Raw genomic sequence first — 71,865 nt, 5'->3', positions numbered from 1 at the left:
TGATTTTGGTAGAACGAGGTTCATGCGTTTATTGTACTATTAGAGAATGCTTATTGGGGTTTAGCTTCTCTAGGTGTATGTTGGTTGGCTCTTGCTACAAAATTATTCAGGGTTCTCATTGGTATTTGGTTGATATCTACAACGCAGTTTCCTCGCAATATTAAGATTTGTCGGTTAGATGGATTGATTTTGTTTGGCAACTGAGACAATTCACTTATATAAAATTCATCAATTGGAATTTACATGTTTCAAGTAGTATTAATCTCCAACAAAAAATCAGGCAATGGATAAATCTTTTAACATGTACTTGACAATTTTATTTTCATTCCCCCTTTACAAATAGGAGTTATATAGATTAGTTTGTAGTTTTATGTTTTTCCCCCCTAGTTTTATGTTAGTTACAAAATTATTAGCTATGTAGCTGAGTTTACTAGTACAAGGTCTTGCTGGAACAGCATAAGAGATATATACGCAACAATTATTTCCTCTCGCTCAAATCGTATACTACATTAAACTACTAATACTTGGTCTAATATTGTGAGACTTAAATAAGTTAATAAAATGCTATTACACTGATAAGACAAATAAAGAAGCGGGGTGGGGAGATTGGACCGACCAAATTACAATATTATCAATGATGAAAATTTTAAAAATTTATATATATTGAATAAAACGTCAATTTTTATCATTTTAATATTTTTCACTTTCGTATTTGCAATTTTAGTAAATGTGTAATTGTCCACAAATTTCAATTCCTCTAGTTAGGTCATACGAGTTGTGAATCCCAAACGATGTTAAGCTCTTGAATTTCTTCAAGGTCAATTTAGCATTTTGGGGATAACATTGAATGAAATTGAATCCCACAAAATTCTCTGCACAATTTACGAATATAGTCGCCGGATATTATATACATATAGTCCCGTACCATTGATTCGACGAACATAAAGGCTGGAAAAACTAGTAGTAAGCAATGCATATTGGGCAGGGCCACACTGCCACCATTCTTGAAATTTATAAGCTTTGCTCTATTCACGAATTCACATTACGAGATTATGTAAGCCCATCTCGTTCTTGTGGTAATGTTTGTTTTGAGGTACAGAAACTGTGACTCAATATCATGTTTGTTGGTTCAGATACTGGTACTAAAATTTCTGTCTTTGTCTCCAAAATTTCAGTATTTCAATACCTCTAAAAAATAAGAACACAGGGGACTAAAATTTTTAGAGATGAAAACTAAAACTTTAATAACATTTTATACTTAAAATATTTTCATTTTAATTAATTAATTTCAGCTTTATCTTTTGTACAAATTAAATAAGAGTTTCATTCTTGTTTCAATTTTTGTCTCCTATTTTGCACAAACAGAATACTGAAATTTATTTCAATTTCTGTCTCAATCTTAGTCTTTCTGTCTCTATCTCTCCACCAAACACTAGCTGTTAGTTGTTACTATTTAGTAAAGATAATCTTATTGTATCCCTTTGCCACGATAACTATTTCTCAATATTTATGATGGGCTTCTACCTCCAAGAAAAAATTTTTTAAAGAATAATAACAAAAAGTTTATAACGAATGTTATAACATCTAAAGCATCACTAGTTTTATAGACTCCTACATATGGCGCATGTAATATATATAAAATTAAACTATTAAGAATTTTAAATCAGATATTCAGATTTTTAACAAATTTTATCATTCTAAAAATTCTCGAATTGTATTTATCATTATGTAAGAAAAATTAATTTGTTTTATAACAATATAATTTAAAAATTTAATTATTTTATAATAAAATTATTACGAATTTATATCTAATACGCATATTAAAAATTTTACTGAGTGATAAAGTGACTAATTTTTCGATAAGTATACTTTAAAGATTTTTAGAATAATAAAATATTAAAAATTTAAAGTATCTAAGATAAAATATTTTAAAAATTGATTGATATGTTTACTGTTTACAACATAATAATAATAATAATAATAATAATAATAATAATAATAATAAATTAGTCAATAAAAAAAGATGGCAATTCAGATCGACTTGAACTGACCTGTCCTATCAGAACGGGACAGGTTTTTTCAACGGTTGATTGGGTGTATAATGAGTTTGGGTAAAATCTGCTTATTTTTGTTTGGATACATGGGTAATAGTAGGTATTTAAATTCAAATCGATTCAAATTAAATCGTTTATCCAATTCAATTTAAATTAAAAATCGATTAAAATTACACTAATTTAGATTTGATTGGATTTTATTTTTTATAAATTATTGGATTGGATTGGATTTTAGATCTATTTTTCATAATCGATCTAATCCAATTCAAACCGCACAATGTGTTATAATATTATTATTTTATTATTATATTTATAATTATACTTATAACATGTTCAATTTGCTATATATTTTTCTATTATTCATATATTATTATTATTTAATAAATATTTTATGTTCAAAATATTATTTATTTATTTATTTTAACTAACCTATAATTTTATTTTTTATTGTTATGTTATCGTTGGCTTTTTAAGATATTGTTAAGACTTGTTATGTCATTGTTCGTTATTTAAAATTTGATATTGAGACTTGTTATATGTATTTAATTTTTTGGGTAAAAAACGCTATTAAACCATGGGAGGATACAATTTACGCAATTCAGCCAAAATGAATTCTGATACTTTCATATATAATTCGAATCAATAAAATTCGAATTATATTTACACGTAATTCGAATTGAATCACATCGAATTACTTCCAAACAATATTCGAACGTAGTTCGAATCAAATTGTATCGAATTTTGCATGCATAGTTCGAGTTATATTAACTCGAATTACTTGGAGCACGTGCCCTAGGGTAGTTCGAATCAAATTGATTCGAATTACTCACATTTCGAATCATTGTACAATAAGATACTAGAAAAAATACTATATAATATAAAAAATATATACTAAAAGAAGTATAAAATAAGATTATAGTAAATTAATTTTAGTATAAAATTATTAAATATAAATTAATTTTAAATCCTATTAGTACATTGAATTAAAAATAACATATAAAAATGTACTTGTATTTATTAAATTTTAATAACATATAAAAATTAATGACTTTTTAAATATTTTTTTTATAATAGGAGTACATTTTTATATACTTTAAATACTTTGTATACAAATATACTTGTATTTATCATACAAAAATAAAGTCTTGTGCCAATATAAAAACATTATAACATCTTAAATCAATTTTTTTCTAAGATTTTAGATTAAAAGCAGCACATGAAAAAGTATTTTTGGTATTTTAAAGCTAACTTAATTAAAAAAGATAGAACTGTATTTTTTAGGATTTTATGTACATAATTAAACTTATTTTTTTAATATTGATCAAAGATGTGTGTTACGCTATATTATTTGGTTTCAAGTAAGTTTTATTCTACTATATTTTTTTTACTTTTCAAAAGACACAAATCTACAATATTTTATAAATTAATTTTAAAAAAAATATCATTGACGTTTTATAAAATTTTGTTGATTTGTGTCTTTTGAATTATAAAATTTTATAAAACGTCAATGATATTTTCTTTTAAATTAATTTATAAAATTTTTTAGATTTGTGTCTTTTGAATTATAAAATTTTATAAAATTTCATAAAACGTCAATGATATTTTCTTTTAAATTAATTTATAAAATTTGTTAGATTTGTGTATTTCGAAAAGTAAAAAAAAAAATATAGTAGAGTAAAATTTACCTGAAACCAAATAACATAGTGTAACACACATCTTTGATCAATATTAAAAAAAATTAGCCTAATTATGTACATAAAATCCTAAAAATTACAGTTCTATCTTTTTTAATTAAGTTAGCTTTAAAATACCAATAATGCTTTTTCATGTGCTGCTTTTAATCTAAAATCCTAGAAAAAAATTGATTTAAGATGTTATAATGTTTTTATATTGGCACAAGACTTTATTTTTGTATGATAAATACAAGTATATTTGTATACAAAGTATTTAAAGTATATAAAAATGTACTCCTATTATAAAAAAAATATTTAAAAAGTCATTAATTTTTATATGTTATTAAAATTTAATAAATACAAGTATATTTTTATATGTTATTTTTAATTCAATGTACTAATAGGATTTAAAATTAATTTATATTTAATAATTTTATACTAAAATTAATTTACTATAATCTTATTTTATACTTCTTTTAGTATATATTTTTTATATTATATAGTATTTTTTCTAGTATTTTATTGTACAATGTGTAATTAGCCATTTGATTCGAAATGTGAGTAATTCGAATCAATTTGATTCGAACTACCCTACGCACATGCTCCAAGTAATTGGAGTTAATATAACTCGAACTATGCATGCAAAATTCGATACAATTTGATTCGAACTACGTTCGAATATTGCTTGAAAATAATTCGATGTGATTCAATTCGAATTACGTATAAATATAATTCGAATTTTACTGATTCGAATTATATAAAAGTCATATTTGGTGGAATAGTGTATCAGAATTCATTTTGGCTGAATTGCGTAAATTGTATCCTCCCATGGTTTAATAACGTTTTTTACCCTAATTTTTTTATTTAAAAAACCGCAAATCCAAACTGATCAAAACCGCTTGTAATCGGATCGGATTGGATCGGATTTCCAAAAAAAGATCATCTAATCCAAACTGCACTGCACATTAATTAAGCGTTCGGATCATATGACTTTTTCTCTTAAAACCGAACTAAATCACACTGCAAACACCTCTTGTTAATAGTCTCTCCGTTCCATTACCTGTCTTATCATGTATATATGTGTTAATTATGTGTAAAATCTATTTAATTTTTATATCTTATGTACTATTGTGAATAATTTAGAATTATTTTTATACTTATTTATGCTAGTGAAGTACTTCATCATGTTTGGAACTTTATTTAGGGGCGGAGCTAGATGAAATATTAGAGGGGGCCAAAAATATTTACACAATAAAATAAGACTAAAATAAAATTTTAAGGGGGGGCTAAACTGAAATTTACATATAATTTACATGTAAAAAATTAAAATTAGGGGGGGCCATTGCCCCCCTTTCTATGTATGTAGCCCCGCCCCTGACTTTATTAATTAGTTGTTTCACTCAATTTTTTTGTGCTTTTCACAAAATGTCGACTCGACTTTATATCAAGATCTCAATTCGAGAAGCAGAAACGATTTCATTAAAAAAAAGTGAGTCCAATTCAAGAATTATTTAGTAATAATGTTGAAAAAAATTACGTCGAAACACTAAGTGACAATTTACAATAAAGAAAAAGAAGATGAATAAATAAATAAGTAAAGAAAAGTTTTGAATAAATGAAAGTGTAAAATTGAGTTTCAAGAAAACAGAATAACACAAAACATAAAGAACTTAAAAAAAATGGATTAACATAAAACAAAAGAAAATAAATTAGAAGTTGACTTCTAACACTCACATGCACTTGCACTCCATGCTCTACTGTTGTGTTACTGAAACTAGAATTTTTATGAGTTTGTGTGATTATTTAGTGTTGTAGAAGTCTCCTTTTCTCTTCTGGATTTCTTTTATTTATAGATCTCAAAGGTGGACCTGTTTCTGAAGAATTTTGACCACTATCTTGATTCCTCCTTTTTCTCAGGTTATGATCTTACCTTAATCTTAAAGAATCTTTATATGGTACTCCGACGTTCTATCTTGCCTTGCCCTTCAAACCCCACGTTCTTGTGATGTCTGTATTTGATCACTTGGTATCGATCCTAACGCTCAACTTACTTTAACCAGCAATTCTTCGACCTCGAGTGTCCTTCATTTTCATTCGTAGTCGAAAGAGGATCTCTATACTAAGCTTGTAATAGAAGTGAAGATGACAAGCTGATGAAATTTAGCATTATGCCAAGCAGCAGAAGCAGAAGCAGAGGAAAACTAAATTGAAAGAAGAGTAAACTAAATGAATTTTAATGAATTCTCAAAGTGTAATCTACCCTTGGGGGGATATAAGACTAGAATACATATAGTAGTAGATTAATAGTAAATAATACAAGAGCTGAAGCATTAATAATTAACTTTTAGCAGCTTATTAACAAACTAACTTCTTATCCTTTAACACCCCCTTCAAACTTAGATGGAGTGGAGACATCACTCTAAGTTTGTTCCTGAATTTGCTGAATAATGGTAGAGAAAGGGGTTTTGTGAGAACATCAGCAACTTGATCCAAAGAAGGAATATGAATTAAATGAAGTTCTTTATTGTTTACCATATCTCGAATACAATGAAGATCTATCTCAAGATGTTTATATCTTCTATGCAAAACCGGATTAGCAGCTAGGAGACATGTACTTTGGTTGTCGTAGAATATAGTGGGAGAAATTGATTGATGGATTCTGAGTTCACCTAGCTGCTATTTGATAGAAACAATCTCACTTTGAGCAGCAACTATTGAATGATACTCAGCTTGAGTACTACTTCGACTGACTTTGGTTTGTTTATTACTCTTTCATGATACAAGAATATCTTCAAGGTATATGCAATAGCCTGTAACAAACTTTCGATCATCAATGTCCTTTGCTCAATCTGCATCAGAAAAAGCCAAGATTAAAAAATTGGCACTTTTATTAAACACATTTCATGAGCTAAGGATCCTTTAAGATATCATAATCTCCTTTTTACAGCCTTTTAATGCAGTAGCTTAGGATGATACATAAATTGGGAGACCTTATTAACAGAATATGCTAAATCAGGCCAAGTAATTGTTAAATATTGAAGGGCCCCAATAATGGATCTGTAAAATTTTGGTTTGTCAAAAACTTCAGAATCATTGGAACTTAATTTTAAACCAGCAATCATTGATGTGGGCAAAGGATTACAATCAGTCATGTTTGCACGTTTTAAGAGTTCAGAGGCATATTTATGTTGATTCAAAAGCATAGAATGATTAGAAAGGGTGTAAACTTCAAATCCAAGAAAATAATAAAAAGCACCAAAATCTTTGAGAGGAAAAATTGAATTTAACTAAGAAATAAGGGAAACAATTTCAACACTGCTACTACCAGTAACTGCAATATCATTGACATAAACCAAGAGTAAAATAACAGATCCTGAATGATGTCTAACAAATAAGGAATGATATGATTTTGTATGAGTAAAGCCAAGTTGATGTAAAGTGCTATTTGAAGTGTTAAACTAAGCTCGTGGAGCTTGTTTGAGGCCATAAATAGCCTTCTTAAGTTTGCAAACCTGAGCAGAATCAACATTAGAATAATCAGGTGGTTGTGTCATATAAATTTGTTCTTCAAAGTTGCCATTAAGAAAGGCATTGTCAAAGTCGAATTGGCGCATTGGCCAACCAAACGATGGCGCAATGCTTATAACAATCCTCACAGTACTTGGCCTGATTACAGGACTAAAGACATGTCCATAATCAACACCTTCGGCTTAGTGATATCCTTGAGCAACTAAACGAGCTTTGTATCAAAGTATATTACCTTGTGGATCCTTTTTTATGGAAAACAACCATTTAGAGCCAACAACAGTGGCATTAGATGGTGGAACAGCAAGATCCCATATGTTTGGCATCGAAAAAGAGCTTTATATTCATTATCCATAGCCTGTTTCCCGTGAGGACACTGAAGAGCTTGCTGGATAGTTTTTGGTAAATTATTAACAAGATCTAAAGATGGATGAATTATAGCACTACAGGCATATAGATGGCCAAATTTTGATTTTGATCTAGTAATCATTTTGTGAGTATTAGTATGGAAGGTAGGAGGAGAAAGACAAAGTTTAATTCCAAAAATTGGAATAGGATTAACAGAAGCATGGTCTTGTAAGATATGTGTAGTGGAAATAGAAGCTGTATTAGTGGTGAAATTATCAGCAATGGATGTTGAGGCAGAAAAAGTACCAAAAGTGATAGTAGTATGGGATAGATCAGTAGTATTATCAGGAGCAAAATTAGAATTACGTATATCATGAATAAGAGAATGCTGCTAAAAAGTAAATGAAGGTAAGGAAGAGGAAATAGAAGTACCCGAGTCAGTTACATTATCCAATCTGGTAGTGAACATTCTAGCATAAGTAAAGACTAATTCATCAAATAGTACATGCCTTGACATGTATACTCTACCTTCTTTGTTCATACATTTGTAACTTCTGTATTGTGAGTTATAATCCAGAAAAAGACATAATTTCAATTTATATTCAAACTTGATTTTATTAAAGGGTGTTAAACATGAAAAACAAGCACAACCAAAAATTTTAAATATAATATAATTGGAGCCTTTCCATACAAGATTTTAAAAAGTGAGATATTATGTAGAACAGTAGTAAAAATTCTATTAATAATGAAAACTGATGAACTAAACGCACTTTTTCAAAATTTCAAGGGAGTAAAGGAAGATGAATAAATAAATAAGTAAAGAATAGCTTTGAATAAATGAAAAGTATAAAACTGAATTTTAAGGAAATAGAATAACGACACAAAACATAAAGAAATTAAAGAAAATGGATTAAACATTAAAAAAAAAAATAGAAGTTGACTTTTAACACTTACATGTACTTGCACCTCATGTTTTTCTGTCGTATCATTGAGACTGAGAATTTTTATAAATTTGTGTGATGATCTAGTGTAGTTGATTGAAGTCCTCTTTTCTCTTCTAAATTTCTTTTATTTATAGACTTCAAAGGTGAACATACTTCTAAAGAATTTTGACTACTACTTTGTTTCTTCGTTTTTTCTCTCAGACCATAATCTTACCTTCATCCTGAAGAATTTTCATATAGTATCCCTACGATCTCTTGCCCTTCAAATCTCACATTCTTGCGTGGTGTTTATATTAAATCCCGTGATATCGATTCTAACGCTCAACTTACTTTAAACTAGCAATTCTTCGACTTCAATTGTCTTTCATTTTTGTTTATAGTCCAAAGAGAATCTCTATAATCGAGTGACAATAATTTTAATTGTATTTTAATTTTTTATGAATTGAATTTTTATAGGTCAAAATTTATACCAGCATTAATTCAGTTCAATTTGCTTATCTTTATGTTAAATATTTTTCTAAAAAAAACTATAAATTAATTAAATTTCAAGACAAAGCGAAATAAGATGGCATGTGGCAAATACAAGATACGTGGTGGTTGAATCACCATAACCAATAGCGAGAAGAAAGAGATGGAGACACACCTAAAGACGTCGACGAAGTCGTGAGCTACAACGACGGTGGTTTAGTGACTACGGAGATTCGAGTACCTTTTTCAAAGCTTAGCGTTCTAATATACAGATTATAATGACTAAACAAATATACATTACTCAATAATTAATTAGTTATCCAATATGCATCAAACAATAAAATAAGGGTAATATATTAAATCATTTTTAAAATTTTTTGGTCGAAAAGTTTAATCTTTAACAAATTTTTATTATTAAATTTTATTTTATTAGACAAATTAATTCTTATTTTAAGTTTTACTAAAAAATTAGATAAATTAATCTTAATTTTTATTTAATAAAAATTAAACATCTTTATAGATCAATAATAATCTAATATAAGGATAATTTTTTTAACAAAATAAAATTTTAAAAAATAACTTGGTAATTAAAATTTATTAAAAATTAAAATATTTCACAAAAAATTCTTTAAATATCAATATGGGTATTGCTCATATATAATTGGCACTAATTTATTATATCTAAGTGTATGTGTGTTTGGATTGATATTTGTCAAATTAAAGTTTGAATGAACTTAATTTTATAGAATTAGTTTTGAGTAGAAGTGAATTTAGGCCAACATAATTTATGTTTGACAATTTTATATCAAAATTAATTTTAATAAAATGAATATTATTTGAATAATGTTAGTTAAAATTAATTTAGCTAAATAATTATTAAAAAAATATTACATTAAATAGTATGATGAGAAATTATTATTATTATTATTATTATTATTATTATTGTTATTATTATATTTCTAACCGCATGTAATAGACTATATATACTTGTTAATTAAATCAAAATAACATATCATTTATTCTCTTTGGTCTATACACATATGTATAATTGATAATTATTTTAAAAATGTAAAGATAATTATTAAAAAATAATATCAATATATCTATTTTAAACATAGTATATTTTTTAATATGACTAAAAATTAGTAAATAATTTGTCAAAATTGAATATTAATTGTCCAATTATCAATTTTTTTATACTAAGTGCATATTTATTTTTGTTTGATTCTAACTTCTAACATACCAAAGGGTTATGAAAAACCATGACTTCAAACAGTATGACTCAACTTACTCTACAACATATAACATATAACTTGAGGGAAAAAAAAAAAGACTACAAATTTTGTAATACATATACAAATTGACAAACATAAAATTTTGAATCAATTCAAACTGAAAAAGAAAAGACATATTTTATAAACTTTTCAAATTACATGCTCAGTTGCTCACAATAATTTTATCAACTCAATTTAAACCATATAAATTATTTAATATAAATCTTAATGATTATGAAAATTAAAATACCAATATATATAAAAAAAATACAATGACATACTTAAAAATCTTCGTAAATTATGATAGTAGTACCGCTGCTGCGATACAAAGTAGTCTTCCAAATTCAGTTGTTAAAAAGAAAAAAAACAAACTTTGACATGATCGTGTCTTACTAGTCTTAGAATATCGTTTGTATACGAAGAGAAGAGTCTTAAGATTTAAGAATATCCGATTCTGGTATAGTGCACGCATTTCCATCTTTTGTATGTCAAGTTACCAACCTTAGCCATTTATTTCAGGGCGTTTGAAAAACTTTAAAAATATATTTTTTAATTTTTATTTATAAAAAATGATAATATTAATGTCTGATGTAATTTTTAAAATTAAATTATAATTTTTTAAAAAATTATTTAAAAGTTTTTAAAAAAATTTAAAAAAATAACTTTTTTTTTATAATATTAAGGATTAAGTATGATTTTGGTTTTTAAAATAGAGGTCAAAAATTTATTTCGCTCTTATTCTTTTTTTTTTTGCTACAAAATGATCTTAAAATTTTCAATTTGTTTTAAAATTATCCTTTTTACTAAATTTTTTATTTTTATTACTATTTTACTTCTAATTAAAAAATTATAAAATAAAATAAAAAAAAGAAAGAGAGCGTGGGGAGAAAGAGAATGGGGTCGGGGAGAAAGAGAAAGGGGAAGAAAGAGAGTCACGGGGGCGGGGGTGGAAAAGGTGGCCATCGCGACGCCACCTATGATGGAGAGTGGAAAATCTCCACGCCGCCACCGGTGCTTCCTCGTCATTGTTTCTTTGCCGTTCTCGTTGCAATTTGCGGAGTCGCCACCACTATCGCAGCGCTTTCCACGGGATCCACCACCAGCCACCACCACATATCTCCTCTTCTCGCGATTCGCAGTTTACTGCCGCAGTCTCTCTTTCTCCCACCACCGCTGCAGCCCCTCCTCTCCTCTCTGCTTCTGTTTTTACTTTTGTTATTGCTTTGATTTCATTATCTATTGTTGTTGTTGGTGTTATTCTTCTAATTGTTATTGTTTTACTGCTTCTGTTTCTACATTTTGAGAAAGATAGCGAAAGAAAATTTTCGTCCGAAGGATGCTTTTTAAATAAACTGAAATTTCAGACTATTTTGTAGCAAAAAAAAAGTCGAGAACGAAATAAATTTTTGTCCTCTACATTAGGAACCAAAATCGTACTTAATCCTAACTATTTTTTATCACATTTCTATAAAATAAATATTTTTAGACCTAATAAAAATTTAAATATAAAATAACTTATTTATAAATTATTTTTAATATAAATATTTATTATTTCAAAAAAACTTAATTAAGCAGGTCATTTATTACTGCATTATTGCTTGCCACAATACGTGGCATGGTGTACTATTATCATAAGGAGTCACTCACATCATCAATGGGACCTCATAATAACAAGAGCACCGCTTGTATAAAAATGACAAAAACAATTTTAAATATTTAAATATAATTAAAAAATATACTTTAAAAATATAGATTTATAATAAAAATGTAAATTATAAATAAAATTAATGATCTAGAAAATTATATTAATAATTCTAATTAATATTAATTCAAACGATGCTAAATTTCTTAAATTAATATAAAATATTTTGTAAAAAAATCTCAATTTTATAATAATTTTTATTTAAATAATTTAAAAATAAATAAAAATTACTAGAATACAAATAAAATAATTAGTAATAAGAGTTGATGCATTAAAATATAGATCTTTAAAAATAAAAAAAGAAAATAATTATAAAAATTATAAATAAAAATTCAACTTATAAAAAATTATTAAATTTAGAAAATAAAAAATACTAAAATAATAATAAAATAAAAGCAAAAAAATAATATTATAAAATTTATAAAAAATAAAACAGTCTTTTAATAAAATTTTTATTAAAAATTTAAATTTTAAACAAATTAAAAATTAATATTAAAGTTAAATTAATAATTTTAAAAATATAACAATATTTTTAATAAAAATAATATTTTTAATTTTTATTATGTATTAAAAATCTAATACATAACCATCTATTTAATATGTTTTGAATTTTTTTATCTGAATTTCTATTCTATAATAATTTGTCCATTTTAATTTTCAGTTGTCTGGATCCACAACGGTGCGAGGAAAGTGGCATGGAGTTGTCACAAGTGGAAACACTTCACCTAGAAAAATGTTATTGGCAAACCATATAAAAAAGGTTTATATTTACCATGCATAGAAATTAATTTCATATTATATATAACCAAAATAACAGAAAGAATATTTTGTAGCATTTTTTTGTCCCCGAATGGCGGTCGGCTTGAACCCATCCACATCATTATTCTTCTGCGTTGACAAATCCAACTTATCTGTCCATTTCTTTCCAATATTTTCCATAGATAGATATGAACATAGTGAGTGAACGTATTCATAAGCCATGCACAAATTATTCAATTCATAGTACTTGTGCCAAGCATATTGAGAAGAAAATTGACGAAGTAATTGAAACACGCCAAATTCAGAGGTGTATATATATAACATTAACAATATAAAATATTTTATGTAAATATATAATTATATCTGTTTTTTATGATTATTTACATTATTAATATAAAAAATAATTATTTTTATTAATATAATATTCTATAATTAAATGTACACATAAAATTACAACAGTGCATCGAAATTAATATATAATATATTTTAGTAATAATGATCGATGAAGTTTATGTTAGGTTATATAAAGTAAGATATAATAATAACACAAATTTAATTAACATGTGTTTTAAAATTACCAATTAATTTTTTATTTTTTCTTAAATATTTATATTAACTAAAATAATCAGATAAAACTATTTAAATTTATCTTGTTTAATATTTATTAATTATTACTATAATTAATAAATATTGAATAAGATGATTTTGGATTTTTTTTACTAGCATTACCGTAATTAATAATAATGATTTTAAGATATTTTTTCATTTCTCATCAATGATTAATAATTAATAAGGTGTATGCATATGAGATGAAGAATTTTAAGAATTTTCAATGTAGTGTGATAAAGAACCGCATATACTTAATAACCACCTTGAGTAATAGGTTGACTTTGTCAAATAAGAGACGCGCAATAGGTATTAGGAAAGTGGCAAATAGTGTTGCTTTTTGCTGAGTAATAATGATGAATTAATGAATGGTGTATGTTGAGTAGTAGTTATCAGCCATAATACTCTCTCACACAACTAGCTAGCCCCTTATTAAGTGCATCTTATATATGCGACTTAGGCACGGAAACTAGCTGGAAGGGAAGCTTCATTATACTCTCTTACTCGTTTATATTATCATCTCAAAGTCCTCCACCTCTTTTTGACTCTTTCCTTGAATGTATATGTAATGTGTTCCTACTTTGATTTATGCAACACGCACACCACCCTATCTGTCACCAATTCATAACAAGAATTTCCTCAGAAACTATACGAAAAATTATTCTGTGTGCACAGCTTTTAATTTCTTTATCTTCATTCTGTATTTATAACCTTGCATGTACAGAGTTGCTATATATGGGGGCAAAATAATCATATCATATTATCATGCATTAAGATCCTTTACCTAATTAAGTTAAATATAACTAATTATAGAAAAAGTTCTTCAAGTCAACATTGTACGATCAATGTCATATAGATAAGATTTAACAAAAAAAAAAATCTAAAATTTTGAAAATTAAGAACATCTAAAACTTAATTAAAAGAAATATCTGAGATCAAAAACTCAATAAAACTTAATTTTTAATGAGTTTTATATTGAATTTATTTCATAATTTATTATAATATTAGCTAAAATTGACTGAAGGTTTGTTTGAAAATTTTAGAATTAATTTTTTTTTAACTTTTGACTTATAAAACTAAATTATAACTTTCTAAAAAATTATTTAGGAGTTTATAGAGAAGTTAAAAAAATGACTTTTTCTTATAATACTTTTACTTTTCATCATATTTTTATAAAATAAATACTTTTAAAGTTAAAAATCCAAATACAAAATAACTTATTTATAAATTACTTTTAATAAAATCATTTATTATTTAAGTTATTTTATTAAAAAGAGCTTAATTAAGTTGGTTACTCAAACTGGACCTGAATAACTTTTATAGTATTATTCTTAATTATACTAAATAGTTGCCATGCTGTAAATATGTGTAGGTATACTGTATGTATGCAAATAGTAATAGTCGATGTTCAGTAATTAATGCCTTTAATTAATTAGCACCCACATATATAATTTTCAATAAAATCGGCTGTTGCCAGTACAGTAATCAAGTTACTACGTACTAGCTAAGTTAGTGATAAAAAAAAGTCAACCATAGCTCTCTTGTATGATTTTTAACCAACTGATGGCAGAACATACTAATCCCAATATTTGAACATAAGTACAAAGATTAAATTAAGATAATTTGTTAAAAATAAAATTTAAGAGAAAATTTGCCTCCCGTCATTATTACCAATAATTTATACTTATCTTTAGCTAGCTATACAAATTAAATCATGCAGCAGGTGTCCTATAATGACATCTAAAAAACGATAGAATACCTAAAATAATAAGAAAATTAAATTTCTAGAAGGAATAGCCTTGTCTAATTGTTAACAGACCTGGATTGAAGTAGTACTACTTTAATATGCGATAGAATTATAAATCATTAGCGTACATCTTTTTATTTGTATAAGATTTTGAAACAAGTAATTTTATAATATGATATTAAAATTTAATTCTTATAATTCTAAAAAAATATATAAAATTTTACATAAAAAGACGTATTGAAGATACAATTGTATATTTTTCTCTGATTAAGAAAAGTAATTAGTTTGCAAGTTGCAACCAAAACCAGGTCAATGAAAATTGACCCCTAACGACCAAGACAAAAGGATAATAAGAAAAGGTTCATTCATGGCACTTTTCGTAATAATAGGGAAAACAAGGGTTTTTTTGGATTTATCCTAGTATAAATACATAGTGTTTAATAAAGTCCAAGGACATAAGCTAGCAATCACATACACAACATTTCTCAAGCATATTGCTTTGTATCCTTTGCAACCTTAACATTAGCTTTGCACATTCTCTAAGATATATATTTAAATCAAGTTGTCACGCAGATACAATATTATATGGTGGAGATGGCTAAAATGTTCACCATTCAATTTTTTTTCAAATCCCTTTTCTTCTTTTGGTACCGTTTCTTCTTCAAGCCGCTCAAGAACTTCCAAAGAACCAATAGTATTAGCTACATCACCACCACCATTGCAACCACTCAATCATCGTTCAATAAGTACCGCAAGTTCTCTTCTTATTCTTCTTCTCTTCTTCACCGTTCAGACCTCAAGGAGCACACCCTCTTGTTCGACGTAGAGGGTGCGCTCCTGAGGTCTTCTTCGGTGTTCCCTTACTTCATGCTCGTTGCTTTCGAAGCCGGAGGGCTCGTAAGAGCCATTGTTCTCGTTCTCACGTACCCACTTGTTTGCTTAGTCGGAGAAGATTTGGGGATGAAGATAATGGTGATGGTGTGCTTCTTTGGGATCAAAGAGAAAAGCTTTAGAGTTGGGAGTGCTGTTCTTCCAAAATTCTTGTTGGAAGACGTAGGTTCAGAGATTTTTGAGGTGGTGAATGGTGCTGGAAAGAGAGTTGGGTTGAGCAAGATGCCACGTGTCATGGTAGAGTGTTTCTTGAAGGAGTATTTGAAGGTTGACTTGGTTGTGGGAAGAGAAATGAAAGAGTTTTGTGGTTACTTCTTAGGGTTTATGGAAGAGAGAAAAAATAATAATAATGCTTTGGAGCTTGTTCAAGAAGGGAAAGGAAGTTGTTCTTCCAATATTATTGGAATTTCAGGATTCCGTAATAAGGATTTTCGTCATCATGAGATCTTTTCCCGTTGCAAGGTTGGTCTTCTATATCAATTATATTATTATTATTAACTTTTTCGTATATACTTAATTTATATATAATGTATAACTTATTGGGTGCATTTATCGCTTCTTGCTTGTGGTATTTTATTCGATGATATTAAGTGTTGTTGATTTTTTTAAAATTTTTTATATGTTCATAAATTTATTGTATATATGCATAGCAACATTAATATAATAATGTTATAATATTACTATTTTCAGAAATTTAATCTGTTTATAATATTACATATATACAGACCCAATTATTTTTAACATAAAGTGTTTGTAAACTATAATTTGTATTCAAGTTTCATTATTAAAATAAGGAAAAACAATCACCTTAATTCACAGAGTTACCATATATAGTGGTCGAGATTGGTTTTGTATGTAATATGTGATTAATTAATTTTAGGGTTAAGACATGCTTATTTATATAAAGAAATCTATATAATACACATCTAATCATTTGTTATCGTATCCGTGAAAGTAGTTGTTTTTAAACTCATTATTTAAATAACTATCTAATAAATGTATGAATTTAATTGAATAGTAATTGTTGGTGTATGAAATTAAACTTATTCATCAGTATGCAAATTTACTATTAATTGATCTAGAACATGATTTTTTTTTGTGGCTTGATTTATTACATGTTAACTACCGTGAGAACGGATTGCAAAAGATAGAATATCAATTATATGAAACTGATAAAAAAAATACATCAATAATTATATTTTAAATATAATCTCTTTACATTATTTTTTGAGTTTTTGTGACTTTACACAATTTTTTATTTTATTCGAGAATCAATATAAATAAACCTTAAATTTTTGTCATAAAAATTTAAGTTGATAAAACAATATATATAAATGATTATATATCTAATGAAATTATTAATATGAAAATTAAAGTCCTAAAAATTTTCTATCTTGTAATTAGCAGCATGCATCTAAATAAAAATAGTGGAAACTCAGGTGTAGTCGACTTCACGTAAAGTTGATAATTGAGAAATATTAGATGATTTAACTGATTTAACTAAATTTTTATCTAATGATTCTCAACTATCAACTTCACGTAAAATTGACTACACCTGAAGTTTCACCATAAAAAGTAGATAGGATCATGAAAATATGTTGATTATGAAAGAAGAAGCCACAAGTAATTTCGTCTAATTTGTGTGTTTTGTGTGACCAATAATTATTAGGAAGTGTACTTGGTGAGCGACGGAGACAAAAAGAGCTGGCAAAAGCTATCAAGAAACAAATACCCTAAATCACTCATTTTTCATGACGGAAGATTAGCGCTCAGACCCACACCATTGGATTCTCTTGTCATCTTGACATGGTTTCCGTTCGCAGTCGTCCTCGCCTTCGTCCGAATCGTTGCCGGACTCACCCTCCCTTTTGACATCTCAATTCCACTATTAGCCCTAACCGGCATGCGCCTGGACAGTTCACTCCCGGCGCAAACAAATGAACATGCTTATAATAATGAAGAGAAAGTAAAGGGAAACATGTACGTGTGTAACCACAGAACATTGTTGGACCCTTTGTACTTGTCATTCTTGTTGCGCAAGAAAGTAGTAGCGGTAACATATAGCTTAAGCAGAATGTCGGAGATACTAGCGCCGATCAAGACGGTGAGGTTAACTCGGAAGCGCGAGGAAGATGCGAGGATGATGAAGGAGTTGTTAATGGAAGGGGACCTTGTTGTGTGCCCTGAAGGGACCACATGTAGAGAGCCATATTTATTAAGGTTTAGTCCTTTGTTTTCTGAACTATGTGATGAGATATCACCGGTTGCAATTGATAGCCATGTGAGCATGTTTCATGGTACAACCGCTGGGGGTCTTAAGTGCATGGACCCTCTCTTCTTTCTCATGAACCCTTTCCCTTCTTACTCCGTTCACCTTCTTCACACTGTCACCACTTCTTCTTCTTCGGATGATGATGATAATGTCAGCAGGTTTGAAGTTGCTAATCGAGTTCAGAGTCAAATTGCTGAGGCTTTGGGATTTCAATGCACCAAACTTACAAGAAAAGACAAGTACTTGATTTTGGCGGGTAATGAAGGCATTGTTTCCAGCAGTTCCAACAAGTAGTACTCATATATATATAATGAGAGAGATGGAGATACTTTTCATTTTGTTTATTAATTTTTTTTTGCCATTTATTATCCTTGTACATATGTAAAGCAATAATAATAATAATAATAATAAATATTGATTTTTATTCATGTATTTCTCGTTATGTAAATAGAGATTATCCCAACATTTAAAAATAATAAAATAAATTTTAACATAATTATTGATAGTTTATATTATATATATGATAATAGATTGGTTTTATATAAATAACCATTCGAGTACTTCCAAAAACTTAAATTGATTTTAGGTTCACTAAGCTAAGTATCGAACTCTTAACTTTTTAGGTCTAGCATTTTAATACCATGTCATGATACCACTCATCTCAAAAATTTCAGCTAATGAAAAAAGGTAACACTAATGGTTATATTTCTAATACTCTATAAACCTCCATTGTACACATTGTACAAATATTCTATTGATTTCTCATACTTTCTTTACGTTATGCTAATTATTTTTAATTTTAAAATTTATTAAAAATAAAACTCTAAATTTTTTAAACTAATAAAAAAGAATAACATGAATAATCATATATATATATCTCTAATATAACCTGAATGGGGTAGTGTTGTCTACACAAGTGTCTATAGGTTGTATTTTCCTCATGTTAATGTTCCATGTCGTATGTATAGTGGCATATATGGTGGTTGGGTATTCATTGTTGCAACTAATGAAGTGTCGACCCTTCTAAGTCCTAACCTGCTTTAACTATTTGTTTCATCTAATTATTTTGAAATCATGTTGTGTGGCCATGGATGGAGTATCTGAACGACATGGCTCACCTAGTTATAGCTACCATGTCAGTAGCTAAAGGTTCATTATTTATTTATTTATTTCTCCATATAACACCTCTGTATGTCTTAAGTCTTGACTCTACTACATGATGCCATTGATTGTTTTATATTTAACTGAAATTAAATACACTTGGATATGATATGATTGATCGAGTTTTCTGGGACTGAAATATGACTTCACAAAATTAAATGGGCTCGTATTTGCTGTAGTAGGGTAATCCAACAATATTTGGGTGCGGGACATTTAAAAATTAATTCGCCAACCCAACTTTGGTCATCTCATTCATATATCCCGTATAGGTGCAGTCGTCTAAATTATTCAAAGTTAATAAGATACGTATTTAATTTTAATTTCTTTTTGTAATTTTAAATTAGATCAAGTTTTGTTCATCATTACAAAATTAAGAATAATAATGATACATGATGAACAATTTTGTACTTAATATGTTTAGATCACATATATAAAACAAAAAAAATAAAGAAATTAAATAATTAATACAATCTAGTATGTTTTTTTTTCTGGCATGTGAAAACAAAATTATTCATATTTCTCTTGTCTGAAATATGAAAAAAATTGGATTTTGTTATTTCTGTCTATAAATAAGATATGCTTTAGTTTTTTGGAAAAGATTCGTAAAAGACATATTTAAAAGAAAAAAAAAAAAGCGACAGCAATAATAACGACATTGAAGAAAGAAATATGTAAAAAAAAAGGGTAGTATGTACATGCAAAAAAATGAAAAAATAGAAGCTTGTAATGACTTAATTGAAAATTTAGTTTAAAAAATAATTTAACGTCTAGTTTTTTCACACATTTTTTACTCCATAGATTATTGTAGATATAATTAGTTGTGATCGCAGCGCAGATTATTAATACGTACTACACACTATTAAATTTCACCCACGTGATGACAAAGTGAACGGTACAAGTTGGGTCAAGCAAAGGAAAAATTTAAAACCGGCAACTTTATTAAATTTTGTCTAATATGTAATCAGTAAAAAAAATAAATAATTAAATATTATTGAATGAAATCTCACACTATTAAAAATATTATTAATAACTACTTGATAGTTACAAATCACAAAAATTGATGTTTCCTAACACTCTCTCGCAACAAAATATATGAGGCAGATTTATGCCGACAACCTCACTAACAGAGATTTACGCTTACATAAAAAATGAAAAATATCAGGCTCAGGTAGTAATGTCTTCTTAAATACTTCATCTACCAAAAGAAAAATGTGAATACATGTATATTTACGTGGAGCTTCTCTGATCTAAGTTCTCTATATACCATTCATTATTCAACACTATTACTATTTCTGTGAATTGGTTATTGTTCTTTGATTTCTCCCATGTATGTTTATTTGCTTTTCTTCTAGTAAATTTCTCATATGTTTTGAATGCGATGGATTTGATATATATGTAAGTATTTACGCACTCTAATGATGCGTTAGGAATTGAAAACGCAAATTAAAGGATCCCAGGAGAGGAAGAGTTAATATAATAATCCAACTATGTAAACTAATTGACGCAATATATATATAACCTAGATAATAACCTAACTTGATAATTATCATATGAGACGTTAATTTTACAATTTAAACTCATAACTTTGAGATCATACAAAAATAACTTAACAAGTTACTTTAAAATTTTGTAACTCACATGCATACAGTTATTTTTATATAAAATTGATAATTAAAAATAATTAAATTTTAATTTAATTAAATATGTTAAATTATCTAATAATTTTTAGTTATTAATTTTATATAAGATAAAAATTTATATATAATTATCTTTATATGAAATTAATATTTAAAAATTATTAAATAATTTAATAAATTTAATTAAATTATCATCTAACAATTTTTAACTATCAATTTTATATAAAAATAATTACATATAAATTTTTACATTTATATAAATACAACTGCACCTGAATTTTACTATATATGTATGTATATATTATATAAAAGAGAGATCAAACAATAATGATAGTCAAATGAATCCATGCATATGTATGACTTCCATGTCCTTATTAATATGAAGAAAGCTACGTACAGTCTAATAGTCGGATAGGGATATTATTTAATTAGTTTCCTTAATTAATTAATAACTACTCTCTCCAGCTATTTTCCGTTGCTATTTATTCTGAGTTTATGACCATTATTTATAATTTAAACCTTAATTAATTAAGATACGCAGTGGCGTAGCGGACATGCCATTAAGCCAATCAGAATTCAGAAAGAAAGCGACAACACTTTGAGAGAGAGTCACATCACAAGTTAAACAATATAATGCATATGCTTTTTAATTTCAATGCTAGGGAAAGTTCCTAAGTTTTCAATCCCCAAAACTTTACGAGTAAAGTACGCGTTGAGCATGTAATCCACTTTCGTTGAACTATATTGCATTGCGATCGATCATATTGCTAATGACCAAAGATGAACCAAATCACAGAGTCACAAATTAACATACAAAAATTAAAACATAAATAAACCAAATCATCCGTATACCTATGCATAACGACGGAATACGTGTCCCCAGCTTCAGTCTGTCAACCTTTTCATGGAATAATTAAAAGAAGGTAGAAATTTATAGTGATGACTAAATACTTATTTTGGTTTTTAAAATGTATATAATTATTTATTTTAATCTTTAAATTTAAAATTTTTTATAATGATTTTTTAGATTTAAATTTAGGAATTAATTTGATCATTCAATCTCAGTAAACAGAGTATTAAGGTAGTAATTTTTCGGTCACACACTAGATACTGTAACGGTCAATTGATGTGACCAAATTCATATTTATATTCAGTGTAATTTTTCAAATTCTAATTTTCTCAAATCCTAATTTCTCCTATTATTTATTTGAGTTCGATTGTTCTTCAACCTCCTTCCTCTTGTCTTCATATTTTTTTTATCTTCTTCTTACTATTTTTCTTCTTGTTGAAGATTTATCATTCCTGATCCCTCAAACATTACTTTTTATACTATAAAGATAAAAATCAAATTTCACGTAACCATTTAAAATTATATAATCCTAACCCCCAATCAACATCATTTCCTACTCCATTTATAAAAAACACAGCATCCCCAAATCCCAACCCAACCCTAAACCAACATATAAGAAATCAATAAAATCCTAGAAAAATAGTAGCAATATAGCATAATGGTTTTCGGAGTAAAATTTCATAATGGTCCCTCAGATTGAGCCTGTGCACCAATGTTACCCCTGACTTTCGAAATGCTCTAATTGCACCCTTCAGATTGAGCTCCGTGCGAAATCCTGGTCCCTCCACCTAATTCTGGCGTGACTCAGCAGCCGGAGCGCTGAGCTGGCTGCTTATGGTCCACGTAGGCAGCCTTAAACGACGCCATTTTGCCTGGATGGTGTTAATGAATCAGGACGACATCGTTTTGCCTTGGAGGGGAATTGAAAGGTTGCTTGGGGAGAGGGTTGATCATTCGTTAGTCTTTCTCCTACTTCTCTTCAGACGTTTCTTCTCTCTGTCGTCCAGAGAATGCTCTGACATTAGGGCACGTTCTGGTTAGTGCTTGACTGAGTTCATTGCCAGGAGAAGGAAGGACGGCACAGGTACGAAGTTGTTGAAGCAGAGGATATCGTCATCGTCAGCTACAACAAGGTTAGTAATACAATGTGTAGTTGAAGTTTAAATTTTTTTTTTTGGGTTTTCACTGATGGCTCTTCACGTGGTATGTTGATTGAAGGAGAGTTCATCTTCGTTTGGTGTTTTGTTTAGATTTCTATGTTGTTAGGTTTTTTGTGGTTACGTTGTTAGGAAGGGGTTTGGGTTGCTCTATTTTTTTCTTCCTCAAAGAAGGGTTGTATATGTTTAATTTGTTTGTTTACTTATCTGGCAAATGGATGAAGTACTGGACATTATGTTTCATCATGGAGGAAGTTTTGAAAAGGGTGTGGATGGAAAGATTGGTTACTATCCGGACAACAGAAACTGCCTTGGTGATGTTGAGGTGGATAGGCTGGATGTATTTTACCTGAGAAACTATTATAAGGAGCTAGGTTATGAGAGAATGAAGGAAGTTTGGTGGCTTATACCTGGAAAAAGCATAGGGGAGGGATTGAGGAAGTTAAATAGTGATGCAGACCTAAGAGAGATGTGTGAGATGGGTTCACAGAATGCGGGTCTTGTTGATATCTACATTGAACATGAGGTTTCGTCACCTGAACTGATAGAAGGGGAGGATGTTATGGTATACATTGATGATCAAGTAAGGGACCTTGGGACGCAAGCTAAGGAAAATGTTGCAGCTGCCCCACACGATGCTGCTAGGCCAAATAATAAAAAGAATCATACTGCTAATGTGAGTCGACCTAGGGAGGAAGGGGTAAAAGCATCTGTTAAGGTGCCAACTGAACAAAAACTTAAAAAGAAGGCCAAGAACACCCCAAAACCAAGTCAAACAAAAGTTTATAGGAGGTATTGCCTGAGGTCTGCCACTGGGATAGGAGGCACAAAGGCTCAGAAAAGGGGACAGGGTAGCAAGATCCCAGTGATGTTGATGTCCTCTGATGAGGAGTCCTTTAATTCTGATGATAGTTCAGAAGATGAGCCCTATAAACCAGTAAGGGAAGACAGCTCATCTAATTCATGTGCTGCGGACCCTGTTCCTTCACGTAAGGTAAAGGGTAAGAAGAAAACAAGTAATAAGAGTGATTCACATGATGAGGGTAAGGGAAAGAATAAGATGAAGGATAAGATTTGTGTTGATGACGATGCTTATGTGGAGGGTAATTCTGATGTTGAAGTGGATTTTGGGAAAGTTGGAACTGATAAGAATGATGATTATGATGCATACGATCTTGGGACTGATTCTGATGGTGCCAACTCTTGGCATTCATTGGAGATGAAAACCCCACCCAACTCTGAAGACGAATTAGAAGAGGAGACCGAGTCTAATGAGGTGTTTCCAGTTTTTAGAGAGGGGGCTAGGTTCGGGGAGCTTCACTTAGAGGTTGGAATGAAGTTTAATACGAAGTGGGATTTTAAAGAGGCTGTTAGGGAGTACACCATCCAGGAGGGAAGGCGTATTCGATTCAATAAAAATGATAGGAAGAGGCTTAGGGCAGTTTGCAAGGTGAAGGAATGCAGTTAGGTTATCTTTTCTTCCAAGGACCGAGACGATACTTGCTGGCAAGTGAAGACTTTCAGAGATAATCATAGCTGTGCAAGGGAGGATAAGAACAGAGCAGCCAATCGTAACTGGGTTGCTAGTAAACTGGTGAAGAAAGTCAGAAAGTATCCCAACTTCAGGCATTGTGATGCAAACACTTTCTTCAAGACCAAGTATGATCTGTCATTGAATAGGAACTCGATCTCAAGGGCACTGTCTGATGCTAGAAACCTTGTATATGGTGATGAAAAGGCACAGTATGCAATGGTGAGGGACTATGGGGAGATACTACTGAAGACCAACCCGGGTTCAACTGTCCAAATTTGCACCATCCCACAGCCAAACGGTGATGTCATATTTGAGAAAATGTATGTGTGTTTAAGTGGTTGCAAGAATGGATTTAAGGCAGGATGTCGTCCACTCATTGGACTTGATGGTGCTTTCCTGAAAACTGTCTTTGGAGGGCAGATTCTATCAGCTATTGGGCAAGATGCAAACCACCACATATATGTCATTGCTTGGGCAATTGTGGAAGTTGAAAACACTGCCAACTAGAAATGGTTCCTGGAACTATTGCACGTAGATTTGGGAGATTACAATACACATGATTGGTGTTTCATATCTGATATGCAAAAGGTACATGGCTGCTAATCCCTTCAGATTTAGTTTCCTGTTTGGTTGCTTCACTGTGTTATAATATACTGGATCTGTAAGAGGCTTGCTGATATGTGAGTAGGACTACTGTAGATGCACGATAGTAAAAGTTATGAACAATTATGGTGCCTTTAATAGAAACTCAAGGACTATTATGGTGAAAATATTAGAAGTCAGGGTCTATTATGGTGAAAATTAAAAAAGTCAGGGTCTAATTCGGTGAGCATATAACTGTGTATTCTACAAACTTCTCTCCGCTGTATCTGTGTTAATTATTATTTGCATCCACTCTGTGTTGCAGGGACTCATAAATGCTGTACAGGAGGTGATGCCCAATGTGCATCACCGTTTCTGTGTATGGCATTTGTGGAAGAATTTCAACAAGTAATGGAAAGATCTGGAGCTAAGAGGCTTGCTGTGGGATTGTGCACGAGCCACAACCTTTGAGGAATTCAGGGAACATAGGAAAAAGTTGAAGCGGCTTAATCCGAAGGCATGTGCATACCTAGAAAAGTGGCCAACACATTCTTGGACAAGATCTCAGTTCAGTCACAAGCCAAAGTTAGACTCAATATGTAACAATGCGTGCGAAGTATTCAACGCAAAGATTAAGGAAGCTAGGAGGAAGCCTATAATCACACTGCTGGAAGAGGTTAGGATGTTCGTAATGAGGACGATGGCCAAAAATAAAGTAAAGTTAGATAATCATGTAGGGATACTTCCCCCAGTGATCAAGAGCAGACTGGAGAAGCCGAGGAAGGAATCTAGGCAATGGCAACCAATCTGGGCTGGAGACACCGGATACGAGAAGTTCGAGGTACATGGACACCCTACACACCATGTAGTGGATCTGGGGAAAAGGCTATGTACTTGTCAGTTTTGGATGCTAACAGGTAATGTATTTAATTGTTACTTAATTATTTAACTACTCTGCCTAGTGAGTCTAATTAACTATGCACCTAATTGTTATTGCTGATTATGGTGTTGCAGGAATCCCATGTGTGCACGCATGTGCTGCTATTGCTAGGGTCAACAAGTGGCCAGAGGATTTCTGCCACAAGCTCCTCACAATGGAGTCCTTCAAAGCCACTTACTCCCACCACATAAATCCTTTACCTGGCCAACAATTATGGGAAAGATCTGAGGCTAACAGACCATTGGCACCTTTGGTTAAGAGGAAAACTGGACAGCTCCAAACCAAGAGAAGGAAGGATGCGGATGAGGGGGTCAGTCTAGCAAGAAATCAAAGCCAACCACCACTCTGAAGAGATATCTACGACCATTCACTTGCAAGTATTTCTTGTAGAAAGGTCATACAAAAAGAGGGTGTGAGAAGAAGAAGGCTGTTGAAGCTGCAGAGGCTGAGAAGAAGAAAGCTGCAGAGGCTGCTGCTAAAGACCCTAAGGCCGCTACTCAGAATGTCACTGCAACTGCCTCTGCGTCAACTACAACAACTACTTCCAATGCACATCAAGCTGCAATTGCCTCTGCTACTGCTACAGGCTCTGGAACTGCAACAGCGTCTGCTACTGCTACTGCATCTGCCCCTGCTCCTGCCACTCTTGTGGATGTGGATGTCCAGTAGGCTGAGATTGATTTGTCTCAGCCCTCATACTCTGAAGCTGAAAACTCCCAAAAGGTATTGTGTTTAATAATGCTTCATGTAGTGTGTTTTTATTATTTGTCTTATTTTATAGGCCTTATGTCAAATATTGTCTGCATTGCAGGAGCATGAACAAAACAGGAACACACCTACAAGACCTAGGAAACTGCCACTTAGAAGAAGGTCACCTACTCCAACTGGCTCTGCATCATTCAATCCAATGGAGGGAGCTAGTGAGGCAACTACAGCAAGGCTCACCAACTTCCTCAAGTTTGTACCCACCCCAGGGTTCAAACCGCCAAGAAAGAAGTGATTATGATCCTAGCTTTAGGTTGAAATTATGAAAGATTGTAATATTTTGTGAAACAATTATCTTAGTCTCTTTTGTTTGGTCATGGTGATTTATAGACACCTCTGCAACTTTTAAATACTAACTAAGTTGCTGAAATCTAGCTGAAACAATGCTCAGAATTTTTTGGCTTCTTATTGTCATCAATGTATTATTGCAGAATTTTATATAAACTATTTTTATTGTCATTCAGTTATGAATTGTGCCTTATGTAAGCTTTCCCTACTGTTGCTTATCCATATCAATTATATTTACAAAAACAAAACCAAATAGTCATTCAATATATCAAAAATAATCTAATGTCAATTACATTGTTCATAAACTGGATTACACTGGTTCTGTGTTTCAGTTCTCACCCTAATCAAACCTTCAACAGTAACATCAACACAAACACAACTAACACGAATACCCCTAAACCAAGCACTTGGACCATCAGCTTTACATTTCTCACATCTGCTTCTAGTTTGCCCACCTTCCATGCAATGTTCATCTTCATCCCAACATGCTCATCTTCTTCATCAGACTTCAACAGCACCTCATCCTGTACCAAATCTGCCCAGACAAATAACCCACACCAATTCTTTCCACTAGTCTGTAAATATGCGTCAACCTTATCAAACAACTACCTCAACCAACCAACACTATAAATTTCAGCCAGTAATTGCACTCACGTTATGATTCGGACACCTGAAGAACGGCTTATTAGGATGACTCTCCGTCCCTGACCAACGAAGGACAGGCCTGCACCCACAACCACACCACTCTGGAACTACTGAACGCCGGCTACGCACATTGTTCCCTCTCCAGTTTTCAGTCGCAGATGAGCGATTCGACCTTTGAGAAGCATGACTATCACTCATGGCGAGAGAGGACGAAGAAGAAGAATAAGAGGAAGAGGGAAGAAGAGCTTGAGCTGGACGACAAATCAATTCACACAGGAAGAGGGAAGAACAACTTAGGGTTTATAATTGGTACCAGGGACTAATTCAGGGAATTCAGAGATTCTTTAATGATAGTCCACATCAGCTAGCCGTTTCAGGCTGCCTACGTGGACCATAAGCAGCCAGCTCAGCACTCCGGCTGCTGAGTCACGCCGGAATTGGGTGGAGGGACCAAGATTTCACACGGAGCTCAATCTGAAGGGTGCAATTAGAGCATTTCGAAAGTCAGGGTAACATTGGTGCACGGGCTCAATCTGAGGGACCATTATGGGGTTTTACTCTGGTTTCTGATTAACAAGTACACCGGCACCATGGAGTAGAATCATACATGCATTTTGAAAATAAATTAAAAATTTTATAAAATTAAATTTCAATATTAATGATTATCTTGGCTGCACTACAGCAAATGTGGAGGATAGTGATGGTTAATTGACAGCTGTTTATTAAACTGTTACAAATTGGCAAGATAGTAGCGACTATAATAATGATTTGGGTTTCTGCTACAAAAGAAACCAAGATAGCGACGGTTAGCTTCCCAACTGCTGCAAATCAAACCAAGAAAAGAGCCAGCGGCCCCAAGTGCCCCCTCACTCACTCGACTAGAAGTCCAGAGCTCTGAAGTTCAATACTCCCCCTTCTCCAACCCTAGCTTCTCTTCGACCACCCACGCAGTGCCACCATTGATCATCACCTCCCAGCGTCTCTGTCGAAACCACAAAACCACGACCATCATCATCATCTTCTTCTTCCACTTTTGCCGAACAACCACTGCGAAAATCCTTTCTCTCTCTCTTCCCCTGTCTCCTGCCTTTTTCTGTCTAGCCGCCGGCTATCATCTAATGCCACCGCAACCATCTTCTTCTCCTCCTTACAACCTTGCATTGTGGGTCTCTAGCTCATCTCTGCCTCCCCCATTCCCAGTCGCTGAATCAGAATAGAGCCATTCTAGTTCCAGCGAGTTCAGACGCAATAGCGGTTGGTCACTGCCGCTGCATCCCTCTCTCCTGTGTTCTTGCTCTGTCCTTCGACTCAGGTTCGCAGATCACCTTTTCTTTTCTGTTTTAGTTAATTTAGGATTAGTTATATGTTGATTCTAGTGTTAATTTGATTTGGTTAGAATTAGGATTTTCTGATTAGAATTAGTGTTAGTTTATACATAGTTAAACATGCTATTAAGAGCTTCTTCAGTTTGAATTTCAAATTGTTTGGATTGATTGATTGATATTTTGCTGAGTCATTGCGAAATGCTGCTTATTTTTCATATCATTGGTGCTGAATTTTGAATTGATGTTGCAAAGAATACTTGTTAGTACTATTTTGTGTTGTTTATACTTTTGCATGCCAAGTGTTCGACAATATGCCAAGTGTTTTGAATATGTTTTAAAGTTCTATACAGATATGATCTATGATATGGACACTATGGATGATAATGTTTGATCCATTTAGTGCACCCAACCTAATGAAAATCCTAGTGTTGACACCATGGAAGTTGATGCCAATGTGTATATAGATGTTGGGAAGATGGTTGCTGCGCATGCTTGTTGGTTCATATCTTGATTTAAGTAGTAGCATTACAAAGATATTGGAGGAGCAAGGGAATTAAGATAACTTCTTAAAAATGTTGATATCCAGCAATTTTTTGTTGGCTTATTACAACCAAATTACTAATTATTTTGCATTTCAGGCACCCTTTGAGACCAAAAGAAGATCAAGTGGTTCCCCAGTTATAAATTGGCAATGGAAGGCAGTGGCCTTGAATGTTGGGAGCAAGTCATCAAGTGCATCAGCACTTTTTTACCTCTAGAACAAGTGAGTTGATACACACACACACACACACAAAAGGGCAGTGCAACATGTGTTGATAAATGGAAGGCAGTTTTTATATCTTGTGGTAAACTTCAAGTTTGTCATTTGTATAACTTTTTACCTTATGATAACAGAATTTAGTTGAGACTTTCACAAATTTTACCTATTATGGACATGGCTATATGCCTAAATCCCTTTCTTTAAGAATGGAATTACTAATGTATGCATATTTCTGTATTATTTAGTAATACCAATGTTATTTACAAGTTTTGTTCCTTGACTTTTGAATCAGCTTGTCTGCTCATCAAATCTTTTACATATAGGAGTGTGTGATGATTGTTGACACTTTATCCATTATAATTTGGCAATGTCACATCATTCATTTCATTTTATATTTTATATGTTACTCATTACAGATGAATATAACTATAGATTTTTTCACTCGTCATGTTTTTTTGACATATTTTAATTTGCTTTGTCTTCTGTTTGTTTGACTGCTTGTTTGCTCTTATTTTTCTATTTTAAAATTGGGAGAAATAATTTAAATTTTTTTCTCTTCTTGTTTCTCAAATTGGTGTTTCCTTTGGGAAGGAGAAATCTCCTTTTTGTTTCTATCTTGTGTAAAATATAATACAGATAACCTTTTTGCATAAAGGTTTTGACGAGACTCGCAGGCTTAGTCTAAAAAACGAGACAGAGTAGGTTGCTTTATCTGTATCAAGCTATCTTTACTTGGTAGCATTTTCATTTAAATATGCCTTGAATCGTTACCTTGTTTATGAATAATGTAGATGGTACGTCATTCTTCTGCATCTAGTGAAATCAGAATGCTAGTTTTGGACTCTATGGTAAGCATATTGTTACTCAGAATTTCAATCTTTTATGAGGTGGAATCCATTTCAATTTCTTTTGGCTTAATCCATGGCTTGTTTAGGTGCCAGGCGGTCCACCTTTTAAACATTTGGAACCAGTTGATGTGCTTGTTCGTGTCAATAGGAAGTAAGTTTGTCATGATATACGACTTTAGTAGTAGATCACAAAATCATATAATTCTTTTCAGCTTACAATCTGCTTGAATTTGGTATTCACAAAATTCACTTTGGATTCAGAAATTTTTTAAATTATTTATTTTTGTGAATATTATTCAATATAAATGGGTCAAGGTTTTACTTTTGGTCTTGTATAATTTGAAATCACATGTTTATTTAGCTCTCATCATCCGTGTATAAAGACAGTAACCATTACTAACTCATTAGGGATGACTAATTATTATAATTAATTATATCATTATTACATTAATGATCATCATATAAACCTAAGGTCCAGTAGCAGATACTTTAGATTCATCTATGAAAAGTCCACATGTTATCACCTACTAGTGGAAATTGTAACAATTATGAACACTAACTTTCTGTTGTTGTAGGACAAATTTGGTGTAAGGTCTCTGAGACACAACCCTGTAGAAAATGATGGCAACCCTTTACCTACAAGTCAGTATTATTAGCCAGGCACTAATTTTTGTCACTAGGTCTTGCAGTTGGTCCTATGTTGAAAGACACGGTCTTCTTCTACTAGGTTCTTTCATGATTGCTCAGCTGATAATCTCAATTCTCTTTGTTCTCCTCTCAGCAACCTAATATGTAAAGATATGTGTTAGCTTGGTTTTCTTCTATTGTAATTGAAAATTTTTTTGTAATTAACAGGTGGCAACTGCTCTTGCAGTATATACTAACTGGAGCTTTGCAAGAATCAAGGGAATGAGATGAGATTGGGCTGGTGTAATCTGGCTCTACAGTTTAGTGATCTATGTGCCTCTTGATTTGCTTAAATTTGCAATCTGCTATGCTTAGTGGAAAGACCTTGGATAATTTTTTGGAGAACAGGGTTAGTTTAGCTTCTTCTTTGTGATTATATATCTATCTATTGTTTATTTAGTATTTTTTTATATTAATATCTCAAGTTTAATAAATATGATGTAAAGAAAATAGGTTATAGTAAAGAGAAATGGTTTAAACCATTTGAGCAGTTACTCAGCTTTTTTTAAAGCTCTTGTATAAAATTGCGGCAGTTCAAAATCGTTGCATTTTTTAAAAAAAACCCACATAAATTTGCAATGGTTTCAAAATCGCTGCAGATTTTTTTTAAATTCACTAACCAAAATAGTGGCGGTTCTGCAATCGGCGTAAAATTAATTATCTGATTTGCTGTGGTAATGCCAGCGGTTCATTGGAACCGTCAAAATCAAATCTCCACGCCCTAAACCGTAACATTTGTGGAACCGCTGGTATGTCGTTTTGGGCGTTTAAAAAGCGTCACAAATCCTCCAAAAAACCGCCGCAATTTTTTGGTTTTCTTGTAGTATTGAGAATGAGAGGGAAGCAACCTCTTTCCTGCGAAACACTGTGATTTTCATTCTAAATTAATCATGTGTTACTTCAACCTGCGAAATGAAGGATTTCAATAACTCTTCATTGGCGCCACTGATAAGAGTTGAAGAAGAATAGTGAAGATGGGGAAGAATAAGAAGAAAATGTTATATTGGTCCAAATGATTTCTTTTCCCTTCATGTACAAAACAATTACTTTTATTGCTTCTTCATAAGTTAAATACTAAACGACGTCATTTATCCCATTCAGCATGGTAAAGAGAGTGCCACCTCAGCATTCTATTTGTCTTATCACCGAAAAAGGTCGAAGGATTAAATTGGTGCTTAAACCTGAATCTGAAGGACTACTATTAGATAACTTTAAATTTCGAAGAACAAAACGAATAATTGCGTAAATTTTAAGTATCAAAATGAGTATTTATCATACAGTGACTATGTTGTTTATGATGAACTAGATAGCCAGTAAAAAAATATGAAAACAATTTTTAATAACAATAATGAGGCATAGTGGACTCACTGCCGCTAATTTGGTAAGTGGCGACTGCCAAATTTGAGTGTGTTGAGGAAGCTTATGCATCCAACACTCAAATGTAGCCGGAAGACACCTACTCCGCCACACTTCATCCACCGCCTCTTCTTGTCGTGTCTGACGACGCTAATATTACATTTATTTAATTGTACTTCAAACATAGTAATTTAGTTCATAATTCACCTCAAATCTCAATTTGTACAATTGAATCTAAGCATGACATTAATTAGTTTTTCTTTTCTTTTCTTTGGTCAATGTGGCGTCAGAATTTCAATTTAATTTAATTCATTTTAAATAATGTTTTTTTTTTTACACAATACAATCACACATTCTCACTCACTACTATATTCCACTTTCTGAGTTTAACCCATAGTTCGACTCCCATGCAATTTTTTTATAGCTCCATTTAGACTAGATATAGACTCTGAGACAAAGAAATTAGAGGATAGAGACTGAAAAATAAACATTAAATTAATTTTTTTATTATATTTGATATAACCTCTAGTCCTACCACCTGATTCAAGCTTATGCTGTGATAAGGATAAGACTTAATTAGTCGTTTGAGCGGTTATTTGATGTTTAGCTCAAGATTTATTAATTAGTCTAGATCCTTCTATATTCTTGATGTTATAGTGTAGCTATATATATTGAATACATGGGAAAACAGGGGAGTACGTGATGATTTATTTTTTCGTAATAGAAAGTTACCTCTTTTTTCTCTTTTGTGATATTGTTATCAGATTCCAATAATCTCTTCATGGTATCAAGAGCCTTGTTCTTGTACATGATCCATGGCTACTAGTGCTGTTAATTCAGATTCTTCAGTCACCTCTTCCTCTTCTAATTCATCATTCACTCCACGATCTTTTGATCATCCCATAGGTGACAAGCTCAATGACAATAATCATAAGAGTTGGCAACAACAAGCTTTGGCTGCAATTTTTGGGCAAGCCCTTAAAAATCATCTACACTCTGACAGAATGCCCTCACAATTTGTGTCCGAAGCTGATCGAACTACTGGTATTCTATCAACCGATTACAAATGATGGAGGCAAGAAGATTACAATATTATTTCCTGGCTTCTTACTTCCATGGATGAATCCTTCAAGAATAAAATGATAGGTTGTGTTTTTGCTTCTGATATTTGGAATAAAATTGAAGATTATTTCTCAAAATCGATTCGATATAGGGTCAAGCAGCTAAAAACTCAGCTGAAACTTATAAAGAAACAAGGTCTTCTTGCTGCTGACTATGTCTCAAAAATCAAGAGAATTGTTGATTCTTTAGCATTTTTAGGTTTTCCTTTGACTACTGATGAACATATTGATGCTCTTTTGGAAGGGCTCAATGAAGATTACCGAAACCTAATTACTACCGTTTCTACTAAACCTGAGTTGTATTCTATTCAAGAGGTTGAGATGTCCATTCTATCTCATGATGATATGCTTGAGAAATTTCGCAAATCTGAGCCGTTTCTTGCTCAAGCACATCTCACTCAATCTGCAATTCCTTCTTCATCCTCTGCTGGTAGAAGTGCTGGGAGTAGAAGGGGGCGTGGTGGAAGATTCTTCAGAGGTGGTCGTGCCTCCTTTGCTAACAATAATCGCCTCCAATGTCAAGTATGCGGCCGATTTGGTCATATTGCGTGGTATTGTTTCCAACGATTCAATCAAGAACACCCTCCCCCTTCTCATATCTCACGATCTTAACAGCCCAATGCCTCCTCCTCTTCTGCTTCTTTGCATTCCACAACTCCACCCCCACCATCATCATCTTTCCATCATCCCTCTACCTATATGGCAGTTCCTTCCTCTGTTTCTGATCCAGCGTGGTTTCCTGATATTGGGGCCTCCATCACATTATTCCTCATCAGTCAAATCTACTCTCATGTTATGAATATTCAGGTCCTGAACAGATTCATATAGGTAATGGAGCAGGTATGCATATTAAACATATTGGGAATTCTTATCTGCATGCCCTTGATTCTGAAAGATTTTTCAAATTGCAATCTTTAATTCATGCACCTGATATTACTAAAAATCTTGTGAGTGTCTCTAAATTTACAAAAGATAATGCAGTATTTTTTTAGTTTCATGATGATTTTATTTTTGTGAAGTGCAATCACACCAAAAAGATTCTTCTTCAAGGTTTTAATGCTGGAGGGCTCTATCAATTTCACAATGTTTCAGTTCCAAGACTCACTACAAGTTATCCATCTGCTCTATTTTCTGTTTCCTCTTCCAATTTTCAGCTGTGGCATAAGAGACTTGGACATGCCACTACTAACACTGTTAAAACTATTCTTCAATTGTGTAACTCTATACAGTTTTCTAATAAAAATGATGATTCTATACTTGTGTTGTGTAATGACTGTGCCTGTGCCAAAATGCACAAATTACCTTTTCCTGATTCATTAACTTCTTATACTTCACCTTTACAGCTCATTTATTCTGATGTTTGGGGGCCTAGCCCCATAATTTCTCATTTAGGATATCGCTATTATGTAATTTTTATTGATGCATTCTCTAGATATACATGTCTTTATCTATTAGTAAATAAAACTCAAGTTTTTTATGCTTTTCTGCAATATAAGGCTTACATTGAAAAACTGACTGGTCACCATATTAAATGTTTAAAATATGATAATGGTAAGGAGTATATCTCCAATTCTTTTTCTTCCTTTTTACAGCAGTTTGGGATTGAGTATAGGTTCTCCTGTCCTTACATTCATGAGCAGAATAGAAGGACAGAGAGAAAACATCGCCATCTCACTGAGATGGCTTTGACGATGCTCTCTATTGCACATATGCCATTAATATACTGGGATGAAGCAGTTTTAACTGCTGCTTTCCTTATTAATAGACTATCCACTTCTGTTTTACACAATAAGTCACCTTTTGAAGTTCTTCTAAACCATAAACTTGATTATACTCTTCTAAAGGTCTTTGGCAGTTCCTGTTATCCTAATTTGAGGCCATATAACAAAACCAAGTTTAGCTATAGGTCTCACCAGTGTGTGTTTATAGGCTATGCTCAAAATTATAAAGGGTATAAGTGTTTGTCACCATCTGGTAGAGTATATGTTTCAAGAAATGTATTATTTGATGAGAATATCTATCCATATCCTCTGTTATTCTCTGGGAGCTCTAAGTCTCTCAGGAGTACTACTAATACTTCTACTAATGAATATGTTCCTAGAACTTTAGCCTTTAGGTCTCCTGATCCTGTATTGCGAGGTGACTCTATCCATTCCTTGCAGTCTAGTGATGTTGTCCCTGATATATCCACTGATGCTCCCAATCCATCTCTTATCAATACTAATGTGACAACTCCATCCATTGTTTCCTCACAACCAATTCCAATATCTGGCATAAATATTTGTTTACCACCCGTTCAGCCTAACCCTGCCCCCAAAAATACTCATCAAATGGTCACTAAGTCAAAGGTAGGCATTCATCAACCTAAAGCAAATTTTTCTTGCCTGAACTCTCAAGTGGTTGATGTAGCATTGCCTAAGAATGCCAAATCTGCTTTGATCATTCTTTATTGGTTTCAAGCAATGCAAGATGAATATCAAGTACTGATTAGGGCCAACACATGGACACTTGTGTCTCCACCAGAAGGTGTTAAGATCATAGGCTGTCGTTGGGTGTTTGCTGTCAAAAGGTTGTCAAATGGACAGATTCAGAAGTACAAAGCTCGTTTGGTGGCCCAAGGCTTTTATCAAAGTGAAGGTTTTGACTTTGAACAGGTATTTAGTCCAGTGATTTGACCAGCCACTGTCAGGTTAGTTCTTAGTGTTGCTTTGTCCAGAGACTGGGTACTTCGACAATTTGATTTCAATAATGCATTCCTCAATGAATAATTGCATCAAGAAATCTACATGACACAACCCTTGGAATTTGAAATGGATGCTGCGATAAAAGTTTGTAAGCTTAATAAATCCCTTTATAGTCTAAAACAAGCTCCAAGGGAGTAGTTTTTAAAATTAAGTACTACTTTACAAACTTTTGATTTCTACAATTCAAAGTCTGATATGTCATTATTTATTCGTACCTCCTTTAATTCTGTTATTTATATCCTTTGTTATGTTGATGATATTATTATCACTGGAAATGATGCTGTTGAAATTGATGATATGATTAAGAAACTACACAAAATATTTTCGTTGAAAGATTTAGGAAACTTAAACTATTTCTTGGGCATCGAAGTAGTGAGGACTGCTGATAAGTTGTATTTGTCTCAATCTAAGTACATTACTGATCTTTCAACAATAGGTATACAATGTGCTAGTCCTATGCCAACTCCCATGCTATCCTCTTTGCAGCTCACAAGTAATGGCTCTGAGAATTTTGAGGATCCCAAACTGTACAGATCTATAGTTGGATCTCTTCACTATGCAACTATTACTAGACCTGATTTATCGTTTGCTGTTTGTAAAGTAAGCCAATTTATGCATGCTCCTAAACTGGCTCATTGGAAGTCTGTAAAGCGGATCCTTCGGTACTTGCAAGGAACGAAGGACCATGGCTTGGTTTTTCATAGATGTCAGGACTTCAGGCTCTATGGTTTTTCTGATGCTAACTGGGCTTCAGATCTTGATGAGCGAAGATCGGTGTCTGGCTTTTGTGTATTTTTAGAAACTAATATTTTGTCATGGACTTGTAGGAAACAAAGTACAATCAGCTGATCCTCCACTGAAGCAAAGTTCAGGAGTTTAGCTGACTGTGGAGCTGAGATTGTTTGGTTCACAAATCTACTGGCTGAGCTGCGGATTGGCCTGGCTACGACTCCTACAGTATTTTGTGATAATCTCAGTACGGTTCTTCTCACTGCAAATCTAGTTCTTCATGGAAAGACTAAGCATTTCCAAGTTGATATTCAATTTGTTCGAGACTTGATTAGGCAGAGACAGTTGCATGTTCATATTCCAGGAAATCACCAAATTGCGGATGTGTTGACCAATCCCCTATCTGCAGCCTCTTTTGTCAAGTTTAGGTGCAAACTGAGAGTTGTTCCAAGACCAACTATCAGTTTGAGGGGGGCTGACAAGAATAACACTTAATTAGTCGTTTGAGCGGTTATTTGATATTTAGCTCAAAATTTATTAATTAGTCTAAATCTTTCTATATTCTTGATGTTATAGTGTAGCTATATATATTGAATATTAGGGGAGTACGTGATGATTTATTTTTTCGTAATAAAAAATTACTTATTTTCTCTCTTTTGTCATATTATTATCAGATTTCAATAATCTTTTCATGATGCAAATAATGCTTTTTAATCCAAAAATTGTTGTTTTTTTCCCCTTTCTGTTAACAGCCAGAAATTACTTTAATGTTCATCTTGAGCCTCATAGAAATATGTGTTGAGCCTAATTAAATTAAAAGGGGTAGTTCACCTAAAAAAAATTAAAAGAGGTTGAAAGAGTGAAGAACTGATAATAGAAAAAGATAGCATATTTATATGTCTCTTGCAAGCTGTACTCGAATTTAAATTTTAGTTAAGGCTGGATATTGTTTAAGAATCTATAATATGTATTCATATAGTATGTGTAAGTATATTATATGAGTATGTGGTACATAGATATAATGTCTAAAATTAAGAATTATCCAATTTACTTGATAAAAAAAAATAAAATAAAAAAGGATTGTTGGAATGACCTACACTACAAAAAAAGGGGCTGGACATTGGACTCGCCGCTAAAGAAAGGGCATAATTGTAATTATGGAAGGCACGTCTTCTTCCTCCGCTGAACATTAACCCAAGGTTTATGGAAGTTATTTTTGGCGGGAATTAGGGTTTTAATCGGTACAGAGAGAAACAGGATAGCGTGCTTGTTCGACGTGGTTGACGACGGCACCCCTATGATGTCGGAATCCGGCGGCGGAGCCACCGACAACAACCACCTCATCAATCGGTGGACCGGGAGGCCTTTTTCGCAGAGGTACTTTGAGATTCTGGAGAAGAGGAAGAGTCTTCCCGTTTGGCACCAGAAACACCAGTTCTTGCAAACTCTCGCCCATAACCAGATTCTCATTCTCGTCGGTGAAACTGGCAGTGGCAAAACCACGCAGGTTTTTTTTTAATGCTTAAATATCTTAAGCTTATTGCTCATCTTACTTCTTCGAGTTGTATGCTTTATTGTTTTCTCGGTTATAGTTTCGGAAACTATTTGCTAGTTGGTTAGGTGATTGATTTTATATGGTGTCGTTTCATTTGATCGATAGTCATTTTATCTAGTTGCTTTCACTTCTGTTGTTGAAGGAATAGTAAATTGGGAAAATAGCAAAATACAGAATGCATTTGAGGATTATTGAACTGTGAGTCTGTGACAACTAAATTTGTTAGTTAATCGCTTGCCTACTTGTGTTGGACTCATTGGTGGTGTGCCCTGGCAATAGTTTCTCATCGTAATGTTATAGCGTGATTTTTATTTATATATTTGTAATTAAATGGAACACTTTTTCTTCTGGTGTCATGTTTATAAACATAGAATTATTCTAGCGCTACATCTTGGTTGTGTGTGTCTGTGTCTTGAATTTGACAGTTGTTTAATTATTTGCTGTGTGGCAGATTCCTCAATTTGTTTTGAATGCTGTTGATTTAGAAACACCAGATAAATGCAGGAAGATGATGATTGCGTGCACTCAGCCTCGGAGAGTGGCTGCAATGTCTGTTTCCCGGCGTGTGGCTGAAGAGATGGATGTAACGATTGGTGAAGAGGTTGGTTATAGTATCAGATTTGAAGACTGCAGCAGTTCAAGGACAGTTTTGAAGTATGTCTAATTTTACCATAGAATTTCTTTCTATAATTAAGGCAGAGCTGATGCCCTATGTAATATATATTGTTTTCTTTCAGCTCATTTCCCCTCTCTTGCATCTAGTCTCAAGTGGGATGTTTTGTCTATAGGTATCTCACAGATGGTATGCTTTTAAGAGAAGCAATGACAGATCCACTCTTGGAACAATATAAAGTAATTATTCTCGATGAGGCACATGAAAGGACTTTGGCTACAGATGTGCTATTTGGCCTTATAAAGGAAGTTCTTAAAAATAGACATGACTTAAAGTTAGTTGTAATGAGTGCGACTCTAGAAGCTGAAAAGTTCCAGGGCTACTTTAGTGGTGCCCCTCTTATGAAAGTTCCAGGAAGGCTGCATCCTGTTGAAATTTTTTATACTCAGGAACCTGAAAGAGATTACCTGGAGGCTGCTATTAGGACGGTGATGCAGATACACATGGGCGAACCTTCTGGGGATATACTTGTTTTTCTAACGGGAGAGGAAGAGATAGAAGATGCATGCCGCAAAATATCTAAAGAAATTTCAAATTTGGGAGATCAGGTGGGCCCTGTGAAAGTGGTATCCCTCTATTCTACTCTTCCCCCAGCTATGCAGCAGAAAATTTTTGAACCACCTCCACCTCCACTAAAGGAGGGTGGGCCTCCTGGAAGGAAAATTATTGTGTCAACAAACATAGCTGAAACCTCCTTAACAATTGATGGCATTGTCTATGTTATTGACCCTGGTTTCTCTAAGCAGAAGGTTTATAACCCACGAGTTCGTGTTGAGTCTTTATTAGTGTCACCAATATCAAAAGCAAGTGCGCATCAGAGATCAGGACGTGCTGGAAGAACTCAACCAGGGAAATGTTTTAGACTTTATACTGAGAAAAGTTTCAATAACGATCTACAGCCTCAGACCTATCCCGAAATTTTGAGATCAAATCTTGCCAACTCTGTTCTTACCTTGAAGAAACTGGGTATAGATGATTTAGTGCATTTTGATTTCATGGACCCTCCCGCCCCTGAGACCTTGATGCGTGCATTGGAAGTGTTGAATTACTTGGGAGCACTGGACGATGATGGTACCTTAACAAAGTTGGGAGAGATTATGAGTGAATTTCCCTTGGATCCACAGATGTCAAAGATGCTTATTGTGAGTCCCGAATTCAACTGTTCAAATGAGATTCTGTCAATGTGTGCCATGCTTTCAGGTATTATTCCTTTTATTTTCTCGATTTTGTGTGATTGTGTCAGTTTGTTGTCAACTATTATAATAAGGTAATGTACTTCTGCTGGAATCCATTTATAAATGGATTCATTGCAATTGTGCATGTATCTGCACAGAGATAATTCTGTGTATATCTCAGGGGACATTTGACTGCTTATATGTGTACTTTGTTGCACAAGTGTGACCAGTGGAATGTCCTGTTAGGTTGCCATCAGCAACTATTCTCCTCTGGGTTCCATGCCACCGGCCTCCAGGTAGCATGAACCTCGGGGTTTATGACTAAGTGCTGATGTAGATAGTTTCTTCTCTCATGAAGCAAATGCTCTGGTCTCGCCTCTATGCATCTGCTGACCTACCGTGGCCTCCTCTGTGATAATCAATTTCTTTCTTTAGCCCCCAATTGCTTTGTCCGGCCTAGGGAAGCACAAAAAGCTGCTGATGAAGCTAAAGCTAGGTTTGGGCACACTGATGGGGATCATCTCACACTCTTGAATGTCTACCATGCATACAAGCAAAATAGTAAGTACTTTGCTTTGGTTTCTTCAAAAAGAAAAATTATTCTCAAATATTTGCTATTAACATTTTTTCAAATATCCACTTTATTGATTATTTTCGAAATCGCTTTTCAGATGAGGATCCCTCTTGGTGCTACGATAACTTTGTTAATCAAAGGGCACTGACATCAGCTGATAATGTTAGACAACAGTTAGTGCGTATCATGGCCCGGTTTAGCCTCAAGTTATGCAGCACCAACTTCAATAGCCGTGACTACTACATCAACATAAGGAAAGCTATGCTAGCTGGATATTTCATGCAGGTAGCTCATCTGGAGCGAACAGGACATTACTTGACAGTGAAAGACAATCAGGTTTGTTAAGACGAGCTTCTTCTCTTCATCTTCTTCCATATTTTATTTGTATCACCAAAATATGTAGTGTGTCAGAATGTTAGGCATGTAGTATTATATTTATTTGGTTTCTAATGATGATCCTCTTTTATAGGTGGTGCATTTGCATCCATCAACTTGTCTTGACCACAAACCTGAATGGGTTATCTATAATGAATATGTTCTTACTAGTCGAAATTTTATTCGCACTGTGACGGACATTCGTGGGGGATGGTAAGATTTTTTCCTCTTTGCATGTGGATTTTGATGTTTTATTCCATCATGCTGGTAAAGTCGTACGTGTTTTTCATGTATAACGTGTTAATACTTAATATCAACCCGAATTTCATGATGACATCATTGATACCTGACTCAGGTTGGTTGATATAGCACCACACTACTATGATTTGTCAAATTTTCCTCATTGCGAGGCCAAGGGTGTTCTTGAGAGACTCTACAAGAAGAAAAAGAAGGGAAAGGAGGAAGCCAGGAAGCACAAATGACATCCTTGCCATCAACATTTTTAGGTCTTTGGATTTGCATTGGCTGTTTCGTTTTCTTGCAGCTGAAGATATGATCCCTCCTGCAAGCCAGAGTTACCTAAAGCTGAATTCTCAGTAATTTAAATAAACAATGGCGAAGTTCCTTGTAGCAATTTCTGGTGTATTTTATATCTAATCGTTTTCCATGTAACTTCGCATCTTGGTGTTTTCCCAAATATGAAGCTTAGTCACCACTTAGATTTTGATTTAATAACATAATATTTTTCGTTCAGTTAAAATTCTTCTCGGTAAACTGGTAAAGTGACCATTTAAGACAACTTTGCATAACTCTCCCCCTCTCCAGTTACACACAATGTCACAAAACATTGATGGTATGGAAGAAGACATAACAATTACCCGGACATCACAATTTTTTTTTGAGTAATTTGGGCAGTTTTATTATAAAAATACAAGATTAACTACTCAGTAGTCATTTAGTTCTTCAAAAATATAACCGACACATGTTTACTCCCCTTAGTACTCATTTAACATTATATAATATAATGTGTATAATGAATTCAAGTGAAATTACCTTTAAGTCATTTCTTTTTTATATTATTTACAAGAGTATCCCTTTTTTATATTATTAGAAAAGAAGATTAATCTCAAATTTTGTCCAATATAATCTCTTTTAAATTTTGTCCAATTTAATCTCTAAACTCACATCATCTTATTTCTTACTGGTGAAGTCATTAAAATTTTTTGAAAGTATTCATTTGATTTTAAGTCATTTAAACTACTTATTTAATATAAAAAGTTAAAAACAATACTAACGTTTATTATACAGTTTATATTAGCGGTGTCAAAAGTGAAAACTTAAACTTCATCTCATTCATATTGTGTTCTTACTTCTTGTTATAATATATACACTGAAAATTCGGTTCCTTGTTCTCCACACATGCTTAGATATATTTATAGTACAACGTTAACAGGACTTAGAGATCGGGAATTGAACCTCGGCATGGATCCTCAAATTTTATGCTTTGCCTCCATTCAAATTTCTGTATACTTGGTCAATTGCCACCTGTTAGAATTTCAACATTTTAAGATGGTTTGTGATATATTACAGCATTAACAAAACTTCAGAATGAGAAAGGAAGATGAGAAAGTGACATACGTACTAGGATTACCTGATAATACTTGAGCATATTGTTTCTTCTCTTTTTCATTGTTGCTGTCACCAAGTCTCTTTCCATATCAAATGGACGAGGCTCTAATATCACCCCTTTTACATTTTCAAAGCCCTTCAACTTGTTCATCGAGGAAAAAAAAAAGAAAAATAGAAAGAAATTGAAATACTTAATAGTAGTCTGTTATATCCATATTCAATAAGAAGTTGAAATATTCTTACATACCCACAAGTTTAATATTTTATCTTTAGACACACTCTCAATATAATATAAGTTGAAGTCGATTTTCTTATTCAAAATATCATTTATGTATTTATAAATTCTACCAACATTTATGTAAGTATATTTAAGAATTTACTAATTGAGTTATTTTATATCTCAAGGGTACATTTTAAAAATATAATAATGAAATTTTTTTAAGATTTAATCATGTAAAAGAATTTATTTTTTCAATAACTTTTAATAAAATTTTTTTTTATGGTATTCTTAAGATCCTATATATTGTGCCTATATAAGAATTGATACCTTGTTTCTGTCGGCAGTGAGCTTGAGCTCTGATAGGACATGATTCATCAATTGGGGAAGGGAACATAGTTGAGAGAAAGGAGCCATGTGGCCATTTGAATAGGCCCATTTTTCAGTAACTTGTTGATTTGGAACTACCACAGCAACCAGTACTGACTTGAAGCTATTCCCATAAACCCACACCTTTACAAGATAAACAAGGCAGCAGCAACATATAGTTAAGAATCCAAGAACTGAATACAAGTGTGCATAGTAATTATAAGATGCATACTTACATCTTCTATTATTGGAGTAACAGCATAGATATTTTCCAAATGCTCCAGTGCTATATACTCTCCTTGAGAGAGTTTGATGAGATTCTTCTTCCTATCAATGACCTTAAGAACACCATTAGGTAGCAATTCTCCTATGTCTCCAGTGTGAAACCATCCATCTTTTATGGCTTCTCTTGTTAACTCAGGGTTCTTGTAGTAGCTGGTGAAGACAGTTTTCCCTCTCAAACATATTTCACCACATGGAGGATTTCCAAGAGGGTTGTAACCCATCTCTGGAACCTCCTCAAGCTGCACTTCATTGTACACAGAAACAGGACCAACAGTTCCAACCATGCATATCTCATCAGGAAAGGCCAGAGTAGTTGAACCACAAGTTTCAGTTAAACCTGGGTACAATCTTGTCATTATGAGTTATATTGTATGGGATACTAACGAAATCACTTATCCCAAAATCTTAAACTGATAGAAAAAGCTACTTCTCCACTTTTGGAGTTCATCAAGAATCGAACTCTAGATTTTTCGGATATAGAACTCTGATAACATGTCATGAAACCATTCATTTCAAAAGCTTAAGTTAATAGGAGGAGGCAACATGAATGATTGTATCTCTAACAAACACCATCTTGGCTCGCATTTCAATTAGTCCAAATTCTATTCTGGATGACACCAAATATGTAGAGAGTTCCTTACCATAGCCTTGACATACAAAGGAACAAGTAGTAACACGCAAGAACTCTTCAACCTCAGGGCTCAAGGGTGCACCACCAGATACTATTAGTCGAATGCGCCCACCTAGCCGAGCTTTGACCTGACTCACAAAAGCACCAAGAAGGAGAAGGGTGAAGTTTCTAGAGAGAGTTTTCATCATTGCATGTAAAGAAGTGAAGGTTATGAATTAAGAAATTTGCAATATGCATACAATGAAGAACAATATTAGCATTGAAAATAAAACCTTTCTAAAGGCTAATAGATCTGCTAGAGGTGATGCCTTTCTTTGTTTATATCCTTTGTTCATCCAACCGAGTTTGCTGTAAACGTGAGTTGACAAAGTTACATTAACTGAAAATCAATAACCAAAATTTATGCAATCAAGAAATGTAATCATATAATGCTAGCTTACTATTTGTAGAGCGTTTCAAAAACTTTTCTCCTCAGTGGACTGAGTTCTTCTACTGCTTTCTTAATGCCTGAAATAGATGATCTAATCTAATATGATTTACATTGACTGTGAACTTCAAATAAAAAGAATTAATGTCCTGCTGGTGCAAGACCTTGCCTTCATGGATCTTTTCGAAAACTCGAGGGACCCCAACAAACAATGTTGGCTTCAACTCCATTAAATCATCACTCAATGCTTTTACATCCTTCATTTAGTAATTAGGAGAATCAGTTAAGAGGATCAATAGTTTCTCATAACAATGATCATTCATGTATGAACATACCCCATGGTAGTAACCAACAGATGCACCCTTATGGAAAACGAACTCCTCAACCGTGCGATCAAGGCTATGAGCCAAAGGGAGGAAGGATAGATACACATCTTCCGCAGTCATCTAAAAAGAAATGTATCAGCAGAAATCATATCATTCTAAGCAATTGAATCATGTAAAAAATTCTATAAATATTACCTTTTCTTCAAATTGTTCCATGAAAAGATCTAGTCCTTTAACCAAAGCTGATATGTTTTCATGGGTTAAAACAACACCCTTAGGATCTCCACTGGTTCCACTTGTATACATTATTGTGCAGATTGTCTGAGCCTGAGGTGGCTCAATACTTGATGGTTTTTCTTTGCCCTGAAAGATCATAACTAATGAAACATTGATATACAGAGATATGATTAATATGCAGAGAGTTTAGTTTCTTATACACCAACCATGTTCAAGAATTCTTCCCATGAATATGGCTTGATTCCCATGCTGGTTGCCTTATGTTTCTCTTCCTCAGTTAATGAAGTGAAGCATACTATTGCTGTAACAACAACCAAACTCGGTTGAAAATTCCTTCAGTTAATTGCAGCATAGCAATGCTGAATTGCCAGTTACCTTTCAGCCGTTGAGCCGATTTACATTCAGGATTCAAAAGCTTCAACACAGCATGTGCAACTAATCAGAACCTATCTCTAAATTCTTGGATATGTGATCTATCTTAATATGTAACTCGATGATTCTTACTTCTTTAACCTTCTTGTCTTGGACAAAGGCAAAATCTACTTCTCCATGCTCTATGATAAAATTTACAGCACCAGGCCCTGACACAAATTCGAACCACTCATGACGGTTCATTAAAAAGTGACCAACAGAATAAAAGAGGCATAGCATATGTAAAATAAATTCATGGAAAAATTACCAAGTGTGTCATAGAAAGGCACACAAACCAAGCTGTGCGCACAACAAGCCTACATGAACATAAACATAAAGACAAACATGTTCAAGAACTATGATAGTGAAAAAGTTTTAAGTTTAAGAAAACACAAACACAATGGACAGCAAACTGCAGAAGTAGTCCAAAACCTCCATTGACACAATCCATTGAGGGCAATTAGATCCATAAACTCCAATTTTGGACCCCTATGTATGACAGGAACAGGATTACCACAATAGACATTGATATGATTTCATTCAAAAGTGAAATGATTAAACAAACTTACAGGTTCAGCACCACATGCTCTTAAAGCAGAACCAATATGCAGAACTTGATCATAAACTTCCTTGTATGTGTTCCAAACATATGGTCCTACCTATTACCATAACAAATTCATATTAATTAAAGATCTTTCTGACATGTAAATGAGTTAACATAAAATAAAAATTACCTTTCCATCAACAAATTTTCGCCACCCCAGCATTCGATTCTGAGGGTACTTTCTGACAGACATGCTGCAATCATCATAGAAAAATTGAAGTTTTGGTTGCTTTCAAAAACATTAAAGATATGATTGAACTTAAATTACCTGAAAATATCCCAAGCTGTGCACAAATCAGGATCAATTGGAGGGAATCCATTTTTGGAGAGGAGGCTGCGGTATACCGGACCAACACACGGCTTTCCATTTATGCCTTCTCTTCCTTCCTCAACCTCAGCTGCAAAAATCTTCATTCTATAAAAAGTTCAGTTAATAACTTAATATCTGTGAAGTTGGAATGAATCAACTAATGATGATTAAGAAACAGTGCCTATGCCTTCTCTAATTGATATTCAGCAGAAAAGAAGTGACGAGGAATAAAGCATGACGTGAAAGATAGATAGATAGATGTGGCATTGCATATACGTGTTAAAAAAACATGCTAAGTACTAGAGAGTAGAAAGTGGAAACCGGGTTCCTAGCACCCAGTAACATGCATTAAGGACAATATATAATTCAATGTTATGCTACGTTGGTTTTAGCCAACTAATGATATAAATAAATAAAATGTCAGATACCATTCACAGGAGTTGATTCTCATTCTATCAAAGCTTAAAATCCAACTTGAAACCGCATTGAAAATCATAAAATTAAAGCCCATAGAAATAATGTTCTAAATTTCTTTATTGGATATTTATTTTTCCAAATAAAGGAAACTAATTATCTCATATTATGTTTGATCATTAAGATAGATAAACAAAGCCATCCCTCTCGTGTGCATACGATAATGTAGAGTATCTTCAACAATGATAAATGTGTATATATATATATATATATATATATATATCAACTTTGGAGGTTAAGACATGCAATATGAATGAAGGTTAAGACCTTGGCCAACCGTTTTTTTTTTTTGGAAATATAGCCAACCGTTTTAGTAATGGAAAATCAGCAAAGTTTATGATTTTTGGTGAGTGGTCAGTCATTAATATTTAAAAATATAAGCTAAAAGTATATTATTGGGTTGTTAACTTGAAGAAAATTGACTAATAACTAAAAATAATAATAAAAAATAATAAATTTTACTGACTCTTTCTAACATTTCTCTTTTAATAAATAGGTCATTGAACCATGACTACTATAGTAAGGACTATAACACAATACTAGTGTATCTTATAATTAATCTACTTTATTATATTTATGTATAATTTGCCTTTAAAAAGATCAATATATATTTACAGAAAAAATTAATTTACTTAGTATACACATAGTAGTTTATCTTTTTTAATATTAATATTTAACTTGGTTAAAAAAATAATATATAAAATTTAGAGTAGTTAAAATCCTTTTAATATTTTAGGTAATATTAATTTGTATCTTTTTTTTAAATTATATTTTCAATTAGTAATTTTTAGAATACATTTTAATAAAATCTAAAAAAAATAATACACAAATAAATTTATTGTTATATAAAAAAATCAACTACCAAAAGTATTTTTTTTTATACATTATTTTTTTTTGTTATATATGCTAATTCGTTGCCGATAGGAGTTTCATTTTTCTTTATACATTATTTAGTGAACAGGGCTAAGCATGTAAACAAAGGTCCAAAGCCCAAAAACAGTGATAGTTGGGCTTACTGCAGGAACCACCACACGCGCTGCACGCTGTCTGTGTGGTGCGTATTGCATTGGCTCTCTCTCTCTCTCTCTCTGATTATGGCGGCAGTAACAGTTACAGGCACGGCACTGCCGAAGACACCATCGGCGTCTTCAATCAGGAGTTCCAGTGGTGAAAGGTTTTCGGTTCTGATATTTTGGAAGAACAAGAGAAGAATCTCATTGACCTGTTCTGCATCCAACAACACAAGCTCTTCTTCATCTTCTGGATTGTACTCTGCTCAGAAATATGAACTGACGGCAGCAAACGTGGACATGGTTCTAGAGGACGTTCGGCCTTACCTGATTTCTGACGGCGGAAACGTGGAAGTGGTTTCTGTGGAAGACGGCGTCATATCTCTCAGACTCCAAGGAGCATGCGAGTCTTGTCCCAGCTCAACCACCACCATGAAGATGGGAATCGAACGCGTCCTCAAAGAAAAATTCGGAGACTCCGTCAAAGAAATTCAGCAAGTATACGATGCTGAACCCAAGGAAACCACCATTGAGGTCCTCCTTCTCTTCTCTTCTCTTCTCTTCTCTTTTGATTTGCTGATTTTGACCGTTTTTTTTTGTTGCAATTTAATTTTTCAGGCGGTGAATAATCATCTTGAGATATTGAGACCTGCCATTAAGAACTACGGAGGAAGCGTGGAAGTGGTTTCCATTGAAGGCGGTGAGTGCGTTGTGAAGTATATTGGACCTGACTCCATTGCTTCTGGCATCAAAGCTGCCATCAAGGAGAGGTTCCCTGACATTCTCAATGTCACCTTCCAAGCCTGGGATTCCCATCAGTAAGGAATGAGGATTTATCCATTCACTTCACTGTGCCAATCATCATACTACATATACGTTGTATCATTATATTCTTGCTTTATGTGCTACATGTAGCCATGTACTGCTTGAATTTTTTTTATATATGTCTTTTTTTCCCTTTATAGTTCTACTAGTGACACTAAAAATGTTCATTCCTCTTGCATTAAGTTTGGTATCTATAGCTTTGTAAACTTCCCTTGATTAGACTTGTTTTAATAATAGCATTCACAGTATGTTAGAACTCCATATATAGAGAGACCTGAAATAGTATAACCTGAGAGACTTTATGTCTTTATCAATAATTTCGCAACAAGGGAAGGCTTTTGCAGAAAGTAGTTACAATATATCTGGCACAAAGTTTCAGTTTAATACCGGAGTGAATAATGCGAAACGAGCATTGATAATGGAAGTAAACATTATTATAATAACAATATCAATCTGGTAGAGACATACAGCTGTAAAATAAAAAAGCATGCCTCTGGAAAGCTGGCAATAATTGGTTACAGGCTTACGGCACTTGATTAATGAAGAGTACATTTATGCTATGTTTGTTTGAATGGAAAATGGAAGGAAAGAAAAGGAAGGAAAGAAAATGGGAAGGAAAATGATTATTTTTCATTGTTTGGTTGAAGAGGAAAATTGAGGGGAAAGAAAATGAATGCCACCAATTTTTTTTCTCTCCAACATTAGAAAGAAAATGGAGAGAAAACTAATGTTTCTCTCTCTACTTACAATACTACTCCTTCACTTTTTTCAATATATATTATAATATAGGGGTAAAATTGTCTTTTTATAACATTTCTTTCCTTCTTATTTTCCTTCCAACCAAACACATCTAAAGAAAATAAAAATCTACTCAATTTCTTTCCTTTCCTTTCTATTTCCTTCCTCTCTATTTCTTTCCTTTCAACCAAACATAGCTTTAGTGTACAACATTCTTCGTATTGAGGGTTGTTTGCTTCAACCAGTGGAAAGGAAGAAATACTGGGTTCACAGTGGAAAGTAAAAGAAAGGAATGTACCCTACAACTATCTGGTGCTTTGGAGGTATGGTATCATTTTAAGGAAAGAAAAAGAAGGGGGGTGGGGGGTGTAAAATTCAAGGCTTTGGCTTAGACATATGACAAGGCATTGAATTCTCCTATTACCAGAATTGGGAAGTAAGGCAAAAGTTACTTTCTGAGATATTAAAGAATTATTATTTGCTTGTATCCAAGTACTAAGCCACTAAGAATGTGTTAATAGTAATATTCTCTGCCTTCTTTATAAATATGCAATGCAGGGGATGCTCTTTCCCATTTTATCTAGTTCCAGGTGCATATAATATTTTATGCCTAAAGTTGGATATCAAGTAGAGAAGATGGATGGAAGTCCAATAACTGATGATGATAATGGAGGACTTGTTACCATACTTAGCATTGATGGAGGAGGGGTACGTGGTGTTATCCCAGGGTATATTCTAGCCTTCCTTGAGGCCGAACTTCAGGTAGGATACTTAGCTTACTTTCTTGCCATCCTTGAAGGAAAGTAGGCACCAAAATGGTGTGAGGAATAAGTCGAATTTAATTTTGATATGTTGACATTATCATCTAATGAAAAATACATCCTTTTCTATAAATATTCAAGTGAAGTAAAGAATTACTATCCAAATGAATAAACATGAATAAGTTTTCTGTGCACAGTTGGATTTTAGCAAAGATCCAATTGAACATAATAGATGGATGAAAGCAATTAATTCAAGTTAAAGAACACCTTCGTTAGAATATTGGGCAATCTAACAGCATTAATATTAGTGCACAACTCCTAATTGAAGTGAACACATTTAACCAACAAAAACCACATGCCACACACCACACTTCAATGCTTTTGTTGTTTGATAATGTGGGAGTCATCACTGCCCCTACTTTCAGTATGGACTGGGTAACCTTTCGTTGTTCCCATTTTTCTCTGCAGAAACTTGATGGTGCAGATGCGCGGATAGTGGACTACTTTGATTATATTGCAGGGGCAAGCACTGGGGGGATCGTGACAGCAATGCTTACAAAGCCTTCCACACAAGATGGCCAACCCTGTGCTGCAAAAGAAATCAATATATTTTATCGTGAAAAAGGCCCAAAAATATTTTCTGAAGCAGCAGAGAATTTGAATATCTTCAAACAATATGTCGAAAGGTATAATTATACTAATTTAGGCTCAGTGTGGCTAATTAAATCGCGAGGAGATAGTGTGGCTTTGCTTTGATTCTATGTTACCAAGTGCCATGCCTTCTCTGCATTAATGGCTGGTTTCCAATGGATTTTATTTATGACTTGCAGTTATGTCTCTCGTCTAGAAGAATCTGAATCAACGTGGTTTCGCAAGAAGATAAAGGGCTGTATATCACGGGCTATGAAAGTTGGGGCGTGGCTTGGGGCAAAGTCATTGGCTTCTCTATATAGCAGCGAGCCTCTTGAAGAAGCAATCACTGAAATTCTTGGAGATTTTCGCTTGGCTGATAGTTTGACAAATGTTGTTATTCCTGCTTATGACGTGGCTCACCTCCAGCCTGTCATATTCTCTACACAGCAGGTGGGTATGGTTATGGTCTTCCTAAGCTTGTATATATTGTTGAGTTCCATCCGTTGCTACATTGCCAAATGCCAAATCCATGCATGTAGGCTAAGAGGAAGAAATCTGCTGTAAAGTTGGCTGATGTGATCATGAGCACAACTGCTGCTCCTTATTATTTCCGTCCACATAAGTTCTCTGTTGGTGGTGAAAATTATACTCTAATTGATGGCGGAATAGCAGCCAACAATCCTGTAATACACCATAACCTATCCTCCTCTTTTTCATTCTATAAGTGTGATTCATCAAACATGGTGTTATGGATCATTCAGACAATCTTTGCCATGCATGAAGTGTCAAGGATGAATGCACACAAGACAAGTACTGCAATTGAAGATCCAGATTACAGTAAATTCTTGGTTCTGTCTCTCGGGACGGGCAGTGGAAAGCTAGATGGTCATGAAGTTCTAGATGGAGGTTTACTAGGTTGGTTTAACCCGCTAACAGGATCGCCACCATTGGTTGACGTTCTCTTCAGAGCTTCTGATGCCATGGTAGACAGGTGCACGTCACTTATACTAGGGCGACACAACTGTCTGCACAATTTCCTCCGAGTTCAGGTATGTCGACCCCATAAAGTAAACTTAGTATTTCACATTTTCAATGATTGATGTTGCAACTGCTTAATGAGGCAATGATGCATGGTTCCGCACCAGGATTCCACTTTGCCCGGCAACCAAACCAAGTTACATGATGCAAGCAAAGACAACATTGATGCCTTGGAGAGCATTGCCAAAGAGCTTCTGAATCAGTCCATTAAAGTGGTTAACCCAGCATCAGGATTGCACGAAACGCCTAATGGAAGCTTGTTTGTAAATGGAAGGGTGCCCACCAATCGCGAGGCTATCACTTGGTATAAACTTTCTTAGTTACCATTCGTACAATTTCATTCTTGTTGATCGTAGTTCAATTTTACCTCTGCTAACTCTCTCTCTCTCTCTCTCTCTAAACCCGAAACCCTATATATATATGATATGTCCATACTTTGACAGCTTTGCAAGAAGGTTGTCGGCAGAAAGAAGGCGCCGGGCGGAACAGTGATTTATGTCGGAACTTTGAGCATTGCTTCATATATGGGAAGGACTAAGGAGTTAGCTCATCAATCATTTATTCCCGCCATCTATTTGGTTGCATGATTGTATCGCCTGCTTTCTCATTATTACACGTCTATAACAAATTTAAAATAAAATTATATCATTCATTCCTTCAATTTGGAAAGATCATGTATTAATAAAGAACATTTGATGTTGTTTTGTTTTAAAAAATAAAAAATAAGTGATATATTCCGTTTATTAGAGTAATAAATAATTAAATATTAGTTGAGAAGTATTTCGGTAGTAGTTAAATATTTTTGTTAGTAGTTGTAATAGTGGTATCATAACGTTTTTATAAATAGCTAGGTGTATTTCTTGTATGGTACACACTTGAGTACATATTATCATTTTTTTAGTTTTCTCTGAGTTCTTTATAGTATCAGAGTTATCGTATCTTTCTTGAAAATGATAGGCTATTTTATGTTTTTTTTTTACACATACTTTTATTCCGTGCTTTTTCCTTTTTTTTTTTGCCACTGTCTTAATGTTTTTCACCTCAACGATTAGTTGATCCTTTCTGTTCTATCTTTCCGAGTTTAATGAGCCAAAAACCACTGTCACTCACTGCCAAACGCGCCTTCAGGCAATGTTAAAAGTTCATTATCCACCTCGGTTATCATACTTCTTCCAGGCACATTTTGAGCCAGTTTCAGACGTTTTTATCCATCAACAACCACATCATCAAGTCAGTCGTGTCGTTCCAAGTTGAACGCACCCAATTCCGTTGCCATCCACCTCTCCATCTATGCGCGTTCCAAGTTGAACGCACCCAATTCCGTTGCCATCCACCTCTCCATCTATGCGCCGACTAAAGATGTCACCATTAACCGCTAACTTCATCACCACTTACAACGTTTTTCACCCTTTTTGGTAATCTTTCTGATGCTTTTCTGCACAAACGACCACACCATCGTACTCGTCTCAACATTACTACGAGTCTAATAGACCCAACCTCACCGCCAATGGACGCTGGAAGCACTGCCATGCTCTAGTCAAAGTTTCGCTGCCTCCATCATCTCCATCAGCCTTCCAGATTCGTTGTCAACCGTCATAGCTGATTAGAAAATCAACGATTTTGATATCATGGCATCTAAGTCGTCCGATCAGATGACTAAAGCAACAGTTTTGATTTTATTGACCAGCGTTTACCCGCACTCTCAAGTGAATGGTTATTCAATATCTTCGTACGGTCAATTTCTTTCAAGAATCTTGTCTCTAACTTTTAACTGCTATCAGCCTGCTACTTTTCATTTTGGAAAAGTATGAGGAGCCAATGTAATTGATGTACAATGTGTACAATGGTGGTTAACACAAAAATAAACCGTACTTTTAAAATGAGATTAAACGTGGGTAATTTTTATTTTTAATTCATATTGGACCAAATAAACAGCCCATTATACACATTGTACAGATACCCAATAAAAAAATCATATTCTTTTCTATGATTTTTCAGATCCGATTTGCGACCCAATTCGCCAACTTGGATATGACCTACAATTGACCCCACTAGTTATACATCATCCTAGGGATGCATAAGCACAATGACGTGTCTTTCTTTTCCATCACGATGATGCCATGTGTCATAGCATGTTGATGTGGCAGTGTCACATAATTGATGATGTGGCACTTTTGTAGCATTTTTTAAGGTTTTTTTGTGTCCTCTTTTTTTATTATTTCTTCCGTTTTTACAATTTTCACCCCGATTTTGTTGTTTTTCATCTTTGTGGGATATTTATCTATTCCCATAGAGAAACTAGTTGCTTTTCAACCATTCTGTTTTCATCATTTTTTCGACAGTTTGCCACCTCTTCAGTAATTTTTCAACAGTTTGTCATCTCTTCAACAATTTACTTTCTCTTTGGCAGTTTTCTAGTAGTTCGCCATTTTTTCGATAGTTCGTCATCTTTTCGACAATTCGACACTCTTTCGACAATTCTATCTGTGCTTTCTTCCGGTAGTTCTGTCTGCGTTCCATTTCAGCAGTTTCGTTTGCGCTCCTCTGATAGTTTCATTGACGCTCCTTCAGCAATTCTGTTTACACTTTTCTAACAGTTTTGTCTGCACTTCTTTTCGACAGTTTTGTCTACATTCTATTTTGGCAATTCTATCTGCATTTGTATTCCGACAGTTTTATCTGCGTTTCTGTATCAACAATTTCGTCTGCGCTCTATTTCATCAGTTTTTACTGTTTTAAATAAGTTTTGAATTCAAGTTATCATTTCAATTTGAGAAGAGATATTAGAGTAATAAATATTAGTTGAGATTTGAGAAGTAGTTTAGGAATAATTAAATATTTATGTTAGTAAGTCACGAAAAAAAAAATATTTATGTTAGTAGTTGTAATAGTAGTATAATATTTCTATAAATAACTACCTTTATTTCTTGTATGATACACACTTAAATACATATTATTTTTTTTAGTCTTCTCTCGAGTTCTAACGCCATTAAAGATCTTGAACATATCTTTAATAGTTCTATGCTTGTTTATTTATACTAGATCACCTATGTTCAGATTTTATTATGGATTTAGGCCTTCTCGAAAGAACTCAACTTACTCCATCGAACCCCACTGATAGCATTTGATCATTCGTGACAGGGGTATAAATATTCAAGGGAAGAATTTTGATTTCTATTTTTTATTGCGAAAAGAAATAGTAAAATAAATTATAATTCACGAGGGGTTTAAATGAATTCTTATTCAAAAATATTTATTCATTTTGGTTCTGGTATTGCACGAGCCTAAATTTAGTTATAAGAATATATATTTTTTTGCTCCCTTTAAATTCTGAGTTTTATTCAATGACCATCATAAAACATAGGAAATTTTTTTTATATAAATAAATTAAATATTTTATTTACTAATATATATAATTTAAAAGGTATTTATCAATTTACGTAACATTATTTATCTTATTTACAGTATAAATAAAATGATTATGAATGTATCTTCTTTACACAGTAAATGAAATAAGTAACAATTTTATTTGACTTTATTTCGTTTGCAAACGACATATGTGAAGTTTTAGAAAATACACATATCTCGTTTACAGTGTAAACAAAATATGTTTTTAATTATCTCATTCATACTGTAAATGAGATATGTATATCATTATAAAAAAATTACGATTTAAATGATATTAATTTAATTTTTATTTTTAAATTAATTAAATTTTTTAGCAATTACTAATATCTTAATATGCTTATCTAATATCTTGAAACGGTTAAACTACGTATTTAATACAATTTAATTGCCCAAAAGAATACATAATCTAAAACTTGTTCCTTGAATTAATATCTTAATTAATTTTATAGGAGAGTATATAAAAAATTTAAAATGTAAAAATTTTATTATATATCTTTCAAATTTTCTTTGTTATATGGCCATTTATCATGTTGGAAGGTCAGAAAAATTAGAGTAACTATCTAATTTGGTCTCCAAGAATTTTAAAAATGGATATTTTACTCTCCAAAAAAAATTAATACACAAATCAATCCACATCGTTTTCTTCCGTTAGATATATCAGTTCCCAATCTATTTTCTGGCGTGACTCATCAACAGAGATTGCTAACTTGGCACGTTAACTCGCACACGTGGCCGTTAAATGTCCACATGTGCAAGGAGGACAAAACCGTCCCTAGACTTGTTAATTAAAATGTCGTCGTATCCAAAATAGGATGAAACATTACACCCAATTCTCACCTCTTCTTTCCTTCTATATGTCTTCATCCTCTCAAAAAGACATCAAAACCCATCATTCATTCTCCATTTTACATAGAAACCTTATACCCGTGTAACCTTATCTCTCTAACATCACCCCATCACTGTCAACGTTAGGATTCCATTCATCATCATTACAGCCGTTAATTACTTTTGTTGTCCTCGAATCGCACGAAGCGGCAGTGGATGCCACGATAACAACGAGGTTTTCACTGAATACTCACATGTAGCAGGTGAGTACATAATCTTCGTTAGGCTAATTTATAGGATACAATGATACTTTACTTGATTAATCCATTAATTTGTTGGATGGTTAGGGTTTAGTGACGGTAAAAACTTGTGAGTTGCAATAGTATTTAGTTTGTATTAGTTTTATTTTTGTTAGAAGAATACATCATGTTCAATAGTTATAAGCAACAAATAATGGTATATTTGAGTTTGTAGTTTCGATTTTGTTAATGCTGGTCTATTTTAATTTTGTTTGTTGATGGAGTATTTTGTGGTTCTCGTTTTTCACCATGGGTCACTTTATGCGAGATAATAAGGGTATGTTGCTGTATATTGATGAAAAAGTAGATAAGGTTTTTAAAATGGACATTGACTTGCTGTGTTTCTTTGATTTGAAAATTCTATTCAAAGGGTTAGAATATCATGATTACAAATCTATGTACTGGTTTGATTCTTCTGTCTCTAAGCTCGAGTCTAGATTACATCCCATAGAAGGAGATGCTCAGTGAATTATTTGCGTACAAAGAAAAGAACAAAGAGAGTCCAAAATTTGAGTTATACTTTGATCACCCAATAATGTTAGCTCCATTTGAGAATGAAGACCTTGATTTTGAGTGTGATCAATCTGATAGTAGTAAAAATGAGTGTGTGGTGATAAAGAAGAAGACTGTTAGGAGTGAAAACAGACCATAAAAAAAATGTGTGGAAGAAGAAGACAAACAAGGATATCAAAAGTAAGACCATAACTACAAAGAAGAATCAATTGAGTAGCAAGAAGGCTAGTGGCCCAACATATGGGAGGAATAAAGATGAATTTATTGGTGCTAGTCCAAGTGGTGCTGCTAGGCTTAATGTTGCTGCTAGGCCAATTGGTTCTGGGCCAATTGATACTAGGCCAAGTGGTTCTGCTAGGCCTAGTGATGCTGGTGGGACAAATGAGGCTGGTAGGCCTAGTAGTACTACAACAATATCTGCTAAGTCTGGTATTGGAGTTCATGACATTAATGTTAATGAAGAGGATGAGGAATGTGAAGAGGAGATAGAAGAACCTGTATTTGACTACGAGTCTGAAACATTATTAACTCCTGAGAGTTCTAAGGATGAGCGGGAGAGATATGAATTTTCACAGTTCAATGAGGGCTGGATTTGATGAAATTCATTACAAATGTTTTTGCAACTTCACCAAATAGCATTCAAATATTGAACTAAAAGCAAGCTTACACATAATATATGTCCAACTCTAAATCTCTTACAAAGCAACAATAGCTACTGTCATGGCCAAAACTAACAATGATAGAACCATAAATGCAAACACTACATTGAAACTTCTACTCTTGGAGTCAATCTTTGAGACTACATTTTGATGAGCTTCTAACATATAATTCTACTCTACAACTCTATTAGTTTCTGTCTCAAACCAGCATCTTCAGTCTCACAAGTGGGTGGCACATTAGACAGTAGTGGTAGAAGCTTGAAACACCAACAAAGCAATCGCAGTATAGATGACCATTTCTATAATACTAAAGTATGACCTCTCTCTCATATGAGAAGAATAGATATATTCGTTATTTTATAGCCAGCAATTTCTAATCAACAAAGTTGAAAATTTTCTAAACAAAAATGATTTAGGAGGATTAGTTAAGAAAATAAATAATGCATACGTTTAAAGTAATAAAATTATTATTAGCATTTTGCATTATGGAAAACTCAGCAAAATATCACTTTTGAATAATCCAATGGCATCACTCTTGTGCTAACTTTATGGCAAGATTCTTCTAAGCTATTACTATTACCACCACCCATCAAAACAATCTCAATACCATCAAATGGCAGAGTTGAAGTCCCTGCTTCAAAAACCCATATGCATAAGAGGTCAAACACAAAGGTATCAACTGGTTCAACGTCAGATGAGAATTTGGGTAACTGGACTAATAGCCTAGAAGATAATATTCCCGGAGAAAGATTGCTAGGATCTCCTGATAGTACCATTGAAAACCTCGAGACAAAAATTGCTTCTCCTAATAGAGTTTCTCCTATCCATTTCACAAATAAATTATTCAACGCAATTTTTTTTATTTTAACTAACTAGAATGGCAACAATTGTTTACCTTATATAGTGGGCATCCAAAAAATAACTTGCTCGAATTTTCATGAATTCTTGAAATGGAGATTATTGCATACAAATCGCATGAGCATTTTGGGTGTTGCCTCTTTATGATTTCAACGTTTCTCAGGCTCCTCACGTCACCATATACGAGACTATTACCACTGGAGAAACCGTGTCTCCCTCTACGGCAATTCGAAGAAGATGAACTTCCTCTACTTGGTATCATCAAAACTAAACCTAGATGTGTCGATTCCTGCAAAACTAGGGTTTCATGAGACCTCCAATGATTAAGAACGAGAAAGAAGGAATATTTTGAATACGATGATGTTTTAATTAACAAGTCCAGAGATTGTTTTATCTTCCTTGCACATGTGAACACTTAACGGTCACGTGTGTGAGTTAATGTGCCAAGTCAGCAATCTTCGTTGATGAGTCACGCTGGAAAATAAGCTGGAGACCGATATATCTTACGGAAGAAAATGATAGGATTAATCTGTATATTAATTTTTTTTAAGGACCAAAATATCCACTTTTAAAATCCTTAAAAATTGAATTGGATAATTACTCAAAAAAATTAACTGTTTAAATATGAAAAATATAGTATATAGTATAACTTAAAAAGGATAGAAACTACTTGTGAATGATAGATAGGAGAAGTAGTTATTGATGACTTCTTGGTAAGATATAAACCACTCCTGCAGTTATTTTTTGGTGAATTATTTTTTAATTTATGTATTTTCTTGAAAATTAATTGAGATATTAATTCAAAGAACACATAATTTTGGATTATATACTCTTTTGAGTATAAAATTAAATTATATTAAATTCATAGTATAACCGTTTCAGATATTAGTATTAATAACCGTATCAAAATATTAGTAATTGCAAAAAAAATAAATTAGTTTAAAAATAAAAATTAAATTAATATCATTTAAATCGTAATTTTTTTTATAATGATACATCTATCTTGTTTGTATATTTTTTAAAACTCTATGTATCTCGTTTGCAAATGAGATAAAGCCAAATAAAAACATCACTTATCTCGTTTACACAGCAAACAAGATACGTTCATAATTATCTCGTTTATACTATAAATAAGATAAATAATATTACACAAATTGATAAATACCTTCTAAATTATATATATTAGTAAATAAAATATTTAATTTATTTATATAAAAAAAATTTCCCAAAAACATCCCAAATTCCTAATATGGGCTTATACCAAGATATACCAAGACATCTAGAATGCCCATATCTAAACTTATTTACTCACAGCGCATTCTTATAAGGAACTCCTTCCCTCAAACACCAGGTTACCTTAACAAAGCTTTACAATTTTTTTTTTTTTTTTTTAATTCAGCTTCTTCGTAAGGCTAAACATGGTGTAGATGTGACATTCCACTCATCAGAGGGATTTCAACGTTCCACTTTACACTGAATTCCAAATGGCATTAAACTCTAGCGATCAGAATTTGCAGGCGCTTAGAGTTCAATGCAGCTTTCTGCAAGGTTCATAATTAAAGGAGTTCTGCATACTGAATCAACCTTTTCCCTGTTGCCACCTGATGTAGCACCCAAAACACCGCTTAATAAATAAGTATACCAAAAGGTGGTTCAAAGAATTGAAGGCAGTAGAGGAAAACAAAGTATAAGATACTGAATTATAAAATCATGAGTCCATGGCACTTAATCATTTGTATTATCTGAGCAAAATTCAAGGGCTTACTAGTTACAAGTGAAACTAAAACTCCGAGGCCTTTTTTCTAGGTCTTTTATGAGCTGATGATGATGGATGTCCATGTCCCTGAGAAAAAGGAAAAAAGAATCCAAACAAAAAATAATATTCATCATTAAATTGGTTAGGCAAAAATGACCAATCAAGGAGAGAATGATTAGCAAAAGACTATGCATTGTACCTTGCGCTTTTGGTCCTTTTTGCTAACCCTTTCACCTGAAACCAGTAACATGAATAATAGAGTTAATAACAAATAGATCAAATTCCCATAACTTTGCCGATAATTATGTAACAGGTGCAAACCAAAAAATACCTCCGAAATTCATTGTGTCTGGAATAAACGTCCAGTCCTGATACACAACGCGATGTAAGTGTTGTCAGTAGCTTCCGAATCACAACTTAGTTTGAATAAAAAACGGAATGCTTGGACCATTACAAGCTGAAAATATTAATAAAAGAGGCGGGCAAAGAACCAAAAATAAAACCAAATTTATAACCTTTGGTGTGCCTGGTGCTTCATTGTATGACCCATCACGAAAAGGCGAACCTTCAGCCTCTTTGTATTGCACCTGGAAAAAAATCTTAACAACTGATTACCCAGAAGAAATTGATATTTGGAAAAAGCAAACCAATTTTGGTGTTATCATAAAACCTGTTACAAAATTGAAAAAGCACACGTTGAAAGGCATATTACAAACTACATTTTAATTAATGATATCCTCATATTTCTGCTCATACTAGAATATTAATAATCACATTTGCCGAAATTATGCCTCTTAATTCTCATTCACCTGTTTCTGAAGATTCAGCAAAGTTAACATTTCTTTTCTTAGTTCAAGATGCTCAGCACATACAGCTTTAGTTGGAACCCTTGGTTTCAAATTGACCTGTAATCACGTTCAAACTATAAATTAAAGGGATATCCATTAGGAAGAGAATTTGAAATTTACTAGTAACATTGGGCTTTGCACATATATTCAAATATATGATCAAGCTCAACTCATTTAATAAACATTTCAGCTGAGATTTAACATGGATAGATTTTTATTTTGTTTGAAAATGAAAAGCTACAGCTAGAAAGCAAATTTCAAGCTTAAATGAGCTCAAGGAAAATTTTATGCTTATATATAATAGTTTGTATTTCATTTGTGTAAAAATTGTTTTATAATATCCCAAGACATAATTGAACTATTTCAGAGACAAGCCAATACAGCTATGCAAGCTGAGTCTATATAGTTTTGAAACACACACATTAGAGCCTTGAGCTCATGCTCAAAACCAAACATCAGATTAATCAGATTAATAGTTTAATGCCATTAAAAATATAAACAAGTCCTAACTAAATGAAGTATGGGTTTATACATTGCAAATGCAGAGCAGTGACATTACCACAGGACTGTGACTGGAGGAAAAAAATAAAATAAAATATCTAAACTGCATTATAAGTTCAATGAGTTTTGACAAACCCCGAGATCTAGCAAAGTTTGTTCAATCCGTTTGACAGTCCGCGGCCCAGCAGATGAGCTTGTAGCTTGCACCATTTGGTCAAGTGCATACGTTCTCAAATATACACGAAGCTGAAATATTTCTCATTATGAGATTGTGTTTGAAATATACTGTATAAGCATTATAAAATTATTGAATTGCGTTGCATGAAAAAGTAGTCATTTGCATTTTGGAATATGGTAATCAATGCAAGATCAAATTCTAATACACTTCAACAACAAAATTTCTTTTTCTTCTTCTTTGTCAATGGCTCACTGCCTTGGGGATGGAACATGGGGCAGGAGGTGGGTGGGTTTTGGAAGGTATTGAGAACAGAATTGTCAATAGAAAACATCAGGAAAAAGAAGACGATCTATGACAGAAACATTCTATATACTTACTATGCGAAGAGAAGCTAGAGTAGATGCATTATCAGGAAACGTGATTGATGGAAGTTGTGCATTTGATGGAGATGCAGTTTCACCAGGGACAGCCCTCCCTGTAACTTCTGCACCAGCATTTGAAGGAGCCAACTGGGATTCTTCGACAGCCTAAAACATATAAATTCAAACACATGAATAATGATAGTTACGAGTGACTGCACAACTTAAGGGAACAAATTTTATATATTCCAAATATTGTGTTGCCCGAATTTGATCATTACTTATTATGAACTGGGAAGAATTGATGCAATGACACTCTTCAACACATAGTTTATAGTCAGTAAAAACTAAAATGAAGTTACAATTTCACAGCCCTAACATCCCAGTGCAAATTAAAAAGTACATGCATTCTATTAACACAGCAATCAGATACAATGAGTTAATACTTAAAATAACCCCCGAAATTTGACTACCAACTCAATTTGATCCTCTAATTTTTAATTGACCCAATTTATACCCTGAAATTTTAAGGCGTGACTCAGATTGGCCCTTCCATCCAACTCTGTCATCGGAGTAATGACATGGCACCCAAACCTCACCACATGCCTCTCCTTCTTCCTCTTACCATCGCCATCACCACTTCCCCTCTACCAACACCCTCCCTCCCCCAACAAACAACAACATTCACAACCCACCAACACCCACACATTTCCACCGCCATTTATGAAGGGCCTTTCTATTATTTGATCCTTCTCTTTATCACCATCTTCCCTCTACCAACGTCTTCCCTCCCCAACAAACAACATTAACAATCACTAACATTAACAAATTGAAGAGAAATAGAAAAAGAAAAAGAAACACAACACCACACTTTAGATCCCTCTTAATAGGAACACAAAGATGGGTGCAATGGGTGAGGGTGATTCTGAGGGTACTTCGAATTTGGGGCAATGGGTGGTGTGACCTGTGATTGATGGTAACATTTGGAATGCATTGTTCAACATGTATGCTAAGTGTGGTTACATGAAAATGGGGTTCAAGATTTTCAACATGATTGTGCATAAGGATGTTATTTCTGGGGGTGCCGTTATTTGTGGCATGGCGATGAATGGTCATGGTAAGCAAGCATTGCAGCTCTTTTCACAAATGGTGGTTCATGGTGTTGCCCCTAACGATGTTAGGTTCATTGGTTTGCTGTCTGCTTGCAGTCATGAAGGAATGATGTGTGTAGGTGTTATGCTCTTCAAAGCTATGGGCCTATGGCGGTGGAAATATGTGGGTGTTGGTGGACTGTGAATGCTGTTGTTTGTTGGCGGAGAGAAAGTGTTGGTAGAAGGGAGGTGGTGATGGCGATGGTAAGAGGAAGAAGGAGAGGCATGTGGTGAGGTTTGGGTGCCACGTCATTACTCCGGTGACGGAGTTGGACGAAAGGGCCAATTTGAGCCACGCCTTAAAATTTCAGGGTATAAATTGGATCAATTGAAAATTAGAAGGTCAAATTGAGTCGGTGGTCAAATTTCGGGGGTCATTTTGAGTATTAACTCCAGATGGAATCCTCAATATTTTAAGTCGTGGTTATGAATCCAGAAATACGATTAATCAAGAATCAGAACCCATCAACCCTATAATCCAAAACTAACTTTGATGTTTAACACACAACAGTGCCATATAAAAAAAAAAGAAGAAGATAAAACTCTATGAAATGTTACCTTAGCAGGCGTACGTAACTCAGCTATCCGTTTTGCTTCAACAAGAACCTGCAGAAAATTAAAAAAAAAAAATAAATCAAAAGGTGGACAGCCTGAATGAAGGTGCAAGCTGATAGCAGAATTAACTAATTTTTGCTAGAGAAAAAAAATTAAAACCTCCTCATCTCTTCGCTCTTGTTGCCTTGTTTGAGAGAGGACCATGGATAGTGCTCGTTTTCGTTCGATCTCTTGTGAAACATTATATGGTTCCTACATTGAGGAGGAAAGCTTATTTATTATGATCACATGGTAATGGCCTGAGCTAGATACAAGTTTGTTTTTAACCAAAAATTATATAATTACAAACACTGATGCCCAAACAAACAAAAGAAGTAACTTGAAAGCCACATACAATGGTGTTGTTAAAAAGGTATACTGCACCTTAACAAGTGGATGTGTTGCAACATCCCCAGTAGATGAAGCTCTAGCAATCAATATAGCCCGGGATACTGCAAGACAGGAACATCATTAAAAATCAAGTTTAAGTATCACATTCTCCAAACTATCAACTTGAAGGATGATGGAAAAGTGGAACAGATAATACTTCAGTAAGCAAATAAGACATACCGCTATAATATCGATCCTTTAATTCCTCTACAGTACGAGATGATGGGAACCTATCAGCTATTATAATAAATCGCAGATCAAACCTCTGACATAAGTCAAACAGTTGATTTGTCTCCTCCTTGGTCCACATCTAGATAGATCAAACATAATTGAAGAGAGTGCGAATGCAATTAACACTAAATAAAAGAAATAGGTGTGAGAGTACTAGTACTATGTTTCTACTTTCAATTGTGAAAAGATCATGGAATTGTGCAGTTCAAGCAAACTCAAACACAGTGTCTAATTAAACACAATACGTACAGGATCTGTCAAATACTTGTCATACTCTTCGTCCGTGTATTTAACAACATCAACAGACTGCACCATAACATGTAAACTAAATATTCAATCATGTGAACTATAAGAATAAAAGCAATGCAGAAGATGCAATTAGAGAAAGATCACAGTTGAATTTAATGACCTTGTTATACTTGGCAAAAGAATAGTCCCCTGTAGGTGGAACACCGTTGACCACTCGAACCTGCAACATGGTCACATAATAAACACACAACTTCGACAGTGGCATGTGAGTGAGTTAGGGAAGAGGAAATTACCCAATGATAAAGTTGAAGATTATCTTTACGAGCTGAGTTCGTGAAAGGAAGCCATTGCCAAGTGATCTGAACCAAATAAATTACTGAATGAGAATTGAGCATAACAATGGGAGAAAAGAAACGAAAATGCATAAAGAGAAAAGGAACCTTTTCGTGAGAGGGAGGTTTCTTCTTCAATTGAGAAGAATCAAGTGAAGGCATAAGAGGTGGCACTCCACCAGTGAGAGCATAAACCTCGCGGGAAATTCCATCGGGTTTTCTGTGAGATTCTTTGTGAGGACGAGATTTCTTCTCCAAAGCTGGGAATGAGTTCTTGGGCAATCCCAGTATATCCTTCGCATCCATTCAATGGATTTCTCAACTCACGCAAATTCTCACTTCGATTAATCAATTAGGGTTTGTTCAACTTTCTATCACTCCAAATCGCTATCTGCTTTTGCATTTGGAACGGTTTAATGAATCTTTTTCTGTGTTTTCCTCTCTCACTTCCTCAACTGCCAACTGCTGCTCGATCGCACCAACGGAAAGTCGGAAACCACGTTCTTTTTTTTTTTCCATTTCGGTTGGATTCACAGTTCATGATACTTTTTTTATTGACACAGGTCTAAGGCCGAAGCCCACAATCCAAACTACTTTTAAGCGTTCTACGCAGGCTGAGAGGCCCAATATTACTACATTATTGGACCTCATACTCATACCAAAAGAAAAAAGACAAAACCAAAAGTTGTCTTACTGTCCAAAAATAAAGGTGGTATTCACTGTGCTGTTTATTAGCCCAAGTTTAGTTCTTAAAAACATGACAAAACAAGACATAAAATACAGAGATATAAAAATTAGTATTCTTATATTGTATTTAGTGATAAATTAGAATAAATTATGAAAATCTAATTTATTTTTTTTTTCATTCAAAAAATGTGGGAAGGGAAATATAATAATAAAAATATGATTATAAAAAATTAATAAGAATTTAATGAAAGAAAAAATGAAAAATAAGTCGTATCTCTTTTTAGTGTCTCTGTGTCTTTCCTGTCATGGTGGACACAAATACACTAATTCAGTGTCTTTTGACACAATATCTCTATTTATATCTCATCTGCTAAATTCAATGTTATGTCTTTGTGTCATTGTCTCAGTATCTCATACCTGTAAACAAATGCAGCCTTATTTATTCAACTTTTAAAGTTTTCATATATTCAATTCATTAAAATATAAAAAAATTATATTTTTAATAACTTTTAATAAATATTTTTTGTAATATTTTTAAAGAACAATGCTACATGGTCAGCAAATATTATCATTTTTTATGCGAATTTAGCCAGTAATAATTTGCACCCATATTTACACAGATATATTTTTTGCACACAAAAAGTATATAATTTGTACCTATATTTACTAAAATTTGTACATATAAATCAATACAATTTGTATCCACATTTTTTAGAATTTATACACATAAATCAGTAAAATTTATTTATTAAAAATAATTAAGTATTTGTGCTCATAAAATAATAGTAAAAAATACTAAAATTACTAGTCCCAAAAGTTTTTTCATTTTTAAAATGCATATTTTAACAAGACTTAAACCTCAAAGTGTAGGCATAGCTTCCCAAACTAAACCTTTTTTAATTAATAGCATCATTATTATAACCAAGTTGGGTTGGTCTAGTGATTATCTCACTAGTTCGTTTAAACAAGTGTCGAAAGTTTAAATCTCGCCTTGTGCATGTAGCAACTCATTGGCCAGTGACAAATCCTTAAATGGGGCTCAGAGAGAAACCAAAAATAGCATCATTATTATAGCTAGAGAAATAACACTAAGAATATATCATAAACTTTTTTTGGTGTAAAGAATATATATATATATATATATATATATATATATATATATATATATATATATATATATATATTGATACGGCCGTTATGGTTCGACTACACGTCATAACTCAATTGTATCCGTTAGAAATCGACTATTAATAACAGTCATCAAAACAGATATCAAAACGTTCAAATATGCTATTATTTTTCGTTTAAAGTAAAATTACTCTGAGACATAATTGTTATTCTTCGTCCCAGATATAAAAAAATGGTAAGAAGATTGTTCAGATTATTGCAATTTGCGAAGCCTATTATTCGCTTACTGATTTGAGCGTTGGAGTGCCTATCTACCCCTTATTCTTTTTTTTTTAAATAAAAAGCTCAACACAGTAAGGTGGAGCATTTAGAAAAACCAGAGTTACAATACAAACACTATACAAAAAAACCGTAGTTATCTCCGGCATTGCCATCAACAACTAGACAGAACAAAGCCAACCAACTCTTTGTAGCTCCTAATCGACCTGGTAATAACTTCCGCAACGCATGTTTCTTGATTCCCGGAAATCCTGGCATTCCTTTCAACCACGTATTCTAAATGATAGCAAAAAAAACCAATCACCAACTTGTTACATTCGACTTTTCTTACAGGAGCTCCTGTCCAACTCTCAAAGTGTTGCTTAATGGTTCCTGGAATAGACCAAAATTTATTATAGGCGTATAACCAAGCACACCACACCTGCCACGTGAACTCAGCCAATGAAAAAGTGGAAATTATTCTCAGTTTCTTTTTTACATAAAACACAAATCATATCCCTTTGATCAATAATGCCCAATCTAATCAATCTTTCCTTAGTATTAACCCTACCAACTAACACAAACCAGGTGAATAGCTCAACCCATGGTGATACTAGTCCTCTCCATATAGATCTAGTAAAACTATAACTCGTAATGTCCTCCGGGAGAGTCTCAGCCTGCAAAGCTTGCACAAATGAGTTAGTAGAGTAAACTCCTGATCTATCAAATTTTCATACTATTATATCCTCCCTCTCATTTGTTAACCTGACAGATTGTAGAACTCCATGAAGTTGGTTAGCTAATTCTAACTCCCATTGGAATAGTACCCTTCTCTGATGAAAGTTTCATATCTACTCCAACCCATCCCAAAATCCACAGTCCCTTATTACAGATCCAACTTGATTTGAAACCGAGAAAAGCCTTGGAAATACATCCTGCAGCACACCACATGGTAGCCAATTATCTTCCCAGAAACGAATTCTTCTACCATCTCCTAACTCTAATGATAACCCTCTGACCATCTTATCTCTCGCTTGCTATCCTCTTATCTGCAATTGACAAATGTCCCTCCACGGACCCTTTGTATTAGGAACCGGCTGGTAAGAAAGAAGGACATTTGGATTCAAGTCATTGCAGGAGCACACAATTTTCTTCCATAATGGTCAATCCTCCTTTGAAAACCGCCACCACCACTTGAATAACAATGCTGTATTCCAGAGCACTGCATCGCCCACGCTCAAACCCCCGAAGCATTTTGGAGCTTGCACAATATCCCACCTTACCAAAGGTACCCCATCCCTTCCGCCCTCATTACTCCACAAGAACCTCCTCTGTAAAGATATCAACTTATCTACTACTGCTCTGGGCATCTTATATAAGCTAAGATAGTAAACCGGCAAACTATTAAGCACATATTTGATGAGTACCAGCTTACCAGCTTTATTAATCGTATTGGCTTTTCACAGATTGAGTTTCTCTTCTACTTCTATAATAGGTTTCCATGTCTTGACCAATTTCGAATTCACTCCCAAAGAAATACCAATATATTTGACTGGCAACGTTGCTTCCTTACACCCCAACAAGCTACACATCCTTTGTGACTACTCTCGCTCGCAATTAACCGAAATCAAGCTAGATTTATCAAAGTTAATACTCAAACCAGACATCATCTCAAAACACCGTAGAAGCCACTTATAATTGCAAATAGTCTCCTCCTTTGGGGGGCAAAAATGTATTGTGTCATCCGCAAATTGCAAGTGAGACAACTCAATATTGTCTTTTTCAACCAACAAAGGAGAGATCCTTCCATGTCTTACTGCCTCTCCTACCATCCTATGAAGGACCTCAACAACAAGAACAAAAAGAAACGGTGAAAGAGGATCCTCTTCTCGTAAGCGCCGTTCCATCTTAAAAGATTTAGAAGGCGAGCCAATTATCAAAAGTGACATAGACGCCATGCACACACATTTCTTGATCCATCCTCGCCATCTTTGCCCAAAGCCCATTTTCTGAAGTACAATATACACAAATTTCCATTTGACTCTATCGTAAGCTTTTTGAAAGTCCAGTTCGATTATTGCAGATTTCTTCTTTCTTTGCTTCAACCATTGCACAGTTTCACACGCAACCAAAGCCCCATCATGAATCTTCCTCCCTTGCACAAACGTACTATGAGTCTCCCTTACTAAGTCTGGCATTACCCTTCTTATTCTCTGCACCAACACCTTCGAAATGACCTTATACACACACCCTACCATGCTAATCAGCTGAAGATCTTTAATCTCCCTTACTCCCACAAACTTCAGAGCTAGAGCCACCCATGTAACATTAGAATCTCTTGGTAGCTCAGCTGACTGGAAAAAATCCATGACAGCTGCAGTAAACTCAGGACCAATTTCTCACTAACACTTCTTTATGAAGTTCATATTGTAGCCACCACAGCCAGGGGCCTTAGACGTCTTACAATCCCAAACTGCTTCCTTTATTTCGTCAACCGAAGGCATCCTCTCTAAGTCTGTAGCGTTCTCTTCCTGTAACTTTTTAACTAGGCCATCACGAATACCTACCAAAGGTGACGCTTCTTGATGATACAAGTTCTTGTAAAAATCTCTTATTGCACTCTTAATCTTGTCTTGATTCCTCACCAATCTGCCACTTATCACCAACGCATCAATCCGATTACTTCTTCTTCTTGCTGAGGCTAAATTATGAAAATATCTAGTGTTTTTATCCATGTACTTAGCATGTCGGGACCTTGACATCTGCTTCCAATGATTTCCTTCCTGACATACCAATGCTTACAGAAGCTAACTAGAGCTCTCCTTCTTGTCTCCATAGTCCCATCATAAACTCCATCACTAGCCAAATCATCCAACTTCCTGATTTCATCTTCCAACTGCTGTACTTTCAAATCAATATCACCAAACTTCTCCTTGTGCCATCTACTCAAAGGTATCGTCAAAGCCTTCAACTTTTCAGTGAATTGAACCTCACCTAGACCCCTCAATTCCTCCTTCACCATTCTGAGAAACCCATCATGTGTGAAACAAGAATCTAGACTTCAAAATGGCCTCGGCCCTCCTCTTAATCTACTGTCATCCACTATCAAAGGACAATGATCAGATAAACCTCTTGGCCCACCTTTAAGCCGTATGCCCGTATCTCAAGAAACTGTTCAAGCCATTCCATGCTAACGAAGACTCTATCAATGCGACTGCAAGATTGGCTTCTGAACCATGTAAATTTGCGATCATTCAGTTCTAAATCCACTAACTCCATATCCCGTATCCAGTCTCTAAAATCTTCCGCTGATGCTGTTAGAGCATTAGCTCCTTTTCTTTCTTCTACTCTCACAATCTCATTAAAATCACCTATATAACAAATAGAGACCAGACATACTTCAGTAATAGAACTCAACTCCTCCCACACAATTAGCTTCTCCTCCCTAACATGCACATCATACACCAAACAAAATGCACAGTAAAAATTAATCTACCCCCTTATTCTTTCATCAGCAAACAAACTATAGAGCGGCCAATTTAATTTACTAAGTTAGGATTACTAGATAAGAGGGAACAGCAAACCCTCGACACTATCCATCAACCTTTTTTCCATTTATGGAATTATTTTTATTAGAAAAATGTTAAAAACTTCTCTTTTGATAATGTGACAATATATATTTGACCCATGTGGTGTTTTTCCTTTTGATGAACAGTATCACGTATAAGGTAACTAGTCAATTCTGTGTCAACAATAACTTTTGTACATATATATTATTGATCATAAGCAGCTACACTTTTACGTTTGCATATCGTTAAGTGTTCTTTGCATAAATAAATTTATGGTATCATATTGTTACGAACTTATTATGAACATTTTTTCCCTTCCTCGCTATATGGGCCGGCGGTAAATAAAGTTGAATCATTAATTGGTTATCTTTCAGAGGTTTTTGATAAAGTAATAAGTCGGCAG

General features: G+C 33.4%; 7 protein-coding genes across 10 annotated transcripts in view; 5 read left to right on the top strand and 2 right to left on the bottom strand.

The window, feature by feature from the left end:
* The window catches only part of LOC130935990 (uncharacterized), a 3,606-nt gene extending 3,540 nt beyond the window's left edge, over positions 1-66 (top strand). The window contains exon 6 of the mRNA XM_057865949.1: positions 1-66. This exon is cut by the window's left edge and continues 235 nt beyond it. The gene's annotated coding sequence lies outside the window, so the exon portion shown is untranslated.
* A 15,504-nt stretch (positions 67-15,570) lies between these two features.
* LOC130933323 (probable glycerol-3-phosphate acyltransferase 2) lies at positions 15,571-18,691 on the top strand. The gene is made up of 2 exons (XM_057862910.1): positions 15,571-16,453; positions 17,661-18,691. The coding sequence occupies exons 1-2, from the start codon at positions 15,686-15,688 to the stop codon at positions 18,555-18,557; spliced, it is 1,665 nt and encodes a 554-aa protein (XP_057718893.1). The 5' UTR covers positions 15,571-15,685; the 3' UTR covers positions 18,558-18,691.
* A 19,921-nt stretch (positions 18,692-38,612) lies between these two features.
* LOC130932992 (probable pre-mRNA-splicing factor ATP-dependent RNA helicase DEAH2) lies at positions 38,613-41,588 on the top strand. Its single transcript, XM_057862469.1, has 5 exons — positions 38,613-38,899; positions 39,399-39,601; positions 39,736-40,820; positions 41,154-41,356; positions 41,467-41,588. Exons 1-4 carry the CDS (start codon positions 38,690-38,692, stop codon positions 41,186-41,188), a joined length of 1,533 nt encoding a protein of 510 aa, XP_057718452.1. The 5' UTR covers positions 38,613-38,689; the 3' UTR covers positions 41,189-41,356; positions 41,467-41,588.
* A 1,481-nt stretch (positions 41,589-43,069) lies between these two features.
* On the bottom strand, positions 43,070-47,534 carry LOC130935984 (long chain acyl-CoA synthetase 1-like). Its single transcript, XM_057865942.1, has 18 exons — positions 47,149-47,534; positions 47,011-47,074; positions 46,846-46,935; positions 46,709-46,765; positions 46,545-46,593; positions 46,370-46,446; positions 46,241-46,280; positions 46,072-46,166; positions 45,824-45,991; positions 45,638-45,748; positions 45,472-45,559; positions 45,316-45,382; positions 45,148-45,223; positions 44,886-45,003; positions 44,196-44,581; positions 43,921-44,103; positions 43,396-43,515; positions 43,070-43,289 (listed from the first exon to the last, which is right to left on the bottom strand). The coding sequence occupies exons 1-18, from the start codon at positions 47,292-47,294 to the stop codon at positions 43,242-43,244; spliced, it is 1,983 nt and encodes a 660-aa protein (XP_057721925.1). The 5' UTR covers positions 47,295-47,534; the 3' UTR covers positions 43,070-43,241.
* Positions 47,535-48,619: 1,085 nt separating this feature from the next.
* On the top strand, positions 48,620-49,760 carry LOC130935799 (nifU-like protein 1, chloroplastic). The gene is made up of 2 exons (XM_057865700.1): positions 48,620-49,208; positions 49,293-49,760. Exons 1-2 carry the CDS (start codon positions 48,759-48,761, stop codon positions 49,494-49,496), a joined length of 654 nt encoding a protein of 217 aa, XP_057721683.1. The 5' UTR covers positions 48,620-48,758; the 3' UTR covers positions 49,497-49,760.
* A 157-nt stretch (positions 49,761-49,917) lies between these two features.
* Positions 49,918-53,436, top strand: LOC130935797 (patatin-like protein 2). 4 transcript variants are annotated; one of them, XM_057865698.1, is made up of 7 exons: positions 49,918-50,999; positions 51,467-51,684; positions 51,829-52,081; positions 52,171-52,314; positions 52,393-52,680; positions 52,777-52,973; positions 53,113-53,436. In XM_057865698.1, exons 1-7 carry the CDS (start codon positions 50,844-50,846, stop codon positions 53,159-53,161), a joined length of 1,305 nt encoding a protein of 434 aa, XP_057721681.1. In that variant the 5' UTR covers positions 49,918-50,843; the 3' UTR covers positions 53,162-53,436. The 4 variants fall into 4 exon arrangements, with proteins under 4 accessions (XP_057721681.1, XP_057721682.1, XP_057721679.1 ...); XM_057865699.1 differs by lacking the exon at positions 52,171-52,314; XM_057865696.1 differs by having other exon boundaries at positions 52,171-52,680.
* Positions 53,437-60,385: 6,949 nt separating this feature from the next.
* LOC130932956 (SWR1-complex protein 4-like) lies at positions 60,386-66,326 on the bottom strand. The gene is made up of 16 exons (XM_057862425.1): positions 65,929-66,326; positions 65,782-65,847; positions 65,649-65,708; positions 65,489-65,545; positions 65,189-65,318; positions 65,003-65,070; positions 64,739-64,831; positions 64,583-64,630; positions 62,892-63,041; positions 62,472-62,582; positions 61,797-61,892; positions 61,503-61,574; positions 61,319-61,355; positions 61,187-61,221; positions 60,997-61,074; positions 60,386-60,832 (listed from the first exon to the last, which is right to left on the bottom strand). Exons 1-15 carry the CDS (start codon positions 66,124-66,126, stop codon positions 61,012-61,014), a joined length of 1,284 nt encoding a protein of 427 aa, XP_057718408.1. The 5' UTR covers positions 66,127-66,326; the 3' UTR covers positions 60,386-60,832; positions 60,997-61,011.
* Positions 66,327-71,865: the final 5,539 nt, after the last annotated feature.

The sequence above is a fragment of the Arachis stenosperma genome, chromosome 6 (assembly GCF_014773155.1).
Source record: "Arachis stenosperma cultivar V10309 chromosome 6, arast.V10309.gnm1.PFL2, whole genome shotgun sequence".
In the NCBI taxonomy this organism is placed as follows: domain Eukaryota; kingdom Viridiplantae; phylum Streptophyta; class Magnoliopsida; order Fabales; family Fabaceae; genus Arachis; species Arachis stenosperma.
Note: the sequence above shows the minus strand (reverse complement) of the source record. Positions and strands in the feature narration are given on the sequence as shown.

Bases quoted from the DNA above. Each gene is read 5' to 3' on its own strand.
- LOC130932992 (XM_057862469.1), top strand. From the start codon at position 38,690: ATGATGTCGGAATCCGGCGGCGGAGCCACCGACAACAACCACCTCATC. The intron at 39,602-39,735 runs GTATGTCTAATT...TTTTGTCTATAG, and splicing joins AGTTCAAGGACAGTTTTGAA to GTATCTCACAGATGGTATGC. The intron at 40,821-41,153 runs GTATTATTCCTT...TCTCTCATGAAG, and splicing joins AATGTGTGCCATGCTTTCAG to CAAATGCTCTGGTCTCGCCT.
- LOC130935797 (XM_057865696.1), top strand. From the start codon at position 50,844: ATGCCTAAAGTTGGATATCAAGTAGAGAAGATGGATGGAAGTCCAATA. The intron at 52,681-52,776 runs GTATGTCGACCC...GTTCCGCACCAG, and splicing joins ACAATTTCCTCCGAGTTCAG to GATTCCACTTTGCCCGGCAA. The intron at 52,974-53,112 runs GTATAAACTTTC...ATACTTTGACAG, and splicing joins AATCGCGAGGCTATCACTTG to CTTTGCAAGAAGGTTGTCGG.
- LOC130935799 (XM_057865700.1), top strand. From the start codon at position 48,759: ATGGCGGCAGTAACAGTTACAGGCACGGCACTGCCGAAGACACCATCG. The intron at 49,209-49,292 runs GTCCTCCTTCTC...TTAATTTTTCAG, and splicing joins CCAAGGAAACCACCATTGAG to GCGGTGAATAATCATCTTGA.
- LOC130935984 (XM_057865942.1), bottom strand. From the start codon at position 47,294: ATGAAGATTTTTGCAGCTGAGGTTGAGGAAGGAAGAGAAGGCATAAAT. The intron at 46,447-46,544 runs GTAATTTTTCCA...AATTTGTGTCAG, and splicing joins GCCTTTCTATGACACACTTG to GGCCTGGTGCTGTAAATTTT. The intron at 45,749-45,823 runs GTAATATTTATA...ATTTCTTTTTAG, and splicing joins TGGAACAATTTGAAGAAAAG to ATGACTGCGGAAGATGTGTA.
- LOC130933323 (XM_057862910.1), top strand. From the start codon at position 15,686: ATGGTGGAGATGGCTAAAATGTTCACCATTCAATTTTTTTTCAAATCC. The intron at 16,454-17,660 runs GTTGGTCTTCTA...AATAATTATTAG, and splicing joins AGATCTTTTCCCGTTGCAAG to GAAGTGTACTTGGTGAGCGA.
- LOC130932956 (XM_057862425.1), bottom strand. From the start codon at position 66,126: ATGGATGCGAAGGATATACTGGGATTGCCCAAGAACTCATTCCCAGCT. The intron at 65,071-65,188 runs GTATGTCTTATT...CCTGTCTTGCAG, and splicing joins AAAGGATCGATATTATAGCG to TATCCCGGGCTATATTGATT. The intron at 64,832-65,002 runs GTGCAGTATACC...TCCTCAATGTAG, and splicing joins CAACACATCCACTTGTTAAG to GAACCATATAATGTTTCACA.